Here is a 72,089-nt window from a genome sequence, read left to right as displayed (position 1 = left end):
ACTGTACACCTGAAATTAATATAAAATAATATTAAATGTCAACTATGATTGAAAAATTAAAATGAGAAGGAAAGGTGAAGGGAAATAAGATGTTCAAATTTCCAGGTATAAAACAAATAAGTCATGGGGATGTAATGTACAGCATGGGGAATATAGTCAATAATATTGTGATAGCATGGTATGGTGTCAGATGGTTGCTGGACTTATCATGGTGATCACTTCTTTAGGTAGGTAAATGATGAGTAACAGTGGTGTACACCTGCAACTAATATAATATTGTATGTTAGCAATATTTCATAAAAATCTTTTTTTTAAAAAGCTCCCCCAGGGGGCTCTAGCTCACAATTTGGGTTGAGAATTTCTACCCCAGGTGTGGGATGATGTTTGAATTACAGCATCAGTCACCTAGTTGGAGCCTACTAGGTGCCAATCACTGTGCCAAAGGCTTTCCCAGAATCGTCTCATTTCCCCCTCCTCTGATTCTACAGGGACAGTAATACTACCATGCCCATTTCACAAAGGAAATGGAAGCTTCACGATTTTATGTCAATGTCAACGCCAAGCAGTTCACCATCACCTTATGTTGCCTTTCTGCACAGCCCAGACAATAAATAACTCATGTTTCTAACAGATCAACCACATTATCAGGAAAAGATTACATGTGTGTGACGAGCTGTGCTTAAGAATACAGGGCACAGTGTAATTTATCTTGGGAAAATTAATGTGCAAAGCAGTTACAAGTTCTCAAAGTTGGCTGTTCAGAGCAATGAGCACTGATTCCTGGGAAATCCACTGAACAGCACATTCCTGCACAACGCCCAGTAAGTTCCAAGTGTCTGCTCTGTACAGATGAATCAGGGTTGGCAAAGAGGCACGGGGCTTGTCACTGCTGACACACCAGAAATTGAAAGTTGCAGTGCTAAAAACTGTGATCTCCTCCCTGACCCATGAGATTGAGTTTAAGAGGACACTTAAGTTTCTGGAAGGGAATTAGCCAAATCACAAAGGAACCACTAAATCTGGTGGCCACAGAGGAAAGAAAATGCTGGAAAGATAGAATTCTAGCCACAGTGTGCTGATGATGCAAGACCAGGATAATTAAAAAGAACACTGTTCCTCAATATTCCCTAATAAAATTTAATTTAAAAAAAAAAAGAAAGAAAGAAGTATTGGCAGCTACCCAGAATGAGCTCACTAAGGGGGACAGAGCACAGAGATGCCCAGCAGTGCTGAAGTGAGGGTGGTTCCTGGAGAAGCCAAAGTTAGGGGTCCACATGCTGTCAGCATGGCAAGCAATCCAGTCTGCCAAACTGTCACTGTAAAATGCCACTCTGCCACTTACTAGCTGTGTGACCTTAGGCAAGTTACTAACCCTTTCTGAGCCTCAACAAATGGTAGCTACACTATTGTTTATTGTTTTTCAAAGTGGCTGAGTCTGACAGGATTATGTAATGCACAGTCCATCCTCATATAGCACTGGGGTGGACAAACTTCCTATAAAATAACAGATAGTAAATATTTTAGACAGTGTGGGCCAAGAAGCAAATATATCAGGGGTGCCAAAAAAATGAACACAAGTGGACACTTTGGTCAACGTTGCTTAAGCAATAGTTTGCCATAATCAGAAGTGTCTGGACACTGATGGTAACCACTTTGAGCACCTCTTGTAATTGCAGAAGTCAAACGTGACTTGTATTCATCGTTTGTTATCAGTATATATTGAGTATTACTATTTTAATACAGTTTTCCTTTTTAAAAATATGTGTATGTCTTCTGGCACCTTCTGCATATTTGCCCTGGATGGTGGGCACACTTTGGGTCCAGATGCAGGTGCAGGAGATGATCTCAGGAAGAAGAGCCACCTGCTGGAGGGAGGGGCCTGACAGGCCCGATCAGCAGGTCAGGGAGGTGAGGGGGACTGGCCCCACCATCATCAATTTCTCTTTGCCCAGTGACACCCAGACTGGAGAGCCCTGCTGTCTTCCTATGGGCAGAGGATCAGACATAAAGTTACCTTACCACATCTCCAAGTCCCAGACTGGCTCAGCAGGTGCTAGGAGCAGAGTGGGGAACGGGAGTAGAGAGGACACCTCAGCTTGGGCTCACAGTGCTGGCCCAGTACCCCTGGGCCATCCAAAAACAGGGCACAGGTCATACTTGGCCTGTGAGCCGCATTTGCTAACCCTTAATGTAGCAGGAGACCTCGTAATGGGGGGGAATGACCAGTGAGTGCACCCTCACCAGCATTCTCTGGGTCGTAACCTATTAATGAATTAAGAAAACACACCATTGGGTCACTATCAGCATTTTGGAGAGAAAAAAAGAAAAGAAATAGAGAGAATGGAATATATCCAGGTTTTCAATTACGTCCACATGTATATGGGTGTATGCTCTGGGTGCAATGTCAAATGTGTCTCTTACTGAGGAATGGGGTCTAGGCATCCCTTTTGGCTTCTGTAAAGCTCAAAAGACATTTTCTCATCTATTCATCAAGTAGTCATGAAGTACTCACTCTGAAAGTTTAGGGATAAGTTCTTTAAGGAATGGAGTCAAGGCATAATCTTCTGTTTATCCTGCAACCCACCATCTTAGCACATGGATAGGAACTGAAGGGAGAAAGCGAATCTGCTGGCATGTGAAACAAATGTATATTCCTGGGAGGACCCTGGAGTGGGCCAGGTCTCTGCTAGCACCCTCCCCCACCCTGGGTCTCACGCACTTATACAACCAGAACAGCTTATAGCACCTCCAATCCAGCACTTCTCAGACTATGTTCTGAGGAAACCTAGGGTTCCCTCAGATGCCTGGAGGGTGCCCAGGAGCAGGGGTTCTCACCTTCCCTCCCCAACTTCAACCAGAGTAGCTCTGCATTCATTTTCTTTTCCATATTTTGGGGTGACATGTAAATTTCTTCTGACCAAAGGGCATCAATTCTATAATATTAAACAATCAGGAGACATGAAAACCATCTCATTTTATCCAACTCCTCTTCTACCTGGGAAAACCGGAAGTACCCAAGAAAGACAGCAGCATGAAAGACTGGCCTTCAGATCTCTGCTCCCACCCTCCAGTGACCTTTCTACCCCAGTGACATGCAACCCAAGGAGAGACTGTCCCTGCTCTGGGCCTCACGCCAGTGGCCACGTCACAGTCCAACTGTTAAGTCCGGGAATCTTTCGCCCCTCAGAAAGACAGAGACACACACGACAATGCAAGTCACACAGCGAGGTTTATTTCCAGCTAGCTGGGGTCCCCATCTCTGCCCGATGCAGCGGGTTTTAACAAAGGACCCCTAGCCTACAAAGCTAAGGGTTTTTATAGCAGTTCTAGGAGCTTAGTAATGACTAAAGTCTTAGGGAGTTCAGTATAGACTTCAATTCTCACATAACTAAGACATTCTGTGATTTCTAAAGTCTTAGGGAGTGCAGATTGCTATGCTTCAAAGAGTTTACAATAGATACGCTTCAAAAAGCTTCTATATCAGGAGATAAAACACCTGGTCTCTATGCCCACATCTTGGAACTAACAATTAGGCCATTAGGATGTTTTAAGCTCAAGGCTGTTAGGCTGTTAATCTTACTCTGACTTTAGAGTAACAGTCCTTGAGCCCAGGGCCGCCAGGGCTGTTAACCCTATCTTAACCGTGAAGCGGCAGGCCTTACTGTTAACAGTCTCTTACACAACCAGACAATGCTACATCATTGAGCTCAAAATCAAGGGAAAACCAGAAGAAAACCGGCATCATTTCATATAGTAATTCAGAAATTGCCGCTATTTTCCCCCCAGAATTATTTATCATTGTTCAGGCAGAGACTACCTTTGGGGTCTTAGACAAGTCACTTCACTTCTCAGGACTTAGGTCGTCACTCTCAGTTCTGAGTCTTCATGGAGAGAAAGGGAGATCTCAGGCTGAATCCCCTAGGTGACTATTATTTAACTCCATCACTATGACACACCCCTGGGGAGTGGTGATAATTTCCATCTACAGCCTGTCTTGACAGCAGGACAAGCTTCTTGGAAAAATTATCAAGATGGAGAGAGTGACTCAGGCATCTCTTTTCCTAACTCAATTCAACCCTGCAAAGAATAGGAAAACCATATTTGGGGTTGAAGACATTGACTCAATTGTCCTGATTGCTGGAACAACTCTACTAGTTCTTCTGTATAGTTGAGGAGACCCACAGATGTCACATGATTGTCCAAGGGGTATAGAATTGGGAAGTGGGAGAAAGAGAGACAGACACAGTTGGAAAGGCAATAAGGGGGAGGGGGGAGGGAAAAGGGAGGGGGGAGGAGAAGGAGGGCGAGAGCTTGAGGCCTGAGGCTTGAAGGTGTCAGTTATCACATTTGACTGTCTTCTGTGACAGGAAGAATTTTATATACTTTATCTCATTTAATCCTCACCATAACCATGTAATGTAGACAGAATAAACCCATTTTACAAAACAGAGAAGTAAGACCCAGAGATGTTTAAAAAATAAATGATTCTGGTCACATAGCTATTACATGAAAGGTCTGGTCTTCAAACTTGGTGTTTCTGATTCCCCAATCTTTGATCTTCCCACCCTCTCCTGACGTCTCAGGGCCAAAGCTTAGACACACCCAGAATACTGGCCACTCAGTGTTGTGCAGGAACAGGCCAGTGGTGAACAGACCTTCACCACTTAAAGTGGAAAAGGGCCATGAAAACAGATGTTCGAGCTCAGCTAGAACATCGCTGCCTCTGGTAAGAAAATGACTGACTGGGGTGCCTCTAACCTCCAGCGTCTTGTCATCAGACGCACCCAAATCTTGGCAAGCCTGGTATCCCCATAAGGTGACAACGAAGGCAAGACTATCATTCAGTCCCTACCTCTTTGCCCCAAGTAGTTTAAAGATACTGATAGCCCTTTATATTTTCAAAAACTCTTTACAACTTTGAACTATTTCCTGAAGAACTATACCTTTTTTTTTGGAAAAGGTTATTTATAAGAAGTTCTGCCATTGTGGGAGAAAAGACAGGTTTTGAAATGAGAAGTCCCTTTACCTCTGAACCTTGGTTCTTCATTGGCAAAAATGAGATAACCATTATAATAGTCACACAGGATCAGTGTGAGGATCAAATGAAGTGATGTGTCTGATCTTATAAATCCCTATACAGTAGTGTTTGGTTTTATGCCTGCTGGCAACTTGTCCCGTTAAACTGAAGGGGAGGGCCTTGCCTAATGGAGATGCTGGAGGTAAGGACAGTAGTTCCTCTAAAATTCTATGGTTTTTCTTCATTAGATTCTCCCAGAAACCCCATGGGTGAGTACGACGTACTGCCCCCATTTTATAGGTAGGAACAAGAAGTATAGTGAAGTCGATTAAATGTGGGCAGGCAAGCTTGCCCCATCAGGGAAAACTCTGGATCTTGAAATTATAGACAGAAGAGACCTGGGAGCAAGGGGTGCACACGTCATTGTCACCTCAGTAGGCTCCTGGTACCCCACTTGGGGCAGTGAAGTGCACTGTGAGCTTGGAACCCAATACTCAGCTACATTCAACTCTAAGGAAAGCAAAGCACTGTAGGGAAAAGGGGCCAACAAAGAAGAGGCTCAATTCATGTTCAGAAAACATCACAGACTCAGAATTTTGAAATCTGGCTATGGTTGTGTTCTGGGGATTTTCACGCAAGACATTAAGAATCACCCACAGTGAGAAGCCAGGGAGCCCCGCGCCACCGGTGTCAGACCACCTGTTCATATGCATGCATTCACATGGATGCCAAACCAAGGACCACTTTCTACCAACCTTCCAGTAGTATCTCTATGACCCACAGGGAAGGGGAGGCTTTGCACTCACAAGTAAACAAACTTCAAAGGGCTGTTGGCAAGGGAACTGCTCCTATGCGTTTTAAAAGCAGTCAAGGGACAATTAACAGCAGGGGAGTGACTGTTCAGAAATACACAGGGGAGTAGAACCCAGAAGGTCTGTAGAGAGATCACGAAGACTGTTGAAGGGAGTAAGGCTGTAAGATCTTTTGGGGTAGGTGAGTTTTTAAGCTATAGGACGTGTGGGGTGCAGTTCAGCCTGGTTTCCGAAGGACGATGTGAAAATAAATTACCCAAATTCGCAACTGAAGCTGTGTGAAAATGTGTCTGAGGTTGTGTCTGGGTTCCTGCTGGGCCCCTGCTAGCATGTGACATTGGCCATGTGGCTTAGGTGACACATCAGCTTCTCCACCTACAAACAAGGCACCGGCCTGTCTGCCTCTCAAAGTGAGACAACACAGATAGAATCATTTCACACCTCTCAGTAGTTATGGTACCAGGTTATTCATTTTCCCCAATCGTTTTTTTTCCTGGTCTTTAAAGATAGTTTCATGAAAAGGGGAATTTCAATTAATACCAAATCACTGAGCTGTCAGCATAGCTCTGGGAAAGTGATGATTCACGTCGACTCTCAAGGGGCTTTCCTACCTGGGGAGGCATCCCTGGTGAGTTCACCCCCTCATTTCTGAACAGGAAGAAGAATCACTTACCACCACAGCCTCCGTATTGAACACACCATTCATCGAAACAGCATGACATTGAGCATAAGTCACATCATGTAAATAATCTCCTGGTTTCACTGGGATGTGCTTGATTTTGACTGATGAGAGAAACTACAAAGGCTCTGGATTTTTTTTTTTTTTTTCAAGAATAAATTCCAAGGGTGGCCGGTTAGCTCAGTTGGTTAGAGCTCAGTGCTCATAACACCCAGGTCACCGGTTCGATTCCCACATGGGCCAGTGGGCTGTGCCCTCCACAACTAGATTGAAAAAAAAAAACTATGACTTGACTTGGAGTTGTTAGGTCCTGGAAAAACACACTGTTCCCCAATAAAAAAATTTTTTTAAATTCGAAATTAAATACATCACATTACTAATTATTTTAAAAAAGGGGAAAAAAGAATAAATTCCAAGCCTTTCACTTCAACCTAGTTTTCTCCAGTGGGGTCTGGGTATAGTACTAGGGACTAAAAGATTCAGAAAAGGAGAAATCTCAAAAGGGAAGAGGACCCAGATCCCCTCTCTCTTGTAATCCATGGAGAGAGGGTCTGCCTGAGTTACGACCAGACAACATCCTACTTACAGTAAGTAAGTGTGTCTGTGCCCATCTTTGATTGCCATGCAATGCTGGACTCCTAGAGAGTCAAGCACATGTGGGAAAGCAATCCCCACACAATTTACCTGCATGACAGCTTTAAGAAATAAACCAGAGTATTCTTCTGATTATTTTTAGAAATGAGGAAACAGTGATTCAAAGACAGAGGCACACTATTTGAGCCGTAGAATGGACAAGGGCATGCCGCCCAGGTCTGATCAATAAGATTATACCATGCTTATGGCTACAGTGACTGATTAAGAGAGGAGCACAGGACACCAGCTGGACAAGTCAGATTCTTCCCTGGGCTCTTTCACCCAGAAATACCTGGGAAAATGATCTTTCCTCATGTGGGTTGCTGTACAAATACAAGATACACTGTGAGCTGCCAGTAGCTAGTATGCCTACCACATGAAAATAACCCATTTGTCCAAGAGACACAAAGATAAGACACCTTGATGACTCCTGGATCCTGCCATGCCAGAAGCTGTTATGTTCCTGGGTTTCTCTCTCTCTCTCTCTCTCTCTCTCTCTCTCTCTCTCTCTCTCTCTCTCATGCTGCTTTGAAATGGGTTGTCATTTGCAAATAAAAAAAATTACTAATACAAGTACTTAGTTATAATGAGTAGAATTCTGTGTAAAAAATTTTATGTTTTTATTCATCTGTGCATTTTGACCATGATTCATAAGAAAACCAAAGGTGACCTAAATGAAAAACACATAAATTAGAAATCTTGAAATATTACCTTTATAGCTATGTTGAGGACAGAAGCTGCCTGTTCATTCAATCTAAATTTGAAGTTAATCCTGGGTCAAATATAGTCAAAACAGGGGCTTTCCATCTTGAGATGTATAATGAGATTTCATTGCCTTGAATGCTATCCAAAGGAAACACTTCAAAAGACAGAATGTCAGTGGAGCCATTCAGCCTTTCAATCCAAGAAAGAAAAAATGTTTATTGCTGTGAAGCTATAAAAACACTTCCAAGAAAAGAAGGTCAGATGTTTTCTGGAAAATGTAATTACTGCTTTGCACTTACTAACATGTTTCATTAGTAAAGAGTTTGTTCAGCCACGGCTCTAATTTCTGGTCAGCGGTTCCTGCTGGGCCGGGATTTCTCATGCCATCCTGAGTTCACTATAGAGTATGTCAGACGGTATCATAATCACGGGCTGAACAACACTATGAGGTGGATGCTGTCCCAGGCACAGTCTTAAGCATGACCTTACAAGGTCATAGTTCTGTGATGCTGGGCACAGAACTATTACATGTAACATCACAGAACCGTTCAAGGGAGGAGCTGGGACTGGAGACTCTAATGTGTGTTCCCAGACCAATTTACTGTGAGTCTTGGTTGCAAACGGTGAAGGAAATCCATTGGGCAAGTGTGTTGGCCCCAAATCACTGTCGTTCTCACCTCCACACCTCAGAATAGAGTCAAGGCCACATGCTCACCCCCCACGGTGAGGTGAGACGTGGGCCACTGGGAAGATGCTGGGCCAGTGATGACAGCTCTCAGATACTATTGCCGCATGATTGTAAGTCGCGGAAGGTGGGCTCTGCAAGGAAATCGTGGGTCACTTAGGAACACTAATTCCACAGAAGGGGAAAACTGAGGCTCGGAGAGGGGGAGGGATGTGCCCAAGGTTACCAGGCACTGCCTAGTGACAGAGCTCAGACCCAAACCCGATCTCGCTCACCTGCCACAGCATTTTGCCTCTTGAACTTTTCTATCTTCCCACACGCTTGCCTGCAGCCTGGTGCCCCAAAATGCCAGGTTATCCACACATGGTTAACCCTGCGGGGTAACAGATTTTCAGACTCAATGGGAGTTGAAAGGCTGGGGCTTTACCTGACCCGACTCCCCAAAACTCTGGAGACCTTCTTGCACTTGTGAAAGAGGGATTTTTTTTTTCATTTTCATTTTGTTTTAAGAATTGATTTTAATGTTTTTATAAACAATACTAAACATTTTGAAAGCAGAGCTTGAATGACTTAATTTTCATTCATTTTTATATGTGTATGATAGATGATTGATAGATAGATAGATAGATAGATAGATAGATAGATAGATAGATAGATAGATAGATGTTAGGTTGATGTAAAAGTAGTTACGGTTTTTGCAATGATTTTTAACCTTTTAAATCGCAATTACTTTTGCACCAACCTAATAGATACACATTCATATGCCTGTGTACATATGAGTATAAATACACATAAATACATATAGAGAGAGAAAGGAAGGGAAAAGGTAAAGTAGATCATGTCCCATAAAATAGTAGTTAAAGTCTGTCTGTCTGCCCAGCCCCACCAGACCCCAAGCTCTGGCCAACCTTTCAGCATCACTCACATCCCTGTCTGTGAGTGACACTGAAGATGTCATGCCCTGTGCTCCATGTGGCCGTCAAAAGCACCTCAGAAGGATGTAGTGTGTTAGCTCTTGGCAGGTAAGCCCAAACCCGCCACACTGATAGGTGTCCTGTCCCTTACCTGAGCTCTTTCAAATGATTACAAGCTTATAATAATTGAGAGGAGCAAATCAGAAGGGAAAGCAGGGATCACATCACAGCTTTGGATGCAAAATTAGCAAGGTTACAATTGGAGGATCCAACTGGCAGAAAGGATCTCATCACTTCGGGTAGAATGGAAGCACTCTGCAAAATGGCTCCCTCTGTGGAGCACTCAGGAGAAAAAACAAATGTATCTTCAATCGCTACGGGACCAGGGGGCTTGAGTTTGAATGAAGGGGGGTGGGATCATCCTGAAGCAGCTGGGAAACACGTGTGAGATTCGTGCACATCAGAGTACAGAAATCTTTCCTCACCTAGCTCTCCAAAGTATAACAGAAAATTTTCACTGAGCCCCTAAGTCAAGCTGGCTGCTCGTCTCTTAAAACAGGGGTATTGGCACCAAATGTGTGAGATGGTTCAGAGGACATGTTACAATGAATAACAAGAATTGTGTTTGCATGGGTGCCTGGGTCAGAGTAGGCAGCCAAAAATGTTAGGTTCCCTGTCCACATCAAGAAAGTCCATGCATGAGAGGCTGGTAACCAACTGTCTTTTAGGTTCACACTAGGTTCTCTGATTTGAAAGCCTGAGAGGCTGAATGAGAAGGTCACAGGGACTGCTGTGCTCTGGCAAAGACCTAACACATTTCCAATTATAAAGCACTGAAACCGTGCGGCTTGCTGTGACAATGTTGTCACTTCCCCTCACCATGGACCTGCAGCAAACATGGAATTAAATGTAGTAACTAAATAGTTCATTTGTTTTCCCCTTCAGGTAATTAGAATAGTTAAAAAATTGTTCTGGTGCTTGGCATAAAGATGGCCTTGGGAGCTGAGTGGGGAAAGTCTAGAAAACTCTTCTTGCAGGAGGAGGAGCAAGGCAAGCGCTCAGGTGTTCTCACATCTTTATAAGGCTTGAACTGGGGAGGGAGCTAGGGATTCTGGACATATATGTCATGGCCACCCTGTCACATGCACACACACAGACACAGACGCTCTCTAAACCATCCCTCCGAGGAGAACACTACACAATGGAAATGTCATTCCTGGGGACTTCCTAGAGCGCACATCAAAGCAGATCCTAATAACCACCCAAGAGACATTGGCATGATGAATGAGGAATCTAGACAGCCCTGGAGGCTCATTTCCTCCCACTCTAGTGACAGCTGAGATAGTTCAACAGAAGAACAAGCTGCTGTCACCCCTGAGTTCTGGAGCTCCCCACCGCCGCATCTGGGTCACTTTACTGAGCAGCGAACGTCCATTTTCACACAGTTTCATAGACCCTGTCCCCAGATTGTTAGGAGGTGGGGCCCCTCTCCAGTAGACCAGGGATTGTGTGGGCTCTATTGCTTCTCTGAACAAGCCATGTGGGGCAACCAGCCCTGCTTTGAACGTCCCCAGAGGGATACTCTGTTTCTGCTTTGTGCGGTTTTCTATTTCTTCAATCTCTTTTAATGGACTCTTCACATTACTGTCACTCTACCTGACTCAAGTAGTTCCCTTTTAAGAGCTGGTTTGACTCATCTCTGTACTGCGGGGCCAGATAGACAAGTGTCAGAGGATAAGGAGGCTCTTGGGAAGGACCAAAGGACCTCCTTTGTGGAAGCGACCAAAACATCAGGAAAGAGCAAAGTCCCACAGAGACCACAGGCCTTTGAGCATCTGCAAGTGAGGGGACGTGGGAACATGGCAAGCAACAGAGGAGAGAGCCACTTGACAATAAGAAAGACCTCTGCAGGCGTCAGCCCAGAAAGCATTGTTCTAGTATGCTTACAGAAGAGCCACCCCTCAAATCCTGTCCCCCTGTGCTGCAGGCAGCTTTTGCAGAAGCCATTAGAAGAACCTAGCCTAAAGGAGGAGTACTGAGCACCTCCCTTGCAGTGTCTTACACGTGGCACATTAGCCAGCAGTCCAGCAAGCTCTCCACACCAGCACTGGCTGGGGTCACGGTCACAGTTGAATGACTGAAAGAGGGAATGAGAACACAAGTATCTACAGCACTAGAAACACAGTTAATAGAGCTTATGAGTTTCCACAGATAAGACTCAGTCCTATAAAGATGATCTTTGTGCAACACACAAGAATGACTGTGACAACCACATTGAAAGAGTGAAACAGAATGGATCACGTGGGATGCAAAAGCCATTAAGGTCAACCAAAGCAGAGGAGCGTGTGGGACAGACACACTGCCACAGCTCCCTAGGGCAGCGAACGTCACCGGTTCTCCAAAGAGGAAGTATCGGTGTTTGACGTCAGGACTGTTCTATGCACGGACATTACTACAATGGGAAGTACACATATTCGTGTGGGCTTTGGACCATCTGAATTTGGCTCTCAAATCTTCTCATGGTTATTGTAAAGTCCCGAGTCCAAGGACCTTCTTAGGTATTAGTGTGGAGTCATAGCTAAACCAGGTGGTAGCAATGTCTATCGGCCCAGGGCTTGCAGAGAGCAGTCCAAAAGAGCAGTGACCTCAAAAATGGGGCCGGAACAGGCCAATCCAGGTATGCAGGTATTAAATCTTACACAGGGATGTTATAACACCAGCAGTAGCCAGCCTTCAAGATGACCCTCCCTTATCGAATGAGCCTCACCGTCTAGTATTTATGCCCTTGTATCCTATTAAATCAGGACTGACCTGCAGTAGATAGGTGACTCCTAAGTCTAGGTTATAAAAGGCATTTCAGCTTCCACTATGGCCTATGGGGTCACATACTCTGAAGGAAGCCACCTGCCAAGTCATGAAGACACTCAAACTGTCCTGTGGGGAGTGTACATGGTGAGGGACGCAGGTCCCCTGCCAATAGCCAACATCAACCTTCCAGTCAAGAGTCATCTTGGAAGCTGATTCTCCAGCCCCAGTCAAGCCTTGAGGTAACAGCAGCCCTGGCCACAGCCAAGCACTCGTGACTCACTGGCCTCAGAAACCGTGAGCTAAGAAATGATTATCATTGTTTAGGCAACTACATTTACAGAAATTTGTTAAAGATCAATAGACAACTAGGATAACACCTATTTTAGCTATTTTTCACTCCATTTTAGACTCTTTATTCTGAATAGTTGAGAGTGGCAAATAAATGGCCCATGCACCCACTAGCCTGACTCTCCTCACATTTAGAAAATACAGAAGATAACTTTTTGGAAAACAAAACCAAAAAACTAAACAACATATTTATGTTCCCATTTGACTCCATTTTATCAGTTTGCCTCAAATGGATGTTGACAATGACCTCCAGCGTGTTAAAGTCCTCCTCTGAGGGAAGAAATGAAAATCTATTTATTTAAGTTCCTTTGCTTTAGTAAAGCATAAATATTTTCATTCTGGACATGTTTTGGGGTTTTTTGTTTGTTTTGTTTTTTGTTTTTAAGAATGCCAGTCAGCCATGACTCCATGACTCAATGATTGGTATCAATGCCCAGTACGAGGAGAGCTTCTGAAAACAAGGCCATTTGATGAGAGATCACAGAAGACTTCACGCGCCCTGATCAAATAGCTACTGGCTTCCTTCAACTGTTGGCCCGAGTCCCAGTTTTTGGCTTGACTAAAAAGGATTTAAATAGTCCCACCCATCCACAAACAGGAAGCTCTGTTGCATCTGTTGGATCTACTGGAAGTGATACACAGTCTCCCTTTCTGGTCATGCTTAAGGACAGGGAGACATGTATAACTGACCTTCAATATCTCCATTGTCTTGGCTATCTGTGGAAAAGGATCGCTGGGTTATAAAACACTGCGCAGATGTCATAGCCAACTTAAGCAGCTTAGGTGGAAAATTCTTTTTAGGTACAAACAAATTCCTAAAGTACTCTAGTCTTTAAATGAATCCTTAGAAGGAGCTAGAAAAAAAGTGAAAAGGTCTCTAACTCAAGTCCTTTGCTTTGCACATAAGAAACATGACGCTCAGCAACCTTTAGTGGTATATGGTTAAGATCACACAGTTATCCCTAATACAGCTGGAGAAAGTCAGTCTGGTTAACCAAATGGAAGAGGAATATGTACATTTGGTAAAACAATAGTTTGGAAAGTAGTATCAGTCCTATCCCAGAACGCTTCCTCCCCCACAGAAACAACAACACGTAACATTCCCTCATGCATCCTTGCAGAAATATTCAAGGCTGAGACACCATTGGTATATACGTAGGTAAACATCTCTTCCTCAAGTCAATGAGTACATGTGATCACACTGGTTCTAGCCCCAAATAATCTCCATCTGTAAACGTTGACACAAACATCACCAGACTGCTTATGTTGGCCAGATCCCTCCACGGTCTACACCCATTTCACACATTCATTCATCTACCAAGTTCTCCGTTATGGAATGACATGTTCATTCTTGTCGACAGAGCAGCCCCAGCTGACAGTGCACATGTTGTCCACCTAAAACTGGGCTTAAACACAAAAGCCCTGAACCCTGGCTGTCATGAAGGTCGTTTACTGATCTTGCCCATAAGGGTGTGTACAGCACTTGATACTCCACCAAATCGGGAAGAATACTTTTTGGCTTAAACACCATTCAGGAAGTTATTTCTTCTGCCAAGAGGAGCTGAAAACACACATTCATTAACTGTAGCAAGCCCACAAAAGCAGACACGTTGACCCAGATTAGGCTGAGAACACAGAGCCTGCAGACAACCTTGCCACATTAACAAAGCACAGCCAGAGTTCTGCAGAGCTGGGCAAAACCCCCTCCTCATTTACACTATTAGCAAATACTGCTACCAGCCACCACCTCACCATTTAATTGGCTCCTGGAAACAATCCTAAATTGAGCCATCTTAAGTCAAACCCCTTTTTTCCATGGTCCAATATAATGAAAGTTCTGTTCTTGGAAATGCATACCATGCAATAAAACAAATACCAAAAACAATTTTCAGTCAAGATGGTGGAGTAGGTAAATGCTGTGCTCACCTCCTCTCAGGACCACATCAATTACAACTAAACTACAGAACAACCATCATTGAGAATCACCTGAAGTCCAGCTGAAATGAAGCCCTACAACTATGAACATACAGAAGAAGCCATCTCGAGATGGGTAGGAGGGGCAGAGACACAGAATGGACTGCTCCCATACCCAAGTGTGACCATTAAAAATCAGGAAGGATATTTCGCCTGTGGAGGTCCTCTCTGAGAAGAGAGGGGTGCCAGCCCCTTTCCCGCCCAGGGTTTCAGTGACGGGGAGAGAAGTCACCATAAATTCTGGCTGTGAAAACCAACAGAGATTAGGGGTGAGTGAGATGAAGGGCGGCTGCACTCCCAGGCACTCCTCTAAAAGGGCTCCCGTACAGACCTACTTGCTGATGGACTCACTTGCTCTGAGCTCCAGTTCTGGGGAAGAAGCATGAAAGGCACCAGCGACACATGGAAAGAACTGAGTTGTTTGCCTTCAGAGTGAGGTCTGGAGGGGCAGCTTTTTCCAAGATGGAGGAGCTGGCGGAAGCCATTGTTTCTTTGTTGAGCCTTCCCTCTCCCTGCGTGCAGACGCACACAGATGTCATACCTTATTCCCCATCTTACAGGCTACAGACACTATGGGGATTGTGCTCCTTAAGGCTGACATCAATAGGTCCAGGATGTCCCCAGTGATTTCTGAGCACACATTGTTATGGTGCTCTCTCCCAGATTTCTTCTAGACCCTTGGCCAATCCCCCTCTTTAGTTTGTCATCTCTGGGGACAACCTGTTCCATGAGGTCACTCCCTGCTCTGTGGGGTCATGTATCATTTTTAAATCCTCCATGCATCCCAGGGCATGCCGTGCTTCTCCTGTTACAGAAACAGGTGGAAAAAGTCCAATTTTACTCTAAAAATATTTTTAAAAATAATTTTACTGATCTTTATTCTCCAGGCTGTAGGGTCCGAAACATTGGGCATGCCCTCATACACCCTCCTTAATCTGTTCAGCACATAAAAACCACCATTAGTTTGCAATGAGTAACTGAAGACCTGCTGTACTTAGACAGGTGTCAGAAGAGGCAAAGATGTTTATTGTGGCTTTGTTTATAATAATTAAAAACTAGAAACAACTTAATTTCCTATGGTAGAGATTGGTTAAATAATTTTTAGTGTATTGACACAAAGGGATATCATTCGTACCATTCAAATTATCATGTAGATACGTATTTATTAACATGGAATGAGTAACTCAGACCCTATTTGAACCTTTTGGTATCTTAGTATGTACCACCTCTTTATGAATGACGTCCATACCTTTCCTTAATGATATTTAAATAGTTACTTCATTGTCTTTGTCCTTGTCAAGCACCAGGTGGCACCTTCTAATATGTTCCAGTATGTTGAGTAAATCTGATATAAATACCTTATAATTATACCAGGGGTGCCAAAAAAATGCATACAAGTGGACACTTTGGTCAATGTTGCTCAAGCAGTAGTTCGCCATAATCAGAAGTGTCTGGTCACTGATGGTAACCACTTTGAGCACCTCTTGTAATTGCAGAAGTCAAACGTGACTTGTATCCATCTTTTGTTGTCAGTATATATTGAGTATCGGTACATATTGAGTTTTCCTTTTTTAAAATGTGCAGATATTTTTTGGCACCCTCTATGTAGGCTTATCATGCCCATTCTTGACTTGCCTGAGTAGAAATCTGAGATTTTGATAAACTACCTCTTCTGGAATTCATCATCACCCCTTGGATTCTGATCCTACTGCAGACCTGCCCCAGATCTAACCTGATGACTTCAAAATACAGCCATTAGAAAAGCAGGCATTTAGCAGTCTAGACAGGAAACCTGCGGGCCAAAACCAACTTTCAAGATAAATGCATACTTGATCTGAAATAAAGGAGTACACAGAGAAATCTCTAACTTTGTGGATGACTTTCAATTTTTCCTGATAATAAAATGTCAACTGGTGAACTTCAAGAAGGTCTGGCAAAGCAACAAGTCGTGAGCAGGAGATTATAGCTGTTTTTCTCTGGGAGTATTTTATGATTATACTTTTCCTTAAAATGCCTTCCAGAGAAGTCACCTATACTATTTTTATAAGATAAAGATACCCAACCCATCCATTACAACCTGGAGAGGAAATGCAACCATTTACTGTGACCATTTTTTGGCAACATTCTCCCATTGTCCCATTGAGTCAAAGGGCAACAAAGCCACTACTGTCGTAAACAAACCATCACCCTTTTTACACAGAACCGAGGTTCGGCTACATTTGGTAAATGGAGTGAACTTTGGGTTACCACATTTTTAAAAAGACAAAATAAGGGTCAAGGAAGTTCTCAGAAGGAAAAATGATTGACTGTGGAGAGGAGCACGTGGTGGGGAAATAACACTAGACTAGAAGACAGAGGACTAAGGTGAAAATCACAGCCAGGTCACTGACCATGGGGGTGGCCTGGACAGGCTTTCCTCTTCTCAGCCTCTGTTCCTTCCGGAACTGAGAGGATTTGATTAAGTGACATTATGAAAGGGCTTTTCAAAATGGCTGGGACTTACTCAGGACTCCGGAACAGCCTTATTTTATTTTATTTTATTTTGAATGGAAGGCATGCTCTGGGAAAGTAGCCCACATGTGAAGATCAACCAGAAAAGATCAAAAGGCTGGGATTACTAACATTTTTATAAAAACGAGGCAAGTGTGCAGGATGAGACCACTCTTCCCAGGACCTTTGAGCAACCAACTAGGCCTTTCTCCCACCTCCAGCGAGCCAGCAAAAGGATCCCACACCAGTTCAGGGCAAGATCAAAAACTAGTGATGGCCAGTAGAAAAAGGACACAGCCTGGCCAGCGGCAGCTATCCATGACGACTTCAAGAGCATCCCCTTACCTTCCTGTCAGCTCCAGCCAACTCAGAGGTTGCTTGTTGTGTGCTTGGGTATATGGTGGGTCTGTCATCTCGCATCCAACAAAGAGGATTTTAATTTTATGACTAAGATAAATTCTTCTAAGAATGGAGAATTCTGAGAATGGAATGTGTTTTCATTTCCTGGGGGCAGGTTCTTCAACTGCTTGATCCAAAATTCCAGACATGGATCACAGAGAGAAAGAAAGAGATGTCTGAATATTCCACTGGTTTCTAAATGTGTATATATTAGAACTTAGTCCAAACAGCTGAATTTTAACCTACTATTTTGGCCTAAATTGAAAGATGGTACATATTCTTCTAAGAAGGGAAGATAGCAGTGACTACAGGATATAGGAAGTGGGGGTCGTATTCCAGTTGTCTATTGCTAAGTAACAACTTACTCCAAAATTTAGAAACTTAGAATAACATGTGTGTGACTTTATATCACAATTTTGTAGGTCAGCTGGGTGATTCATCTCTTCCACATGGTATCAACAGAGGTGGTCACTGGTGGCACTCAGCGGAAGATGGCTTTGTCTCGTGGGTCTTTCCTACATCTGGCACCGTGGCAGGGACAGATGGAAGACTGGGCTCAGCTGATACTCTCACCTGGAGCATTTACCTGGGGCCTCCCTAGCATGGCAGCCTCAGAGCACTGGGACATCTTGGCTCTAAGAGCAAGTGTTCCACTCAAGCCACCCAGTTACAAGCTACAGGAATTCCTAGAGCAAACCTTGGGAGTCCCGGAAAGTCACTTCTGCTTCATTCCATTGGCCAAGCAAGTCAGTAAGACCAAACCAGGGTTTGTAGGGAGGATATTTAAGTACCATTTTTTGGGAGAAGGAGCAAAGGATTTGTGACCTTATTTAATCCACAGACCCTATTGACATCCCTTTCACTATTTTATGCTTGGGTTGAATCCTCATGGGTCAGTTAGTTTGTTCTGTAGATTACACAATGCCATCCCTCAGCACCACCCAGTGAGGCCATATCCCTTATGTACAACAGAGATTTAGCACCACTTTTAGGCCTAGACTAAGGGAAGGGAAGGGAAGTCAAGTGGAAAGCATTTCCAGATACAGGTAGAGACAGGACTGAGGTTCCGCTTTTCCCCTCTCCCTGCCTTAAATGTAGGCACTATGTCTGGACTTTAACTGTCATCTTGTAACCATAAGAAAAGGTCAAAATTTCAAGAGTCACTAACCCTGACATTGCTGAGCTGCCAAACCTCTAGACTTTTAGTAATGTGAGAAAAAAACAATTTCTATTGAAACCGCTCTATTGGTTTTTCTGTTCCTTGCAACCAAATGTATCCCTAACTGAAACAAATCTAGAACTAAGATGACATTTACCTGCCATTCCTGTGGCCCCTTCAAACTGGCGTGGCCTGGAGAAGCACGTACAATCTATGAAAACGGCATGCCCACTCTTGTTCCACAAGCTCTTGGAGATCAAAGAAATGCTGTATCACCCCTTGATGGGTCTCGTCCCAAACCCTCACCAAGCACATAGCATCTTGCTCATGCGAGGTGTTTAAAAATTGTTCTTCACAATTTTCTTCTAAATAGAAAGAAATAAAGAATCTGCTTTGAACGACTGGAGAAAAAAAAAGTGATTTAAGGAATGTTGGAGTCAGTGTTGCCAGTGGGCATGGGGAAGTCAAGAGACTCCTGGTCCCCCAACTTCCCTCCTCACCCCTACTCTATCCCCAGAAGCTCCACATTTAGCGGGTGAGGGGACAGAGAAAGGGAGACTGAGGACAACCTCTCCTTAAATTTTTTCCCCTGAAAGACTGTAATTTCAAGTGTGTTACAGGAAATTTTTCTTTAGAGGAAAATGTGCTGAAACACAAAGCACCACCCATGCAGTATCTCATCCGGTATCTCCAGGAGGTTTCTGAAATGAACACAGGCTTTTGACTTTGAAGATAAGTCTGAATTTCCTCAGGATGGGCACTGCTGACTCAAAGACATGGCAGATTTGAATGTTTACCAAGAAAAGTGTACTGAGCACTTGACAGACTTCCCAAAGGACTTTATTCTAAAAATATTTTTATTAGCATCTGAAATAATGTAATCATAGCCGACTATCAGTCAGAACCCAACAAGTGCCCTGCGTCCAACAGTGATATTCTCTAAGACTTAAACAGGACAGTCTAAGTCTGCAGCACAGAAAGTACGCCAGGAATCGCAAAGTTACTCCCTGCTCACACCAAGTTCCCCATGTCCCCTAGTTTGTTGGAAGTAAAGCGAAAGGGGGGATTTAAGTGTTTTTTTCACCATGAGACAAAGAAGCTCAAGGCTGAAGATGGAGCTGGCAGAACCTGGCAGCATTCGATCTTCACAAAAGAGGACACCAACCTCTGCGTGCCGGAGGGAGTGTGCCTGCAATAGTGTGTCAATCTCCTGTTTTGATTACAGAGAAAAACCTCCTTGTGAGCTCTCAGAATATCCCACCTCCCATGAATACCAGCAGCCAGCACAGTTCATTCATTCATTCATTTGGTGCCCTTGACATTGGGAAATCGATAGACCTCCGCTTTCCAAATAATATTTATAAGGATGGATTCATTCGAGTGGTCCAGGTACACATGTGGATAGACTAATGGGTCCTTATGGGAAAAGCCCATAGGGACACTCCAGGAATAGGTGGTAAGCTTCCTGGATGGACGTGGAGGTGGGGGACAGGGGCTTTGCTTGCCATGTCTTCATATGCACAGAACCTTAACACTCTCCTTGGCTCATTCATTCGCTCGTTCATTCACCAAGTATCTACTGGGTGCTCAATGTGTGCTAAGTCAGTTAATGCGTGCTGAGGATAAGTCACCAGGACAAAGCCAAGCTGAATAAGGTCAAGAGTCTAGCTTCAAGGAGCTTATAATCGCTGAGAAAAGACAGACAAGGACACAGACAACTTCACTGCCCTCAGAAGAACATGTTCAGAGGGTAAGAATGTGGCATCCAGAGCTACCCGGTTTCCCCGAAAATAAGACCTAGCTGGATAATCAGCTCTAATACGTCTTTTGGAGACGTCTTTCTTTGTCTCATGGTGAAAAGAACCTTCAAATCCCCCCTTTCGCTTTACTTCCAACAAACTAGGGGACATGGAGAGCTTGGTGTGAGCAGGGAGTAACTTTGCGATTCCTGGCGTACTTTCTGTGCTGCAGACTTAGAGTATCCTGTTTAAGTCTTAGAGAATATCACTGTGGGACGCAGGGTAGTTGCTGGGCTCTGACTGATAGTAGGCTATGATTACATTATAAGACCTGGTATATATTATATTATATTATATTATATTATATTATATTATATTATATTATATTATATTATATTATATTATTAGACCTGGTCTTACATTATAGTAAAGTAAGACCAGGTCTTATATTAATTTTAGAGCTGATTGTTCGGCTAGGTCTTATTTTTGGGGAAACACAGTAGATAAGAGGGTTCAAATCCTACCTCTACTTACTGCCTTTGTAACTCAGGCAAGTTACTCAAGTTGTTGAAGCCTCAGTTTCCCCATATGTAAATTAGGGGTGCTATTAGTAGCTGTCTTATTGGTATGAAAGAATGAATGCAATAATGTCTGAAAATTTACTTAGAAAGAACCTGGCCCTTTGGCTCAATAAAGGACAACTCTTCCAGCTGTGGTGGCTGCCTGGTGCTCTGGGGCACACAGGAAAGGTGCCAGATCTGGGGGATCGGGTCCCTGAATAAGACGGAAGAGTCAACCAATTGAACAAGCTGGGAAGGAGTTTTCTAGACCCAAGAAATAGCACATGCCAAGGCCATGACACAAGAGGAAATGTGACCTGAGCAGAAAGGCGTGTTCAGCATAGCTAGCCCTAGGTGACAAAAGGGGAGCAATTGGCAGTAGATGATGCTGGTAAAGCTAAGTATTCACTGACTAAATTATTTACCGGGCACCTACCCTCTTCTAGAAGCTGCAAACACAGCAGTGAACAAAACAGGTACAAACTCCTGCCCTCATAGAGCTTACAGTTTAGTAAAAGAGGACAGAAGTAGACAAAATAAATGAGATAAAAAGCAGACCGGAAAAGACCTCTTAGCTTGGACTTTAGTAGATGGGCAATAGGCAGCCATTAAAAAGTTTGATCAGCTTTGGGCTTCAGAAAGAGTACTGCCCCTTGGCAGGTAGGCTGGAGCAGGAGGCCAGCCTGGAGGCAGAGGCCCAGGGAGGATGCAGTCATGTCCTAGATGGAAACTGTGAAGCTGGGGAAAATATAAACCTGGGATGGAACTGTGGACTCAAGAAACAGTGAGACTGTGGTACATGTAAGACTTGCTCTTGGTGGGCAGCCCTGCCAGGGTTCCTTACCCATACTGCTTGGTTTTGAATACTCCATTTTGGTGTCCCCGAGTGGCTGATTCTCTCGTGGTGTGTTCAGAATTCCCGGAGAGAATCTGATTGGTTTAGCTGGTCTCTGCCCCTCATCTGTGGCATTTCAGGGCCCACTCAGGAGTGAGCTTTCTTCCTCAGAGTCTTTGCACACATGCTTTTTGCTCTACGATACTTTGCAAGATGCTTTGGAAAGACAAAATCAGACCCTGAAATTGCTCTCAACTTACAGCCCCATAGAGGAGAAAAGAGAAAAATGTGATTAACGGCATAGAAAGTTGAAAGCACTAAGGCCCAAATAGAATTTAGCATGGGACAGATTATTCCAGTTTGGAAAAGGCTTTGTAGTGCAGGCATTTGAGCAGTCCTAAAGTGGGAATAGAATTTGGAAAGGAGTTTCTGTTTCTCATTTGTTTGTCTTGTTCTTTAATAAAATATATTAAAAAATAATAATAAAAAAATTAAAAAAAAATAAAAAGCCAAAAAAAATAAAATAAAAGAATTTGGAAAGGAAGAAAAAGCACGAGGAAAGTCAGTTGCTGAAAAGCCAATGGTAATATGAAAAGCTCTCCCTCTGGCCCCATCCTTTTAGTGCACAAGACATTTACTCATTCATTTATTCATTCAACAAACACTAACCGATCACCTACTGGGAATGAGGTTGTAAGGACCTCCTCTTTTCTGAATGTCTTTGAACAGCTGCTGGGCCATTTGGTTTGGGTTCAAATGTCCTCGGCAGGTGGAGGGAGAGGCCACATGACACCGGAAACAAGGGTTTGGATGATGGCCTTAGAAAGGCTCTGTCCCGCTCTCCAGGTCTGGTCTCCACGAAGATAGCTTAGTGGGACGGGTACTTGAACGAGAGTCCAACTACTCCCATTGTCCTCTTTCCGGGAAGAAACCCGTGATAATGAAGACTTGGACAGGAACAATAGAAGTTGCAGTACAGTTGCCAGAAACAACCAAGAATTGCTTATTTTCAGGAGGTAAGATTTGGCTCTCGCTCCTCATGTTCGCTTCCGTTTGGATACCCTCAACCTCCACAAAACCAACACCTACCCATATTATGTGAAAACAACCATTGTCTGAGCCTTCCTAATCAGCCTCATAACAACAACAATATTCATCAATCAGGACAGGAAGTAATCCTAATACACTGACACTGAGTATCTGCTGGCCCTCGTCCCCTCACTAGTCACCCTGAGGGAGGAGTGTGAGGGCCCCTATTGTGAGTTTCAGAGAGAAGCCGAGTGCATTGCTCAGTCAGGCACTCCTGTTCCACCTTTTAGGGGCCAGGCTGTGCACAGGTAGCCAGCTGCCTGCTGGGTTCCTCCATGTCCTAAATTCCCCAAGGCCACATCCCACACAGGGGAGGCCTACGGGGCCCCATACTTCCTGGAACTGGGTGCCAGAGCCTGGCCAGATCAGACATTCACAGTGAGGAAGCTCCTTTGCCACACACCTTCCAGCGCCAGCTCGGCTGGTGATACAGATATGTTCAGGCTCCACTTCTGCCTCCTCTTCTGTCCTTTCTCTGAATTGGCTCAAAATCAGCTGAGGAAAACAGCTAAGGAGTGCTAAGGAATGGAATCTGTGGGTACAGTACACACCGAGTGATGGAAACATCTGATGTGGGCAAAGGGATGGTTTTCAGGTGTGGTGGCCCCGCTGGCCTTTTCCTTGGTGGCTTGTGGCAGTCCCTGTGGGACCCTATGGCTGTCTAGGTTGATTTTCACTGGGTGGTGAGCCACTTCCGTAATACAGACATCATAGTCTAGTCTGTATTATTCCCTGCCCTGCAGAATCTTCCCTGGTGGGGGTGGGGGGAACTACTGCAGTTCATAGTTGATTGGTTTGCTTGTTTGTTAGCATGTGGTTTTTATATTGATGTCGTTTGAAGTAGGATCAGGCTTGAGCAGGGGCCAGGCCATGTAATGACCAACACAAAGACCTTTGCGAAGCAGACTGCTGCACCCTGACCCTGAACTACATTAGCTGCAGGCGGGTGTGCTTGGATTCCACGCCACGCTGAAAGAAATCAGATGAAGCCTTTTTGGGGGTGGGTGCTACATTTAAAATGCAAGGCTGCTGAGTTCCTGCACTGCCCATGGTCACCGAGAGGTCCCAGCCCTGCACTGTCACCCCAGGCTCAGTCGGCAGAACCAGAGCACCTGCCCCAGCCTCCGTCTCCATCTGCACCAAGGAGTGTGCTGGGGACAGGTGCATCCTCAATTTGCGTGGTTTGGCCATAACCTAAGACTCGTAAAATGGTCTAAGAATTGCTGGGTGTGACATGGTTCTTGTTAGATGAGGTTGCCAGAATTGTTCGTTGAAGGAGCATCGCTGAAAACTGTATGTAATTAGGATGGTAATAAAGGAAAGGACACACAGACAAGGCATAGTAAAGGAGAGCCATTGGAACAGCGGTATGGAGCCTGGCCAGGGTGGATGTAGGACAGAGGGGTATTATCCAATTTGAGAGAGCAGGTGAGCTGGGTGACCTGGCAAGCCCAGACTCACTGATTTTATAGCTCTCACATGGGAGACCCAAACGAGACGAAAATCCAGAGGAGTATGCCAGGTGAATGAAAGAGTGAATTAGTGAATGCCTGGTTGAGAAAGCAAAGGAAAATAAGGCTTTCAGGCCCACAGGCTCTAGAAAATGGAAGAGGTTAAAACAGGGGTTCCAGCCCAGCCTGCTCGTTAGAATCACCTGCAGGGCTTAGGCAGCTCACTACGTGCAGACCACCTGTAGCAGAATCCGTCCCTGCAGGTGGGGCCAGAGGTCGGGGACACTGTTTCAGTCTCTTCAGTGGTCCCAGCACGCAGCCACGGCTGGGGGCTGCCCGCTTACCTTGTGCACACACTCAAAGCATCTCCCTCCACTTCAGAAACATTTTTATGGGGGAGAAGAGCCACACAGGGTCTTATTCATTCAAAAGCTGAGGAAAAGCCTAGGACTGGGAAGGACGTGGTGAGAGGGCCATCCTCACGGGGCCCCAGGGTCTGTGATCTGCGGAGGGTGATTCTGCAGCTGAAGTAGGGTTGGGAGAAAGCCCTTCCCTTGGGAAAGGGGCAGAGGCCTAGAAAGTTCCGAGCCAGGAAGCCATCACTGGGGCTCCAGCCCAGGACTACACGTGCCTGCTGACCACACACTGGGGAAGCTCTCTCACCAGGCAGGGCCCAAAGCACAGGACACTGGGGAAAAGACTCAATAAGAAATTCCAAATATGCTGAGTGGGAAAGAAAGGCACCAAAAAAAGACCCACAGCCTGGGAGACTGTGCAGGTCCCCTGGCGACGCACACATGACTGAAGAAGGCCTCGGGATCCTACTGCTCAGATGAGACGCACGGGTGGAATTTCCCAGATGTGGTCAACGTGCGCTGTCACGAATGGCTGCTGGAGTAATTGGCCCCGTAGGGTTTACATTCTCAGGTCGTGGATCCCAGACAGACCACAGTAGGGCTCAAACTTTGAGCACACAATGAAACCACGTTGAGGGCTTGTTGCCCATGGGCACTGGGCCCACCCCAAGTCTCCTCTGTGGCTCTGTCATTTCCAGTGAGCCCCTAGCAATGCTAATACTGCTGGCCTGGAGTCTGCACTCTGAGAACCGGTGGCCTCTGCCACCCCCACCTCCCCTTCTTCCCCCAGGTACCCCGGGGACAACATTCGCCTGGTAAATGCGCTTCAGCGGCCAGGGGAAGGCTTAAATTTAAAATTGGTGCAAATAATGTCAGCTCTGTGATAATCTTGTATTAACACTGGGACTTTCTAAAAGGGGACATGTGAGAGACCAATTCTGTGTCCAAAGCCTAAGAAACCACACCCTTCCATGCAGAAGACTGTAGCGAAGCCTTCTCGCCAGGACCAAGCAAGAAGGAATTACAGAGGAGGAAACTCAGGCTTTGATTTCAACATTTTGAGGTCTGCTATTTTTATACTTGAATTTACAAGGGCAAAATAATTTAATCTTCGAACTTCAAATTTGAGCTACAGAACATTCTTTTTGGGATATTGCCAAGGCTACGAATTACAAGGCTACAGCTCCCTACAACGCTCACTTTTTACCGCAAACGCTTGCGAGAGTTACGGTGACTGCTTGACTGGCATGACGGTACTTAATAAAAATTGAGATTCTCCTTGCAAAAAATAAAATTGGGAGCCTCTTTATTTTGTTGGCTCTTTACTTTTGGCCTTTTAATTTCCTTGCAGAACTTCTGATGAGCTGTGTCAGACAAGGATGGACATAAGTGTATCAACCAGGTGTTTCTGGGACTTGGACATCCAGGCCCTGCTGACCCTGAAAGGGACTCTCCCCATCCCCCACCCAGGACTCCGAATTCTTGGAGCACACTTTTCAAATATAAAGCAACCAGTCCCCAGCTCACACCTCAACCACCTCCTCTGTGGGGTTCTCACTCTCCAGGCCACTATCCACTTGCCCTAGGACAACCTGGGACAGACAACCAGGGACAGTCCCTGTGCCCCAGAGCCCACTGAAATCATTCAAACTAGCCAGCCCTGAGCCTGCTTCCCCCATCTTGCCCATTTCTTCCACAGAAACCACAATAAAGGCGCATGCTTTCTTTCCCCTCACTCCCTCTGCCTCCCCACCCACGCTGGGACTTCCCCACGTGGCCCTGCATGGCATGACATGTCCCTTCTCCTGTTACTCACAAGTAACAAACCACCTTTTCAGTGACAGTCGTCTCCTGATCTCTTGAATTCAACATATCTGAAAAATAATAAAACCCACATTTTAACAGTCATCTGGGACAGGAAATTCAACAGGGTGAATTTTCAGCCTTGAGAATAGCATGGTTTTGCAGCTAAATTAATTCACATACTGTTCTTAATCATTTCCGAGCCTTCTGGGGGCTAAATCCACATTGCCCCCCACGAGGCTCAGAAAGATTCTGGAAAGTACACCTGTACGTGTGTACCAGGCGAGCAGCCTCGGAAAGGTGAGCGGGACTGTGTTGACGGGCTGCTCATCCCAGGCCCACAGGCCGGCTAGAGTCCCGCAGGCAGAGAGAACAAACACCTGGGAAACACTAGGAGAGCGCGCACGTGGGTCCCATTTGTGCTGCTTCCTTCCCTGTGGAGGGACCCCCATTAGAGCCGCTCTTGTCCCCTCACAGATTCCAGGTGCATCTTGGATGAGTTTAGAGAGAAACCGGACCTGCATAATTCAGGTTCTTGGGAGCCAGGCTGCCCCCAGGAAGGCAAACGTGTGCTCTGCTCCTTCTGGTATTCTTTCCAGGGCCTCTTCCCAGCTGAGACAGCTGTTCTGCAGCTATGTTGAGCTCTGGGATTCCATGTTAGTACGTCCTGTGTTGCGGTACATCTCAGCCACACTCTCTACAACGCAATATCTCAAATACGTGAGCTCTGTGTCCTCATCTCTAAAGTGTGGATTACAATATTTGCCTTGTTGATTTTTCTGAGAATTCCATTGTGTCAAACATATACACATTTTGCACATTGCAGATGCTTAAATGTCGGTTTCTTCTTCTTCATTCTTGCTTTTTTTCTCTCATGTTAAAAGCTTCCTCTGCCCTCATCCTTGCAGCCGGCTGAGGTGCTTCTGGCCCCACGAAGCCTGATGCCTCAGCCTCACTCAGTGGCTGGTAACTGTAGGCTGGGCCGTTTCTGAAGAACCAGTGGACAGCCCCTCTGAGCGTTTCTTTGCAGGAGGCTTTGCTTTGCTTGGCTTTGCTTTGCTTTGCTTTGCCTGAGAAGAATGAAGAAGTGGTTTCTACAAGCACGTCGGGAAGAAGCGCGTGGTCCGAGGCTGAGCCCTGTGGGAAAGGGGCTGGTCTGACCACATGTGCCACAGAAGGAGATCTCGGCGAGTGTTCAGGGAGGCTCCTGGCTCCACAGGTGACCAGGCTGCAGCTGGACTGCTTGTCCCCTCAACACCCCAGGACAATGCCCTCTGTAGGGAGACAGGGCTCTGTGGGAGGCCAGTGGCAGCAACCACAAGGAGTGCTGAAGAGATGGCATGGGTGGCAGACGCCAGTGGGTGGGGATGACAACGACAGGAAAACAGCCATGAAAACACAAGGCCAGTATATGGGTCCAAGTGAGCTATTGGCAGCAGTCATGGAAATAACCAGTGCGAGTTTGGGAGTAGCAAGGAAACTTGGAAGAGTCCCACTGATGGGCTCCCATTTGTCCACATAGGCTGGCAAGGCCTGGGAAAAGCCAAGGAACACACATTTTATCTATCTGCTCAGCAGACACTTCTTAAGTCCCTCCTAAGTGGCAAGACACCATGCCAGGGGATGCATTAATGGGCAAGAATGGCCCTGCTCTGGGGAGTCGCACAGTCGGTATACAATCCCACTCTCTAAAAACCCCTATATATTCCCATAGCATATGAAATACTTGAGACATCAAGGTCATTTCCTAGTGCATAAATTACTGTTGGTGCCTGTTACTCGTGTCCACGGCTATCCTCAATTAGTTCCTGGGGAGGTGGTGTTTGATTACACAGGGCTTGTTTTTCCTACAGGCAGTGCATAGACATGTGAGGCTGTCAAATACTATTTACCACCCCATCTCCCTGATTTTGCAGGGAGAGGTGAAAAAATTCACCTTCAGAAACTTAAACCAATAGAATCAAAATAAATAGATGAAATTGGCCACATTAAGGTTAATTGCATAATTAAACAATTAACCACCTTGTTTCTTTTTGTTTGTTCATTTAATGTGGACTCAGTTGCACAAAATTAGTCAGAATCCTTGGTTCAAGACATAGTCTCTTCATTGGCCCAGGAGTGGCCTGTTTCTTCATCTGTTTGATAATAAATAACAATAATCCACCAGCCAACATGAGCTCTAGAGCTCGATGAAACTTACGTCTTCCTAACACATCCCACCCTGTCCCTTACCTGTCACCTGATGTATGTACAACCCTGAACCATGGGTGTCTCATTTTCTTGCTTTCTTAAAATATAGGCGATTTTAAACCTTTAAAATCACACTGTGCCCTTTAAATATACATGCATGCATCTATGTACAGTTAAAATATAGTTTAACCTCATATACGCTCTTAAATGTAAATAAATATTAATATATGTATGTATATGTGCAGATAGATAGATAGACAGACAGACAGACAGACAGACAGACAGATAGATTTAGGTTTTTTCCACTTTATATAAAAGACTATCATGCATTCTCAGCACTGCATAATTCACTGCTACTGCACCGCAGTTTACACATTCATTCTCTTGCATAGTGGGTATTTGGGTTGTTTCTATTCTGTTTTTTCCCTCTGTATTATGAAAATTTTTAAATACATACAAAACTAGAGAGAGTGGTATAAGGAACGCCCGTGCACCCATCACAGGTATTAACACCTGTGTGTCAACACCTGACCAAATTTATTTCATCTATACTCCCACCCAGCAGTGGATTATTTTGAAGCAACTCTCAACTATCATACATAAATATTTCTGTATGTCTCTTAGAAAGGTTATGACTCTTATCTCAAAAAGTATCAATCTCAGTATCACATGTATTCCTTGATGTTATCATAAATGCAGTGTCCAAATTCCCCAACGTGTCCTACTTTCCCTAACAGCACGACCCCACACTTATGAATTGCACAGGGGAGGAAATACGTAAGGGGTGCAGTCAAAGGGGCATCTGGAAAGTCATTTGTGATTCTCTTCTGGCTGCAGTCAGCTTCTTTTCTGGGTCATTGGTGAAGCTGCCAAAATCTGAAGGTGAACTCTGAAGAGACCTGGAGGAGGACTCCCAGGAAAAAAGGCGAATGAAAGATATGTGGCACCCAAGCCTGGAGATCCAGAAAGGGCACAAATACCCAGAGCCGCTGTTTGCAATGTCCACACCTCCCCCTTCACCTCAAAACTCAGCTCTACCTTCAAAGAGCAAAAGCAGCCCTGAACAATATGTAAAAAATGGCTGAGTTCCAATAAAACTGTATGTACAGAAACAGGGTAGGCTGGATAAGGGCAGAAGGTTTTTATCAACCTTTGGTCTAAACAATACAACTGTTTTTATTCGTGTATATTCCTCCTATGTTTTTTGATTATTAAATACCAGCATTCTAGGATGGTTCCTGGTATTATCCCTGTTCTTCAGATGAGAAGACTGATGTACTATGAGATTAAAGGACTTACCCAGAATCACAGAGGTACCACATGGTGGAGCTGGAATGGAACCCAAGAAATCTGTCTTCAAAATCCTTGCTTTTCTCTCTTTTTCTAGCCACAACAAATTTTACTATTGCTGTATCATATAAATTGTATAAAACAATACAGAGTTTTTCCTTAACATTATAAATATTTCAGTCTCACGTTCTTGATCATTCTAATTTATCATTGATGCATAATTTTTCATCATCAGAGTTATATTTCATTGAACTACTTCATATATCTAATCATTTTCTTTAACTGAAGTATTTCCTAAGGTAATTCCCAGACGTAGCATTACTGGGCATCTCTACGATCCTTGCAGGGGTGTGCTGGGGAGGGGAGGGCGAACTCGTGGCATTTGCCAATTTCTGTGGTATAAACACTCCCACGGTGGCCAACTGTAAGCTACCAGCACGATAGCCCTGAACAGAGTTGGGAAGAGATGCCCCACTTGCATCTTGCAAAAAGGTGAAAGCTGGACCCGGTACCCCACTGGCTTGATACATATTGCCTTTTCACTTCCCAGTACCAAATGATAAATGGAATTATCGCGTGTGAGAGTGACTTTTAAAATCACCTTGATATCACCTTTTGAAACTTGATAGTGTGTGAGTGCTTTGGTATCTCAATGTTGTTTTAATTTGCATCTCCGATTATTACCGAAATAGATCATTGCCCATGGTTCTTTTATGTGTGTTTCTCCTGTAAACTTCCTACTCATGTTCTTTCATTTACTAGGGTTATGATGTTATAGTTATTAACTCCTCGAACTTGACTGACACAATTTCCTTTACGTTTTTGCTTTTTTGATTTCATCATGCAGAAATTGTAACATCATCAAGACTGTCAATTCTTACTCTGGTGATTTTTTTATTGGTAGTGAACACAAGACAATTCATGCTATTTTCATCTAGTCTACAAATATTTATTAAATGTTTAGTATGTGGCAGGCATGATTTAAGGTACTTGAGTTACAGTCGTGACCAAAATAACATCTCTGCTGCCTTGGAGCTCCCATTCCAGTGGGTAAAGCAGACAGAAAATAAGCAGGTATATAATGGAAGTTCAGGTGGTGATAAGAGCTATAATGACACAAAGAGAGTGAGGGCAGGAGGGATGGAAAGAGGTGCTATGTAGAGGGCCTTGGGACAGTCACTTAAATGGGTAAAGGAGCGAGCCATGCAACTTTCCTACAGTTCGATTTTTAAAAAGAATTTAATTGGATTTTATTTTCAGTGGATGATATAAGAGGCTCTGTTATTTTTTTCCCAATGTGTATGCAATTATCTCAGTATCCTTCCTTTCTCTTTATTTTCAGAAGCTTTGTTAAGAAGTTGAGTCTATTTCTCAGTTCACTAATATGTTCTAATGTGTATTTTTCTGACAGTCTATTCTAATTGCTATTTGGGGGATCATTCTTTTGAAAAAAATTCACCAAATGTTGTTGATTCTTCTTTAGCATTTCTAAACCATCCTTCACAGTCTCAAAATGAAATTGCATCTTCCTAAAGAGTCAAACTACGTCTTCACTACCTTTGTATATATAACACACCCCAAGATGGACATTTAGCACACTTTTGTTAAATGATGAATAAGTGAATTTCAAAACTCGCTTCGATGCTTCTGACTCTTTCTCAGGTCTAAGGGTACCTCACTCTTTTAAGTAGGTCACGAGTGGCAGAGAGCTACTCACCTGACCCACATTTGCTCCTGTCACTCAGTTTCAGAACGAACTTCACATTAATACTTCAGTCCTTGACTACAAACCCACTATAATCACAGCAGCTTTGTTCACAACTAAGGAAAGAACAGGGTCCCTCACAAAGGCAGAGACACTTCCATAGGAAAGGATGTGGTTTGTAGTTGAACTATTTTATTTCCTTTATTTCACTTGGATAGGATTCAAAATCTTGATGGCCAGTCTTTAACACGGTCAAACCATATGCTTTTCCAGTTCTGTGTTTATACCGTCTGTGCATCCATATTCCCCCCAAAAGCAGGAGGACCAGCGAAATGGGGGCCAGAGCAATCCCCCAGGAGAACGTGGTGGCTGTAGGAAGAACAGAGTCACATCAGGGCTCCAACATTCTCTCATGGCCAAATAGGACAGTACAGTGCAGGTAGAGAGGGAAGAAAGGCAGTGGGGTGTGTTTTTCTAATAAATGTGCACTGCTTTTCAGGAAGTGTGTCCCTGACACCAAGATAAAGGACATTGGAGAATGATATCTGTGGCATTAGGAAAACAAGCAAAGTGGAACCAAAATTCATCAGAGAGAAACCATGTGGGGGGAGGGGTGGGTCAGTGTCAAGGGTCTAACTTTGTTCCTCGTGTTGAATAGTGTGCAGTACGATGTCGTCTGTTTAGGTGTCAACTAGCCAACTGTGACTGGGCCAGGGTACAATCTGTCCTTGTCCAGTGAGCGTGGATGTCATGAGGATTCAATAAAGAAACAAAGGACAACAAAACAAACTTTGGACAAAGGAGCTATAGGTGTCAAGGTTATTGCTTGGACCCAACTGTGTAGTATTTTACTCCTTGGCACCTCTGTGTTGTGAAAATATAGGAAGAGACTAGGAATAAAACATTAACAAACACAAGAATGGGCATTTGTAGATGCATCGATGATGAGGCCAGAATTCTACATTTTTAAGCTACTATTCATCACAGTCTGTGTAGGCATCCAGGAATTGACACCATCTCAGGCTGTCATCTCTGGGGGATTCTTACTCCTTGAAACCCCACAAGGCTTAAAATTTTCTGAGCAGCCGTTTGAATGCATCTCTCAGTCCTGGTGACAGGCTCTTAGCTGTGCCCTCTATGGCCAGTCATGGCCAACTCAGCAAAGGACATGCAGGGACAAGGCTCATGTTATAGAAATGTTTAAATGTTCCCAGCATCAGGACCCCACAATCCACAGGTTCCTTTGGGTCACGAATCAGCTCAAACTTTAATATGAAAGGAGCCCACTCAGTTGCAGGCAGATTTTGGCTTCCCCAGGAGAATCTGACTGCATAGATAGGAGGTGAGCCCAGGAATCTGTATTTTTCAATGAGTGGCTCAAGTGGGTGATGCTGGTGGCGCACCGACTTTTCTTTTTGGAGAAAAGTTGTGTCATGTTACCATTCTCTGCCCAGGGACTTAACCACATACTCAGCTTTCCAATTAGTGGGACATCTACAGCTGCCTCCCCAGCAAACATGGAGAAATCTGCGTTGATCTGCTTGCTACAGACTGCCCAGGAGGCATGCTGAGATTCCAGGTAGGGATGACATGGGCTTGTCCCCCTTTTAGGCTGCCAACAGACCACATTACCAGCGTCTCCCTTTCCTGCTCAGTACTTAAACATTAAAAAACCAATTTGGTCAAAATGATAACGTGGGTTCGTCTTCTCTTCTTTTTCAAATGTCCTTACATGGGCACTGGGTTGATTTGTCTTGCACTTTATTTCCTGTTAATGGGTGAGCTTAACCCTAAAGCTACCCTGAACCCTGGGATTCTCCCAGTCCCTGACTCTTGGAGGATAAGATTTCTCAACTTTCTGATGAAGAATGTCCCGCCCTCCTCGAGGATGAAGGACAGCTGGTCCTGCAATCCAGGCAGAACCACACGAGGACACAGGGTTTCTTAGAGTTTATCACAGAAACTTTTAATCTCTTTTCCAAAAATTGGCTTGCTATTTAAATTTTTAGTTAAATGTAATCTTCTAAAGCCAGACTCCACCCTACTAAAAAAAAAAAAAATCATAAAATATGACAGATTTGCTCTCAGTGCTCCACTAAGAGGAAACACAAGGGACTTACTAAGTAATCATCCAGAGAACTGGTAGTCCTGTCTAGCTTCCACAGAATAGTCAACATGTTTTCCCTTTTAATGTCCCTGAAATACATACCTTCTTTGACTGTGGTATGTAGCATCTGAATACCCAGTGTATTACGAACGACACATGTAAAATCCGTGTTCAAATCCTCTCTTATGACTGGGTCGAAAATCAGTGGTATTTCAATGTAGTTCTCATTATTTTCTGAGTATTCCCTGAGTGAGGAAATACCGACAAACATGATGCATGCAGTGCAAGCTTGTCTTACAACATAGACACCCAACATTCCCAGTTATGCTTACAGTGGTTTCTAGATTCAGAAAGCGGGGAGCACATGCTGTTATGTCTTACTTATTTGGGAGAATTTCTAAGCCTGTTAGTCACTGTAATAGGACAGTTGTTACAAGGAAATTACAGGAGCCAGTTTACTTTGGACAATGGAAAATTTCATTTCTTAAGGCCCTTGATGAACAAAGAACCAATAGTGGGAATAGAAATGTCTAGTTTTGGGGAAACTTAACTGTATCATCAACAAATTGATTGCATAAGATTAGGAGTTTCCAGGAATCCAGTTTTCAACAGAGTCCCCTCCTTTCATCTGCACAGCCAACTCTCACTCTGTAAACTCAAGTTCAGAGTGGAGGGCAGTATACTGACCAAAGAGAATGATTCTAGTCAACATAACTGTGATTTATAATGTTATAGGACTCTGAAGATGCTTCACTACTGCATATTAGTATGAATAAAAATGTCAGGGAGGTGGGTCCACTAGGACTAATTTTGTTTTTTAATCTATGGGGGAAAATAGGCTCCTTTAAGTAAAAGTACAGTACGAGTAAGCTGATATGGGACATGTTAGTTTCACAGCAAAGACTTGCAAGTGAACAACTGTGCTAACCACATGTGATTTTCACTTGGTTGCATCCAGAATCCAGAAAGACCCTTTTTGATAGGTCTTTCAAAACAAGACAAAAATTTGGCAAGCCAAAGTTCAGGCTAATTCAGAGAACACAAACTACAATTTTAAAAATCTGTACTTTATAATTTGGAACACTGAATAGTCTCCCTTACTCATATGCAAATGGTTCCCATTTACAAGGCCTGATTGATCTACATTCAGAGTGAGAAAACATTTTCCAGACATGAATGCTTATGAGAACAGAATTCTTTCTTACTTTTACTATTAACCTTCCTTAGAGACTGTGGCAGCCCCTGTTTCCCTGAGAAACAGAAGGGGCTTTCAGATACTGTGGCTAAGTTTGTTTTAAGGGTTTGTGAAAATGTTTGACACTCAGGTTGCACCATAGGGAATGGAAATATATTAACTCCAAAGTATTTAAAAAGAAAAACTGTAAAAAAATCAAGAAATAAATGTTTGCTTAAACAGCTAGAAAATGCAACCTCAATGTCAAGTTGTTGAGTACAATTCAACTCATAGAAAGCTTGGTTCTCAAAAACAATTGATAATTCTTAGCAAAACTCAATTTTTAAAATTCTAAAAATCCAACAGTTTAGAATAGAAAAACTATTTTGAATGTGGCACGTGTGTCATATCAACAGGTTGTATATGACATTGTCTCTACAAAAAGCAGTAAAGCCTATGGAGGTTTCACAACAGCTCTGCCCAGAAGACTCTTCTAAACTGACACACATCTTCACCCACTTACAGGCGCTGCCCCTCGGTCACGCGGCGTTCATGGTAGGTGCTCTTTATGTCGGTGTTGTTGGCCTTCCACCACAGCAGGGTGGCCGAGTCTGTGCCGGCTCCCAGAAACACCTTACAGGGGATTGTCAGTCTCGACCCTGTGTACAGCAAGACACAGTGCACTGAACGTCAGAATCCAGTTGGATACAGGGGTCACCCCAGCCGCTCGCCCACCAGCAAATCTGAGCAATAGACCCTTCCCCACCTCCTCAAACACCCCTCATTGACTAATTATTTTCTTAGAAGTAAACTTGGTTCCCTCAAATGATTCCATTTACATAGAGAATCAGTATTTACCAAATACCTCCAGTTCCTTCAACTGGTCTTAATCATGGTGGATGAAAACCCAGAGGCAAATGGCTTCCCCAAGGCCCCTCAGATCCTACAGGGCATTCTGCATTCAACAGCTGCCTTCTTTCACAGTTAATTCTTACCCCCCAAAATCCAATTAACATATGGATTCTTTCTCTTTGCCCATTGCTGGTCTCAGCTCTCTGTTTCCGCTGTCTCAACTGTCCATTCCCAGATCATGTTCATGTAGGATTAACTCTTTAAAAAGCCACTGTGTTTTATACAAATGGTGCCTTCAGAGAAACAGAGTGGGAAACTCAGCTTCACTAGGCTGGGAACACCGAGGAGTTTGCTATGGCCTCCAATTAAAATTTAAAACATAAGTCTAACACCAAACAGGAGAGAGAGAGAGAGAGAGAGAGAGAGAGAGAGAGAGAGAGAGAGAGAGAGAGAGAATAGGATTCTGCAGCCAGCATAAGACCTATGAAACCATTATACAAAAACAAACACACCAAATGGATACAGGCTTCACAAACAGGCCTGAATCTGAACCCCAGCCTGACCCGAGTGTAGTTTTTTTTACGTTCCTTCATCCATCTTGAGCCCGCAGGCAGCTTTTCCTTCTGGAAAATGGGAAAATAAGACCTCCCCACTAGCTGACCAGCTATTTTGGCAACAAGAATAGTTTCTGAGGGGCCAGAAGTTGGCCTCATTTTACAAATGGAGTATTATGGAAACGCTGAGGTCAGCCAAGTTTTGGTAGGGTGAAATCGTTTTAAATATAGTACAGGTACTGGTTCTGTGAGAGTATCATGCCATTAATCCTTTCCCACACTTAAATAACAGCTACAAAGATGTTCAGATTTTTACATTTAGATTTTTGTAGGTAGGCTTTTCATGAAGCAAAGTATACCTGCTTCAAACAGTGCCATTTCTAACAATATTTGACACAGGGAAATGCTCTCTGGCATTTGTTATTTCAGCCTCTCATGCTGGGGTTCTAGGGTCTCCACCCAGGCACACTGTACAGAAAGGGGCAGGTGCAGTCACAGACACAGGGGTCCCAGCCACCCCTGTGGGTTACAGTCCTTGCAAGCCTTACCCAGAGAAGCTAATATGGTCTGGTGAGGGGAGATAATCACAGGAACTGTCTCCTCTTCTTTTACTGAGAAAGATATATGGAAAAAAGATTCAATTAGGAAAGGCTTCATTTTAAGTTGAGGTTCAAGGTCCATTGTTTGGTTAATTAACTAAGTTATCCTTGACGGTATGGCCAGCCATTGTGGGAGTTGACCTTTGTCTAGCAAAGGAAACAGGCTTTCCACAAAGACGAGCATCCTTGCCCAATGCCTTTCCCAGAAGACAGATTACTGGAAGAAGCCACAGTTAAGCACACATTCTGCTCACAGATGTTCTTTGCTCTCTGATAAACAATTAACCATTCCCCTCCCTGGCTTCCTGAATGAATTTTTAACAGTAATGTTCACAGTGTCCACAGGATAGGGTTGCCCTAAAACATCTCCCTCCTCTCCATCCTCACCTTGCCAAGTGCCTGCCACAGAATACTGAAGCCACCTCAAAAAAATAAAATAAAATAAAATAAAACAAGAAGCCCGGGGGCTTGGAAACCACTTATTTGTAATGTTAATCCTACACTGAGTGATAGAGTGGCCCAGGTTGGCTTCAATGTTAATTGAAGATGTATCTCTTTAGGGAGACAGCGGCAGATGTCATAGGATTCAGAACTCAGCTCCCCAAGAGGCAGGTCTCCCAGCAGCTTGAACAAACTGGGCACGTTAATTGCAGCAAAAAAGACAGCTTGGGGGTGGGCAAAGGGCTGCTCGTCTCCATAACTGCTTGCTCCACCCTCACTTCTTCCTCTAAGAGCATCCGAAACCCTAACATGAGTCAGCATCGGGCAGCATCACAGTAGAGCCCAAAGTGCAGGGCACTTCTCGACTGTGACCAACAGCCTTTCCCTCACATGGCTGCCATTCAGAGGCTGGGGCAGCAAAGAGAGGAGACACAAGCCTCAAGGACTTTATACATCCATGGGTCTCAAACTTGAGGACTCATCAGCATCCCCTGGGGGACTTGTCAAACACAGACTACTCCCCTCCCCGGGCCCCTGTTTCTAATTCAGTAGGTCTGGGATGGAGCCTGAGATCGTGCATGTCTAACCAATATCCAGGTGATGCGGCTACTGCTGGCCCAGAACCACTCTTCCAGAACTGCTGAGCTACTGTGTGATCACAACACAGGCTAAAATGTAGGTTGGCTGCCCCCTAGCGTTCCTGTGCAGTATCACATGAACAGGATAAGCATGCCCTTCAAAGTCATAGTGTTCCCCTGTGGGGGAACAAGGAGTTGAGGTGAATGAATTGTCACACACAGTAAAAAAAATATAATCTAGAGATTTCAGTTCATGGGAGACACATTTTCCCTGTAGTAGAATTGAATCTCTGGATTCTCTGTGAGAAAAAAGCTAGTCTTTTCCCCCTCATAGACCAATTATTTAACTTTAGTGTATTTCCAGAGCTCCCTGAAATGCCCTTAGAAGACTCCAACTGTGTAATTATTCTGTGTATAAAATAAAGAAAAGAAATCTACTCTCTAGGGTGGAATGGACTTAACCACTTTTATGACACTTGCTCCAAGCTTGATGTCCAGCATGTAGGAGGTAAGGAGTAAATATTGAACAAATATTAAATACTAACCAATACTGTTCACAACATGATTCTCAAGTAGAAATCATTTAAACTAATAAGAGCACTCACTGCTTGAAATCCTGGTTTCAAGAGCAACTAGACACGCCTTGGGGAAGACCAAAAAAAAAAGGGCAATATTCACTGGATATGCCAATGCATAGCCTTCTAACTGAAGAATCCGATAAAATCCTAGTGTCCTAGAATTACATACACATCAACTTGTGGCAACCATGTTTGAATGGCGGGCCGGGAGGTAGGTGCAAGCCTTCCAAGTGAAACATTGTTTGGCTCCCTCTAATGGTGTGTTTTAGCCTCAGAGTTGGAACCCTATCAACCACCCAAGGGCTCACCTTTCCTTAAAATAACATCCTGCTTTCTACCTCTCAAGGTGGCATACACATGTCTGATTAGCCTGATGTTTTAAGAAAGTTGTTGTATCTCTTTTCCTTTCATACCAAAGACATTCAAGGAATTCTATGTGCACCCTAATTGGTCTTGTGCGTGCTTGTTATTGACGCAGGGTGGAAGGATACCTTCATGGCCAGCACTTACTCTTGGTGTGTAGTTTGATATTCCTACTGATGTTGTACTGCATGCCTTTATGGGCAAACGTCGTAACACAGCTGTAATAGCCCGCGTCCTCCACAGACACATTATTTATGAGTAAGTGAGTGGTTCCCTTCACACTTAGAAACTTCTTGTTGTCTTGATCCAAAAGGACAGAATCCTTAAGAGAAAATGTTTTTCAGAATTATATTATGTACTAATTTATATCTCAAAAGCTATAAATAGCATCAGTATTATCAACCAGTGTTGAATTTGCAACCCAAGAATTGCCCTGTTACTTACTTTGCTAATGTTGTTCTTGGGACATACTTTTCACTCTCTCTATTTAGGAGAGGGAATTTGTTAACATATAAAACAAAATTGTTCAGTTTGTTTAACCACAGTGCTTAAAGCACATTTGCTTAAGCACAATGGGAGAAAAAAGAAACTCTCTCTTCTTTAACAAAGTAGGCCATTTAAGATACAGATATATTTATGGCCTAACAGCTGCCTACAGACCTTACTTAGGAGACCCCCAGGGAAGAGTACTGTATGTAGTCATGGTGACTTGAAAACAATGTTCACAAGAGACGATGTTGCTGTAATTACCTTAAAAATCATTTCAATTCTGGGAGTCAGTAGAGATGCAGAAAAATTTGTAAGAAAAAACTGAATGTGAGAAATGAGGCCATATTTTTCATACGGGCAAAAGATACCACGGGTTCTGAAGAATAGAACCCTCAAGGGCAAGGCTTCCTATAACATAGAAAAAGCTGAATGGGATTTAAGTAAACATTCTAATGAAGACAAAATGTTCTCAGGAACATCTCTTTCAAAACCGTGATGATTGAAAGGATTCAGTAGTCAAATATAACCTTGAGTCATTCCAGATTCTTACTCTGAATGGGAAGACAGACATAACCAGAAGAGTTTGTTTGCTACATGGTTCATAAAGTACTACTTTATAATATATTTAATTAAAAGGGGAGATTTTATTGTTCCTAACACGAGTGGTCAAACATGAAAAAAGTCAAATAGAGCCCAGCACCACAATTCTGCCAGAGCCCGTGGGCAACCAGGGCTGCCCTGCATGGCATGGTGTGTGGGGCCTCCTGGGTTAGGGTTTTGGCTTCACCATCTACCAGCTGTGTGACCTTGGGCGAGTTCCTTACATTTAGTAATCTGCAAAATAGAGCTATTAACGACCCCTACTTCCTTGGGTTACAGGTCAGCCAGTTTAGAACAGACTTGTGCATAGTACATGCTCAGTAATGATTACCATTCTTAGGAAGGGAACAAATCTTGCTAAGCACCACCATGATATCCTTATCCCAGATTTATATGGCAAGCCCTGCAGGAGGCGCTTCATACTCAGTCCTCCATTTACTATCCCAAACAATCCCAGCCACTACGAATGACTAATTATCATTCTGCACAGGAAGCAGGTTCGAGAGGTGAAATAACTTGGCCAAAGCCACACAGCAGGTAAATGAAGGAACAGGGTTTTGAACCAACACTGATCCCCCCTGAGCCTGTGTCCTCTCTCGTGTCTCCTCTCACGTGTCCTCTTTATACTCTTCCTAAACCAAGAGTGAATTCGTTCTGTAACTGGACTGGCTAATTCATGGGAACTGGCTACGTTCCTCTACTTTCAGAAAATCATTTAAAAATTTCCAATATTAAATTAATAGTCTATGTGTATCTTGAAGTTATAATACTAGTCAATCGGTTAACCTATTCTTTTTTATCTGAAAAGATATATTTTAATAATTATGATGAAATTATAGGTAATGTCGATTGAGATTACATTGAAAAGTTATGTTTATATAGAGTAAGGAATAACATATTTCTTAAGTGAAAGGCAGTTCCTCACTTCTTTTTCTTTTACACAATGGAAATACCTTTAATGCTGTTGCTGGTAGCAAAGTAGTGCAATGTAAAAAAAAACTAAAAAAAATATATATATAATATATATTATAATACAGACTTCTAAAAAAGTAGAAATTTAGTCCTTCTTTGTCCCCAAAACATGTTTTAGCATTTCAATGTATATTCCTTCAGATTTTTAAATACGTGTAACTATATTTTTAAATAAACTAGAAATAGAATATATACCATTTAAAGCCTTTTAAAAACTATAACAATATTGTATTTTTCTTTCCTTGTTAATACATATAAAATTATCTCATCTTTGTAAATAGGTATGTGATATTCCACTGTTCCTATGAGAGAAAATTAGTTTATCTAATCCCTCAAGAAGAATATTTTCTTGTTTCTAACATCTTATTATAAACAATGCTGCAGTAAATGTGTTAGTACAGTGTTATACACTTATCTCCTTATTTCCATATAAATTTTTTAAATGGACCTAATTCTTGAGTAAAGTGTTAATTTCTTTTAATGATTAAACAAATAACTGTACTTTCCAGTATCAATTTATGGTCTATATCAACTAACTTTTTCTATAAAGGACCAGTGGTAAATATTTTAGGCCCACAGCCCACATGGCCTCTGTCCATTGCAATGTGAAAACAGGAAAATCAATGAATGTGTTTGTGTCCCAGTAACACTTTATTTATAGTCACTGAAATTTGAGTTTTATATCATTTTACATCATAAAGTGTTATTTTTTAAAAAAAAATTTTAACCATTCCAAAAAGTGAATACTATTCTTAACTGGCAAGCTATACAAAAAAAAAAAAAAAAGGCAGTGGCTTAATTGGGCCCTGGGCTGTGGTTTGCCCATATCTGGTCTACACACATGACCTGATGAGAATATTTATTCAACCAGGCAAAAGAATAAATTGTGTTTCTATTTACTGCTTTAACCCAAAGATTAGTTATCAAGTGCTTTTGAAAAACTGTGTTAATGTGTGTATAAAGTTGTTAAATAAATAATTTTTTCTCAATTTTAATAGATAAATGACAGAATTAAAAGCTACTCTCTATAACTATTATTTATTGGATTCATTTCATATTCTGTCTTCTCAAATCACTATCCTGAGGACTCTTACCCAAGCCACATAAGGGTTAATAGAACATTTTAATCCTGGCCCTTTCTTAAAATAATTGGTTTAAATAAAAGTGAATGTGTTAGCATCAGAACAGGTATTTTATATCTTTCCTATGGTTAGTAAAAACACATTTTAATTAAATGGCAATTTTTAAAGATGTACCTTGTACCACTGAATCTTCATGTCAGTTTTGTTATGGGTGAATTGACTCAGGTCAGGGCAAACTAATGTCCCAGAGGTTGACAAGGTGAGACTTTGCGGGTATAAGATGAAAGGCACTGAGGCTTCTGTCTTCTCAAAAACCCTGAGCTCAATGGACATTTCATCACAGTAAGAGGCATTTCTGATTTAAAAGGAAAAAAGAAATTATAATAAATGGCAAGGCAAAAAAAAGTAAAGCTAAATGAAATTAAGAAAAATTTCCCCAATCTCATTAAATTATGCATTCTACATTTTTTTGATTAGTATTGCAACACTTCTATCCCTGGTCCCTTTGATTCTTTGGGGGACAAAAAAAGGCACGCTTTCATAATTGTTATAAAGAAAGTGTAAAATATTCTGCATTTTTCCAAAGGACACTTCACAAGTCTAACTTCAATCCCATCAAGAGCCACTAAGAAATCCCCAAGTCCTCTTCCAAGGGGTGGTCCTAAATCATTCCAGATTCTGGGGCTTCTTGAGCAAATGTTCCAACTTCCTGGTCCAGGGAATTATATCTAAATGAAGGAATTGTTTTCTAAGAGCTACGGTCTCCATGTAAAGAAAATTCCATTTACTTCTCTGTGGAATCATTTATCAACTGAAGTCTAAGTTCAGAAAACTGCTGAGAACTTAATATAAAAATCTATAAAAGATTTTTGTAATACTACATAAGCAAAATTAACTTGGTAAGTTTGTTGTTGTTGTTGTTGTTGTTTAGGTTGGGTTAACTATAATCTCAATATCACAATTCTGTCAAGACCCTATAACTGGGGAAAGGGCAGAGGCAAAACATTTATAGCAACATGGAGGAAATATAGGGAAGGACAGAGGATATTAACTAAAACAATTTTCTTAAGTAGAAAACATAAAAATATATGTGCCTCGCTAAGTCCTGGCTACCTAAGAAACACAGGACAACAAGAAAGATGATGCGAATGTGTGTTATACAGGGGGTGGGGGGACAAGAACTTTCACGGCAAAATGGAAAACAAGCTATACCCGAAGAAGAAACAAAATGTGAAAAACATATATATGAAAGAAATAAGGGATAAAAGCTTAACTACCTGAATGTGAAAATAATCAATTCAAATATATGTCAATATATATATTATATTTTATATCTGGTTGAAAGAGAGAAAAAAGGAGATGAACAAATGTTTTAGGCACAAAGGCATGCAGAAAGTTAGCTGTCACCTTGAAAACTGCATCATCTCACTGCAAGTGGAAGAGATGCAAATAAGGACAGAGCCAAAGGACAGTGCCCAGCTGGAAGTAGTCAGCCCAGCAGCTCCTCAGAGTGAGGAGGTGCCTGCCAGGTCGGTGCTGGGTGCTCTGCTTACATTATTCCACTTATTCTCCAACACTGTGAGTTAGGAGTTATTATTATATTATTTTTAGATAAGGCAAATTAGCAATACAGAAATTAAGTAATTCCTAAGCCTGTATAGCTAGCTACTAAGAGGTCAACCCAATAGGACTCTGGGAAAACCCTTAAATTAGGGCAGTATCTCCAAAAACCAAGCTTACCAGACATATCAAGAGTTAAAAAAAGATTCATATTATTGATCTGGTATTACCCAGTAGCAAGCTACTCCATGAAAATGAAACCCAAAAGAAATAGGGGTGGGGGAATAACTTGACCACCACTCATATTCCCCACGTAGTGTGGTATCCCCACAGCAAAAAGTGGTATTCACTAGTGCTGTTCACCAAATAGATCCAGTGCTCAGCACATGGTGGTGTTACATGGGTGGGTGCAGTTATATGACTCTAGTCAATGAATTGTATGTGTGTCACTGCCACACCAAAGTTTTAAAAGCTGGGAGAGACCCTCCACAGCATGTTTCCTTTTGGTACAGTGACCAACAGTTGAGATAACGACTGCCCCTTCAGTCTGCATCCTTGAGTGTCTGCCCACCCACCCTGTGCTTGTTGCATGTGTGATAAATAAGCCTTCATTGTTTGGAGCCACTGAGATTTGGGGGTTGTTTGATTCCGTAGCATAACCTTCCTCACCCGGATTGACAGGAAGGCCATGTGGGTTCTAGATCACAAGATTATAAAAGTCACAAGGACAGAGCAGTGTCATGCCCTGTCACTGTAAATGCCAAAAGGTATTGTGGCAAGTGCTGGTGATTCTCACTCTCTCAGAACCCCAGTCTTAGAGTAGAAGAGCGTTTTAGAGATCAGTCAGGTAAACTCTCCCACATGCTCCAAAAGCTTGACCCACAATTGGATTTCCAACCCCTCTCAATTCTACATCTCTTTTGTTCTACAACAATAGAAAACAAAATAAGGATATTAGGTACCATTTTTTTACTTGAGTGTAGAAACAAACTTTAAAACAAACATGACTCAGTTCACCACTCCCCTATTCTTGCATTTTATCACTTCAGTAGTCAAGAAGTATTGCCTTTGAAAGAAAAGACATTTCTGTGCATATATTGACCACCTGCTCCCGTGCTCCCCACACTAGATGCTTCTTATACTGTGATTTCACAGAATGCTCCCAACGAACCTTCTTACAGTGGAGAAAACTGAGGCCTAGAATTGTCAAGTGATAAGACCATAGAAAATGAGAAGTTTCAGATTTGCATCCATGTCATCCTGACTCCAAATTCTGTTCTTTTTCTACTATTTATTTTTTCTAGTAGTGCTCCTTAGAAAACAATAGGACCTTTTGTACTAGAAAGGAAAAGAAAACTATGCATGTATAGCTATTGTAAAATCAGGCATCCACATTTCCCTGATACGGAGGTAAGTGATTACTTGTCTGCTTCCTGGGCAGGGTTCATTACAGAGTAGCACATAGACGCACACACAAAAAATGTAAATAAATGTTTGTGGGTATGACTTCTCCTTAAATCAAATGAGTTTATGAAATCTGTAGAGACTCTAAAGCTGCCTGGTAAGGAGTGAATAGAATCTTGGGAAGGGTTAGAGGCAGCAGCTGAAGAGAGAAGGGCAGGACTATTTCAAAATCAGGCCAACACTGAACTCTTATCCTTTCAGAAGAACTAAGCCAGGAAATTTTTAAGGTCTCCAATACTAGACCTACAACTTTCTCCTTTAAGAAGCAGCAAGATATATCAAGACCTTCATTAGGGAGAGGACAGTCTTTCCAACAACAATTTTGGGAGAACTGGATAGCCATATTCAAAACAATGAAGTTGGACCATGACCTTATGCCATATCCAAAATTTAACTCAAAATGGATCAAAGACCTAAACATAAGAACTAAAACTATAAAAATTCTCAGAAAAAAAACACAAGGGTAAAGCTTTATGACATAGATGTAACGGTGATTTCTTGGATATTACATCAAAAGCACAGGCAACCAAGGAAAAAACTAGATAAATTTGACCATCAAAATTTTAAATTTGTGTGCATTAAAGAACATTATCAATAGAGTAAAAAGGCCACCCATGGAATGGTAGAAAATATTTGCAAGTCATATATCTGATAAAAGATTGATATTTAGAATACATAAACAATGCCTATAACTCAAAAACAAATAAACAACTCAATTAAAAATGGGCAAAATACTTGAATAGAAATTTCTTCAAAGAAAATACAAAAATGACCAATAAAGCACATGGAAAGATGCTCAATATAACAAGTCTTTAGGGAAATTAAAATCAAAACCACAATGATATACCACTTCATACCCATTAAGGTGGCTATTAACCACCCCCCCAACTCAAAAAAGAAAAACCAAAAAAAAAAACAAAGCCAGAAAATAGTGTTGGTGAGAATGTGAAGAATTTGGAAACTTGTACATGGCTGGTGGGAATGTAAAATGATGTAGCTGCTGTGAAAAACAATATCATGATTCTTCAAAAAATTAACAGAATTATTACATGGTCGACCAATTCCATTTCTGGGTATACCTAAAAGTATTGAAAGCAGGCAGTCAAACAAATTTTTGAAGACCTATGTTCATAGCAGCATTATTCACAACAGCCAAAGAAAACCCAGAAGAAACCTAAGTATCCATTGATAAATAAATGGATAAGCAAAATGTGGTCTATATATCCAATGAAATATTATTACGCTTTAAAAAGGAAGAAAACTCTGACACATGATATGGCATGGAAGAACCTTAAGGATATTATGCTAAGTGAAATAAGCAGTCACAAAAGGACAGATACTGTATGGTTCTACTCATACGAGTTGCTTAGAGTAGTCAAATTCATAGAGACAGGAAGTATGATGGCGGTTGCCAGGGGCTGGAGGAGGAGAGATGGGAAGTTCATGGTCGATAAGCACAGAGATTCATGTTGGGAAGATGAAAAGGTTCTGGAGCTGATGGTGGTGATGGTAACACAACATTGTGAATGTACTTATCACAACTGAATCATACACTTTAAAGGGTTTAAGTGGTAAATTTTATGTTATGTGTATGGTACCACAATTTTTGTAAAAAAGCAACAGAACAAAGTGGGAGGGGGACTAGACCCTGTGTCAGGAGCTGTGGGTTCCAGTCTCAGCTCCACACCCACCACATGCAAGAACTTTACAAGTGAGCTCAGCTCTCACATGTACAATAAGCAGTTGGATGAACTTATTCTTAAACTCTCATCCAAGTGTCAAATTCATTCAGTGTTCTGTATCTACTTCTTGTGTCCATGGGGATTGAGCAGTGAAAAAAAGCTGAGTTCCTGTCCTGGAGTTTACATTCTAATGGGGTAGTTACACATTAACCATACATACCACGTATATGTGTGTCAGATGAAGAAAAGTAACATCCAGAGAGAGAGTGACAGGAGTGCTGTTTTAGATAAAGTGGCTAAAAAGGTGACATTTGAGCAAAGATTTAAATGAAGAGGGCGAGGGAGCCATGAGGACATGTGAGGGAAGGCTCTCGGTGGGAGGCACGTCAGGAGCCGTGAAGAAGACAGAACATGGATGCTCACCTGCACAATGGATTTTGAAATCCAGGTCCTCACTGAAGAACCGTGTGAGAGTCCATTCTTCAAGGAGTCCCACGCCCCACAGCCCCACCCCTCTCAGCCCCCCCACCCCCGTCGTCCCAGAGGGGCTTACCTGACAGTGCAAATGTAGATGCCAGAGTGCCCCTGCCAGGCTGGCACAATCCAGACAGCATCATCCTGGACCCACACTCCTGTCTCTTCTCCTCCTGGGACCATCCCAGCAGAATCATTTTTCCGCCATGTCAGGCTGACATGGGGTCTGGCAGAGGCCCCCAACCAATATCGCATCTGGGGGCACTGCAGGACCACAGGCTCCCCTTCTATCCCGATGTTGGTTTTGAAATATTTGCCACGAAATCGGCAGTTTCCTGCAGGCACTGAAGGACAGAGACACCACAGTCAGGCTTTGGGTCCAAAACCTCCCTTTGATGGGCACATCTGAGGAAGAAGTGTGCCCCTAACAAAGTGGCCTGTACCCTGAGCACCCCATTATCGCCTTCCTGTTACAATCGTTTCAACTCTCCCAAATGCCAAATTTCAGGTTGCTAGCAATTCCGATTTATATTTTGTGGGAAAAGTTAAATCAGGTTCACATGGTGACAAGAAAAATGATTTAAAATTTTGGCCACATTTCTCACTTAACTCCTTATCATTAAAGTAGATCTCAGCTTAGATCTCAGCTAAGTTCAGATACAAAAAAAGAAAACAGCTTTGTTGACAGACCTGTAGTTAAAAATCCAAAGGCACCTTTTATCAAGGGCAAAACACCACTTACTTGATTCACTCTTAGGCAGGACTGGTGGATGCCCAGAGCAAGGCCAGGGCAATAGAGGGGGTGGGCCAGAGGAAGCATTTCTCACTTAGCAAGACATGAATATTCACACCTTGCTTTTTGTTAATTCTTTGATTTTGTATTTGTATGTCATTTTCTTTCTTTTTTTTAAATTATGTTGATTGAGGTAATGTGTTAATAACATTGCATAAACTTCAGGTGTACGACATTATAATTTGATAACTGTGCTCACCACCCAAGTCTAGTTTCCTTCCGTTACCATACATTTGAGCCCATTTACCCACGTTGCCCTCCCCACACCCCCTTTCCCCTCCAGTAACCACAACTTGTCTCTTGATAACAAAACCTCCCTAGATAAACACCTCTTTTCCCCAGAGAAGCTGCAGGCAACCCCTTTCCAGCTGAAATAATCACTTCTGACCTGTGCGTTCCTCAGGCTGAGTGGTGAAGGGAGAAACACCCACTATCAATAGGTGCACGATGAACATTGCTCCCCACAACTTCTGGAGGACACGGGAAGTGGACATCTCAAGTCTGGCACCCTGTAGCCTAGAGGAGGAGACAGAGGGGTCACCAGGGACCACAGACACCCAAAGAGAGAATCCCTTAAATACGGTCCCATGCAGGTTTCACCTGATGACAGAAACCTTTTTGCCTAGATTCTTTAACAAGAAAACTCAACATTTTAGGATTTACTTCTCTATGTCTATATTCACCAAACACACCTAACATCAAATCCTCAGAGCACTAACAAACTGTCTTGAATTAGGGGGGTCCATATCCTAAGTGTCTCTCTCTGTCTTAAAGTGTGCCTGAGCATTCCTTGCTCCTCAGCCTGAGATGCGGTTTCCTCAGAGAAGGCCCCTGTTCGGGTCCTCTCCTCCCTCGGTCTTTGCTCAAACATCACTCTTGGTGAGGTCTTCTCTGACCTTCCTATGTAAAACTGCACCCCTTTTCTGCCCCAATACTCCATATTTTCTTTTCCTGCTCTATTTCTCTCTGTGGCATTCACCATTAACCATGTCTCCTCTCTCTAGAATGTAAGCTCCACGTGCACTAGGGTCCTACTTTGTTTTATTCACAGTTATGTCCCTAACTCCCATTTGTTGAATGAGTGAATGAATGACTAGAAGTCAAACAGTCTTCATATTTTGCTTATCAGAGATCTTTTCCTACAGTCCCTATGGATTACCTCTTATTTTACATACAATTCTGACTTACGCTGAGGAGTTCTACAGACTGCTAACTCTCTGGTCTAGAGCATCCCAGGGGAAGAGCAAAATGAGGTCCAAAAAGCGAGTAACATACACAAGTTCATGAAGCATCCCCCACACACACCTCCCCAAGATGATCAGCTGCTGCTGTGCATCCCTGCGTCCCTCTCACGCTGCATCGAAATAGCCTATTGTATCGGCTAAGCATTGCCAACACAGTACTACTAACAAACCACCCCAAAACTGAACGGCATAAAACAACAAGCGTTTGTTCTCGCTCACAGGTCTGTAGATCAGATGGAATTGGCTGACCTATGTTAGGCTGGGTTAGTTAGGCTTGGCTCCAAGCTTCACGTGTCTCTCATCCTCCCTAGACCAGTGACTTCCTGGGAGCTGATCTTCTCATGTGATGGCAAAATGTAAGCACTGTGAGCAACAGCACTCAGAACCTTGCACAGAACAAGCTCACTCTTGTCTGCCCACATTCCATTGGACAAAACAAGTCATATGACCAAACCTACCATCAGTGGGGTGGGGAAATGCCCCCACTTCTAGTGGGAGGAGCTGCAAAGTTATACAGGAGGGGAAAGAAATGGGAGCAATCATGCCATCTACCACACCTGTTTCTTGTCTGGCTCCCCATGGGTGGGGACAGCCTTGAGCACAGAGGCCCAGTCTTATTCACAGCCCTCACGGCCTACATGGTGCCCAAACCCAGAAGGTACTAGGGAATATTTATGATTAAAAGTCTACCAGAGAGTTGGAAGTAATGAGTAAATCCAGAAAAAAAAAAAAATTCCTAGAATCACCCTTCCCCCATTTCCTTGAAAAAGTTTGACTCGTTCTCTGTTCCTGCAACAGGTATGTATCATTTTGAATGACTGGTCTCACAGCCATTGGCTGGGCAAGTATATATCATCCAGTCTCACAGTAAACCCAGATGGCTCTTAAGTGGCCAGGGCACGGTTGACAAACTAGGAAGTGATCCTTGCACTGTAGGAACCCTCCCTCATCAGTCAGGAGCCATCGGGAGGCATGGGCTCAGAGTTTCAGTCTGAATTCCCCCTCTAGTGATGAGGGACTGGGGTGAGCAGTGAAGGACCTGAGATTTTCCCCTTAGCTGGCTGTCTGCCCCAGGGCTGTCTCCCTTATTCTCTTCCTGCTTCTACATGGTCCTATCCTTTAAATGTTTCTGAAACACCAATACTTCCGTAAGTCTATCTCTATCCCCACCCTCAGCTTCACCATGTCACTTGGTTAACATAAAGGTCACCTCAACATTGACCAAGTTGCTTTGTTCCCTTTGGACACACATTAGCTTAGCACATCCCCAATTGTACTGCTCTCAGCCAGACTCACTAGCTCTCTAGTAAGGATATGAAAGAAGTAGGAGTTAGATACACCAGGTATAACCAATACCACATATCCTAATAAATGAATGAAATCAAAGATGTTGATACAGGGACTAGTGTAATAGGGGCAGCTACTGTGCTAAACACTGAGCATTTGCTGTTTTATTTTACCCCCATGAGATGAATATCATGACAGTTTTACAGGTGATGTAACAGAACAGAGTAAAGTGGTGAAGTAGCTTGGCCAATATGTTATAGCTAGCAAGCAAAGCATAAAGTTTTAGCCTAGAACTAATGATTCAAAAGCCCCTAGTCTTCAAAAGTATTGTTTCTGTGACAGATGCTACTAGTTTCCTTCCCAGTATCTGTCCCTCCCCACTTCCCCAATCATAGAATCTCCAACTCTTAACTAAGCACATCACTATCCCACAAAAATGACTATATTTCCCATTCTCCCTTGCAACTAGTAGCCACATGACAAAATTTGGGCCAATGAAATACAAGTGGAAATATATGCTCCTCCTGGGAAGTCTACTTAAAAGTCTCTGCAAAAGACTTTAAAGTCTCCACCAGTCTTCCTTCCTGCTGGCTCTGTGTGGCTATGATGGTTGGATTGCAGCCACCATCTTCGACCACAAGATGAAAACCACTTGTTGAAAGGGGTGGGGCCACAAGACAAGAGCATGAGTCCTTGGTGGCTTCAGGGAGCTGCACCCCCCTTCCCAGCTACCTTCTTTTATATGTCCAGGCTTCCTGTTATGCACAGCCAAACCCAACCCCAATATGTTAACTTTCCCGAGTTTTTGAAAAGGACCCCAGTTTGGGGGTGGGAGGAGGTTGGAAAAAACTGCACCAGGTACTGCCAGGCGTTATGTTCTCACTGGTTTTCTTTCTGATACTCAACAGTTTCTGCTGATTGACTCTAAAAAAGTCATTTCAAAGGCAGAAGGAGCAGTGCGGTCTCGCCTCAAATGAAAGCAACCCCACCCACCCCAACCCAAGACTCAGGTTCAGGCTTAGCCTTTGATTATGTGAAGTTTTGTAATCATGTTTAAAATTATTTTTACACCAGAAAATCAGGCTGTATCCATTCAGGGGTAGCTGTTAGCTGAAGCTTCACAGAGCTACAGAGCTGGAAAAATCTTCAAGAAATCTAGTGCCATCACTTTCTTTTTCAGTTGATACAAGTGAATTGGACATTAAGCCTCCTCTCAAAATCACATATCTGGTCAGGGTGAGAAGCAGAGATGTTTCAACAAGGACACTGTTCCAGTAAAACAAAGTTCTAAAACGTCTTCTTCAAATAATAACCACCCCTCACCCCCACACAGGTTCCCAAGTCAAGGAAATTCTCTTGGTTTTTCCCCGTGAACTATGGCAAAATACTGCTCTACAGTGACCTTTCCAGGGAGTGGCTTCAGACAAGCAAACCACAAACACATAGTGATAGTTTTCAATAGTCAAAACCCCAGAGAAAGGCTGGAACCCAAAATGCCATAGTGTGGGAAACAGTAAGTCTTTGGCATGTCCAAAGGAAAAAGAATTAGTCTTGCAGAGGTTTGCAGCAAAACACTATTCTCCTGCCCTACTTTCTTTAAATGTGCCTTTCAACTACAGATAACTTGACATTTCTGCTTCAATCTAAGTAGACCTTCTTACTAGGAGAAAGAAATTTTTTTTTAATTTATTGGGGTGACAATTGTTAGTAAAATTACACAGATTTCAGGTATACAATTCTGTATTACATCATCTATAAATCCCATTGTGTGTTCACCACCCAGAGTCAGTTCTCCTTCCATCACCATATATTTGATCCCCCTTACCCTCATCTCCCACCCCCCACTCCCCACCCCCCTTACCCTCTGGTAACCACTAAACTATTGTCTGTGTCTATGAGTTTTGTTTCTTATTTGTTTGTCTTGTTCTTTTGTTGTTCTGTTTCTCATTTGTTTGTCTTGTTCTTTTGTTGATATGTGGTTTATATACCACATATCAGTGAAATCACATGGTTCTCTGCTTTTTCTGTCTGACTTATTTCACTCAGCATTACACTCTCAAGATCCATCCATGTTGTCACAAATGTTCCTATATCATCTTTTGTTACTGCCGAATAGTATTCCAGAAGAAAGAAATTTTAAGAGCAGCTCACTCCAAGTATTGGAGTTTCAGGTCAATCCTATTTTTTTTTTTTTTTTTTTTTTTTTGGTCAAATAACTACGTTTCACCACACTCAGTGTAAGAAAACAGAAAAAATGGGATGAAAAAGCAGGGCCAGGCATTAACAAAAAGACAATGACAATGTGTGAAGAGTTGAAGGAAGGAGAAGAATGCAGTAAGGGGAAAGGAGCTGATGGCTGATGACACAGCACTGAACCAAACAGGGAGCGAGCAGCGCCGCCAGCAGCATCATTAAGGCCAGGTCACCGCTTACCTGCCTCTGATGCCCAGGTGACTGCCTCCTGCTCATGATAGTACATGTTGCCCAAGACAATGTAGGTGTTTACTTCACATTTTAATTTAATTTTGAAAAATCTCTTTCCATATGTGTGTGTGTGTGCATGTGTGTGTGTGTGCGTGTGTGTGTGTGTGTGTGTATAAATTCACCCAGAAAATTAAACTTTATTTCTATCTTCACATTTCTTTCTGGAAGTTTTTAGGCAACTGAGTCTTAAAACTCTGAGTCAGGCAGTACAGTCATCTAAAAACAGAAACAAGGTGACAGAGCCTGAGTATTAAGGAAGTCAAACAGATGTCAGGCTTTAGGTAGATTCCTTAGTCACCTCCAGGTTATAAAATAAATTCCTAAAAAGCCAAACATGTTGTTTCAGGCATATGGTATAAGACCTTCTGAAAGCCATGGGGAAAATAAATATTTACATGAAAGTTAAGCTTGGAAATTTTTTTAAAATTCAAAACCTACAGCAAAAGTAAAAGAATTTTGAGCTAAATCTCTGGAAAGCATTGAATGGTAAGAGTCTGGGGGGTAAGGAAGATCCTCTAGAGAAATACATGACCAGGTTTGAGGCAGCTTTTGTTGAAAATTGTCCTGGCTCAAAGCAGAACCCTTGATGGTTGTCCACAAATTACTTTTGTTCTTTAGAAACAAGAGAAGCCAGCTCTCCCTGCAAATTAAGGCAGTTCAGAGCACCACAGTGGGACTATTTCTGGTCTGTATGGCCAATGGCTGTGTCAAATTGACAGCACCTCAATGTCCTTGATCCTGGTGCGGCCTAGGGAGATAGATCGCATACTGGAAGCCATGGTGCCTGAAGACCCATCTTTGGCAGAATTGGGCATTGGGCCATGTTGGGCTCAATCTCAAAGGGGAAAACCTACAGAGGCTAAGATTTGGCTCCACCAAGATCTATACATTCTCTTAATATTTCACTTTCTGCCAACAAATATCTGATCCCTCTAAAACCACCCTCCTCCTGTCAAACCTTTTGAACTTGACCAACTTCTTCCCCAAGACACATCGACTAAGAGTTTCAGTAAATCAACCCAACTCATCTTCTCACTCATTCAAACTCTCTGTTCACACTGCATTCCCAGTAAGCCTGAGTCACTCAGACCCCCCAGTGGGCTGGACCATCAACCAAGACACTTGTTTCTCCTTCCTCCTACATCAGGCCCTCCCACAGGCCAACCCCCGAGAATACCATTCTGCTAGCCCATAACAGTTGCTACCCTTCTCCAAAGTGACTGACGTGGAAGCTCTACCTAAGAGGCCCTGGGCAGCCACAGTACAAATCCACCAACCTCAAATTCTCCCAGCCTGACATTCATGTAAGAAGGAATCACTGCTCTGAACAACTCCAGAGGGCAAAACTCATGCATCTGGTACAACGCATCATCCGCATCATGAACTTGAAGCCATGGAAATAGACTTAGATACATTCAGTAATTTACCCAAGGCCATGGAGCTAATTGAATGACAGAGGATGTAAACCTGAGTCTACACAATCCTCGGTCTTGATACTCATTCTCTGCTCTGTAGAAGCATCAGAACCTGGAGCTGAAGGGGGCTCTAGAAGCCATTAAGCTCAGCAGCCCACCCCAACAGTCTTCCCAAACCCAGCATTCTCCATTGCTAGCCAAGATGGACACTTCTAGTCTTGAGAAGTACTTACAATCAGAAACTTCTCTGTCATTTCAGAATGCAAATTTGTCCCTCCCCTCAAGCTTCACTCATTGGTCAGATTGCACCCTAGGGGTCAGCTCAGAAGTCAATCTGCATCTTTCAACAGTCCTGAAAGTTAAGGAGTCTATACAGGAGAGCACTGTAGAAAGCACATGGGCTTGGGAGTCTGACAGAAAACAGCAGGAAGAATCCTGCCTTCCTTCTGTGCCAGCTAGATGGTTTGCTACCAGCAGGTAGGTTCCGTTGCCTCTGTGAGTCTCAGTCTGCTGGTCTATAAAATGGCTGTGGCCTGGCATGCATCACAGGAGGGTTAGATGGCATGTGGTATATAAAGGGGTCAATGCAGAGTTGGCAAAAAGAAAACACTCAACAAGTGGTCTCTCTCATCAGCAGCTTACAGAAGCAGACCCAAAGCTCAGGGAGGTAAACAACTTGCTCAAGAATACAGAGCTGAAAGACCTGAGTGAGAAGTCGGAGCTTTCCCTGTCTGCATTCTGACTAACTCCTGCTAAAAGTCCAGCTCACAGTCCAAGAACTTTCTGGTGTCATAGCCAATAACTTGGCTAACACCAGGTACTACACTAGAAAGATGTGCAAATTTACCCAATGGAATCAAATAAGCCTATGTGCACACCCATATTCTAGAAAGATGTTTAACATGTACACACACAATCACACAGACACACACACACACACACACACACACACACACACACATCCAAAGCCTACCGCAGAATTCTAATGCTTTCACTAAGACTGAGGTCTTAGTGGTTGAGTCTTCAAGCACACAGAACAGGAGACTGAAGCTGGATTCTCGTCTTCACTCTATTAACTAGCTATGTGACCTTGAGCAAGCCGCTAAGCCATTTACCCAATCTGGGTCACAGTTTCTTCATCTCTAAAATGCAAGGGTTGGGCTGTTTAGAACTCTATCACACCTCCCAGGTGTAAAACCCTAGAGTTCTAAGTCAGTCTGGATTTGGAGCTTAGGCTTCAGTCCTAGGCACAGCTTTCATTTCTAAAGGACCAAGTCAGAGGGCTTAATCAGATTACCACTGAATTGGATCCACTCACTTGCTTAAGTCCTCTAGGCAGCAAATGGCAGAGCCAGGATTCAAGATATCTGAGTTCTCCTAGGTACTGAGAGTTCCAGCTGGGGCTACTCCCGGGTAATGTTAATTAGTAACTGGACACTGTGCTGGCAAGGGACAGCAGGTAATATGAGCAGATGCACAGTCTTTAGACTGAGTGTTGCTTTCAGCCTCTTGTAATCCGAGTGGGGAAAACACCTCAGATGTTTGAATTATCCGCCATCCAGAAAACCTGCCCATTTAAAATATACCACAGACAAAAGAAACAAGGATAAAAAGTTCTACATAGCTGAAAAACAGCCAATAGGATCCTGGCACAAAGGCATGTCTACTTTACTCACAGGAGAAGTTTTGAAGCCCTTTCACGACCTCTTTCTTTTTATTTGTATGAGCATGGCTATGGTTTCTCAGACTGGCTTATTGTATTTTCTAAAGATGTCACATCAGTATCTCTCATCCCACATGGTCTTCTATTATGTGACAGCACCACCCCATTATCAAAAGATGAAGTCCAGCTCACCTCCCTTGAATGTGGGCCAGCCTGTGCCTCAAGTCTAACAACAGAATGATGCCGGGTAAACTCTGAGGCCATGCAGCTTCCACACAGTTTCCATGGGATGCTTGCTCTGCAGGAAGCCAGCCACCATGTAAACTGTCCAACTACCCTGAGACCACCTTGCGAAGGACATCATGTGTAGGGAGGGCAGGTTGACAGTCCTATCTCTGCACATCTTCCCAGGAATCTCCTCAAAGGCACCAGCCATGTCATTAAAGCAATCTTAGACACTCCAGCTGAGATCCACTGTTTGAACTCAATCAAACCTCATGGAATAGAATTGCCCAGCTGAGCCCCTCTCAGTTTCATGACTTTCAGAACATGTGAGTTAGAATAAAATGTTCATTTAAGCCTTTAACTTCTGGGGAAGTTTGTTATGCAGCAATGGGTGACCAGAAATGCTCAATCAAAAGCAGATTAGAAGTAACAATTTAGAAAGAGGGAGCCTGCTGGTGGAAGAAAACACACAGGGAAAGAAATGGCAGCTGATTGCCCAATGACAGGGGAGACAGAAAATCCACGATGACAGATGAAAGAACCAAAAAGTACAGCAATTGGAGGCCTAAGAGCAGACATCTCCCTGTGGCCTCCTGAAGTTATCAGGGTGCCACAACACGAAACTCTTGATGTTCATAATGAGTCCCCGGAACCATGAAGAACAGTTTAAATTTTATTCAGAACCCTCTAGGATGGGACAGTGCCTGCCACATGCGATAGGGATAATAATGTACTTACCTTCCAATGTATTTCCTTTCTTGCTATGTCTGATGCTTCTGCCACTATGGCCCCAGGAAAGGGGAAGAGCAAAGGCCTCCTCCGAAAGGAGGGAAGGAAGTGGATATGACATAGGGGAAGTTCCTTCCTGGTAGGAAAGGGAAGTAGAAGAAAAGGCTTTGGGGGCTCCAGGGTAAAAGGAGAGAAGCCACAGGAGGAAGCAGGCAGATTCTGCTCCCTTTCATGAGTTCCAAAACCGAGTGCCAAGAGACAAAACGTAGAAGAGAGTGGGAAGCTGAAAGTAGAGGCACTTTTGCTCTGCTTGCAAATTGCATCTCTTGAGGAATCCCACTGCGGTAAAGAAAGCAGCCCTTACCAAGATGGGGTTGGTAGAGAAGAATGGAAATAATGACATCGCGCGTTTAGGTAGAGACAGTAGAAAATAGAAGGTCTCTGTGAGTTCTGTTTTCAAAATGGCCTCCAAAGGCTCTTGTCCTTAGACAGAGAGGACTAGGGTTAGTTCCCTGCTAGCCTCAGTTCTTTGCCAATGGGGAAAAGATCCCTGTGCTTCTAGTGGAGAATGGGAGGTAAACCAAGATCTGGGCCGATACGAGGCTGCCAAGATGAAGGGCAAGTTGACCTAGAGCTGAGGCTGTAGGATACTCAGTCCTTAAGGAGCAGTGTGTCCAACTGCGGAAACACGTCCTTACCAGTTTGTGAATCACCACTTACTTAAGCCCTGAGTTCGCCACCCTCTGCTACCTTGGCTTTCCTGGTGCTCTTCCAAGGTCCTCGTGGTCCAGCAACAGATACTGCAGCATCTGTTCTGACTGGCTGGTGCTCGTGCCCTGCTGGTTGGTAAATATTCTGAGTGTCACCTGCACAGGTAGCCAGTCTAAGCCAGGGGAGAAATAAGGACATGGCCAAGACACAGAGGACCTGTGGAGCCAGCGAGAGGCACAGTGGGGCCACATCCGCCATAGCCTCAGTTCTGACTCAGCTGAAAGACCAGACCATGGGTTTTCCCAGCCACAGACCTCATTAGTAGATTCCGCTAAGACATGTGTGACCAGACAGGTCCAGGGACATCTCCATGGAAGCCAGTGAAGACCCACACACCAGTAGGAATGGACTAGCCACCCTCCCCATCACATGCCCTGGGGACACACCACCTAGAAGAAGGTGGTGAGGTGAGAAACCGAAGGACAGAGCATCTGCTTGTGTAAGAGATGGAATCAATCCAGGAGAAGCAGAGTTGAGATGGAGATAGCATGTACTGGTAGTTTTAATTCCTTTTTCCTAATGAGAAAAAACCTCAGCAGACAAATGAACTCTTATTAGAAGAGTTATTAAAGGTACATTTTGATCTGCAGTGAGTATAAATTTTCACCATGTTACATATTTATCCGAAATATTTCCTTCCAAAATTGTTTTGTTGTGAAAACAGATGGGATTTTGTTTTTATGCTAGATCATCTTCCACTCTCTGGAAAATGTTCCCCCCTGGAATGGTTTGATTTCTGAGGGTCACCAAAAGTGGAAACTTCCACCAACTCTGTGTCTAGCATAGCCATGACAGCCAATAAAAGTCAAACGCGCGTGCACGCACACAGACACACACAAAGATAGAAAACCCATGTGATTTTTATCTATGCTGTGTGGAGAAAATCCCTTGCCACAAGCAAAACCAGCCTTCAGCTTGAAGACAGCCCAGACTTACTGGGTTTTCTACAGGCTCAAAAAGTCCCACCAAGAGACGCTTTGTTCTCCCCTGGAGCTGGGGACAAGTGTTGGGTTCACTCACTTGTGTTCTCTGGCTTCTCTCAGCTTTCTGATGCCCGGCCAGCTTGTTCCCTGCTGGTGAGAACAGCTCCATGAAGCTGGGTGACCTGAAATCTGTTTCCTCTCCCCACCACACCAAATGACCTACACAATGTGGTAAAGAGACTCTTGTTCAACAATATCTGGAAACTTCTACTTTGGGGCACACACAGCATTGCATTTCTCTGCACCCTTAAAGTTAGGCATAGCCACATGATTTGTTCTAGCCATGAAAAGAATGCAGGAAGGACGCTGATCATTTCCAGGCCTACCCATTTCTCTTCTGGTGTCCTACCCCCCAGCCCTTTTTTCTCTGGCCTTGTGAACCCTGAGTCCTTGTTTATCAATAGTGGCCACATAGGATGGTCAGGCCATCCTGATTGGAGGCTAAGGTCTTCTTCCATCCACGGATCCACTCACTCGCTCCTGAATGTCTGTTTCTCCTTCTGTTAAAGAGAAGAAACACCTATTTCCCACCTCAGCACTGTGTGAAAACTATCTGAGTCCAACAGATGGTCTGTGTTAAGTTTTCTTTTGAAAATGACCTCAAACGGCTATGACGAGCCATCACGGTCTGATGAGGGAAACCAATGACAATGATGTAGCATGAGCAAAATACGCTTGGGTTGTATTAAGTTACTGAGGTGTTTTGGGTTATTATTGCAGTATAACTTAGACTGGCATGCACGACAGTCAAAGAGAAAAATTAGGGCATTCTGTTCATTTTCTACTGCTGTGTAGCAAACTTCTACAAACTCAGTGACTTAAAACAACACCCATTTCTTTGCTCATTGGCTATGGGTCGGATGTCTGGCTTCACCTTGGGAGTCCGCACTGGGGTCTCACAGATGGTATCAGAGCTCAGGGGCCTCTTCCAAGTGCATGTGGCTATTGGTAGAATTCAGTCCCTTGTTGTTGTACAATTGAGGTCCCCTCTTTCTTGCTGGCTGTCAGCCAAGGCCACTCTCCTCAAATAGATGCTACCCACAGTTTCCTGCCCCATGGCCCTCTCCACAATATGACAGTTTGTTTCCCTGAGGCTAGTGGAAAACATCACACCCTCTCTCTGACCTCTTGACTTTGACCTCTAGACCTTTACAGAGCCTACTGGTTATGTTGGACTCACCCAGAATGGTCTTCTTTTGATTAACTTCAAGTCAACCGATTGGGGACCAAAATTGCATCTGCAAAATTCCTTCACCTTTGCCATATAAGGTAATCCTATCATGGTAATTACATCCCATCACATTCGTATAGCCCACCCTCATTCACGGTGAGGGTCTTAGACAAGGGCATAGATCTGCGGGGGTCATCTTAGAATTCTGCCTACCATAGACATTTAAGAAACCTTTCTGATCAATATTAGCACTAGAAAATTTAGGACCCATCTAAAGCCTTACATTAACTTCTTCCTTGCTCACAAACAAGAAAACCTCTCCCCAAATATCCTAAAGCCTTGCAACTCAAAGTGAGTGACTTATGGGCCAGCAGCCTGGACATCACTTGTGAGAAATGCAAAAAAATCTCTGGCCCCACCTCAGACCTGGGGAGTCAGAACCATCTGCCTCTTCACAAAACTCCCAGAGGATTTGATATGCACTGATCATTAGCACGGGCTTATTCAATAAAGTAGGCAGATACCCACATGGAGTGAGAGCGCAGGTAATGTCACATCCCTGGGCCCTGATCACCCCAACCCTCTCAGAGTGGTTTTTGAAATTCTGCTGTCAGAACCTCAGAATCTGATGATGATGATGATATTGAAGGTGGTGACGACAGCTAACCCTGAACATCCGCCATGTGCCAGGTGGCAAGCAAAGGTTTGAAACACACTGTTTCTTCTCATTTTTCCCAACAGTTTATGAATTACATGCTATCATTTTCATTTTAGAGATGAAGACGCCGTGGCTTACAGAAGGTTGACTCCTCCACTAGAACACAAATAGGAGTGATGGGGCCAAGATTTGATTCTTACCCCTTTAAGTTAGGATTAAATGAGCATTTTGTCACAAGATGTCAAAGCTTACAAAATGGGAATCACAGCCCAGTTCAACTTGTGAACGGGCATGATTCAGCAAAAGTGTGTTATTTTTTCACTGAATGTCTTTTCCCAGGGACAAGCTCCTTCCAGTTGGCCACACGTCCTACCACTCACAGCCGCATTGATTTGACTTGCTGCGCGGCTCCTGAATGCACTCAGGTTTGCAATCCCCAATTAAGTCCAAGTATTCTTAGAGTTCCTCTTGATATTTCATGAAAAATTTGTGTGGTATGACTGCTTTCCAGAGATTCTTTAAAATAGCAAAGAATCCTGTTCTCTAATCCATTCTTTTCATCTGATGAATGAAACTGACATCCAGAAACGAAGTTATGCTCCTAAGTCGCACAGCAAGATAATATTCAGGTTTTAAACTGGGCTCTTTGCCTCAAAATCAAGTGCCACAATCATTTGCCTCCTGTGTTTAGGAAATGACTTATGCTTAATATGAAGCAGAGGTGCTTAACTAAAGTATGCTTCAGAAACGCTTGGATGGCGTTCCACTGAGATTCTCAGATTTCTTTCCCGATTGTGCTACCAGTGACTCAAATGCCCATTTATCTGCTGACAATCGTCGGGTAAATGACAGGTTCCGAACACAAGATTTGAAAGAAGAAGTAAGTCTCTGAGTAGCTTAGAAAGGGTGGGACAGTGAGAGGGCAGTGGATCTCAGCCTTGGTTATACATACATCGGAACTGCCTGGGAAGCTTCAAAAACAGCTGATGCCTGGGCTCCACCCCCCAGGTTCCTGATGTAATTGGTCCAGGTACTGAGATTTTTAAAAGCTCCCCAAGTGATGCTAACCACTGGAGCAGGGGCTCTGAGGTGCTGGAGAATCGACACTAAGCCACCACTGTTATTCTTGTGGCCCCGCTGGGTTTGGCCCATCAGCTGACCACAGGAATTTTCATATTCCTTTCATCTTTTTGCTTCCCTCTTCCCTCCTCCTTTAAGCAACACTCTTTCGTGGGTAGAGAACAAAATCGATAGGCGACTGAGGTCAAATTTCAGTCAGTGATGGACTCACTTGTTCCTGCTAGGCCTACTTCTCCATCTGTTAAACAGAATAATCCTCTTTAACACATCGCCTCCTCTAGCACTCATCAAAGCCAATAGAAGGTCTCTGTGAGTTCTGTTTTGAAAACAGCTTCCAAAGGCTCTTGTCCTGAAATAACTCACTCGTACGTTTGCCACTGGACATGGAACCTCCTCTTATCTCCTCAAAAAGTGGTTCTCAAGGTGCGGTACCCGGACCAGCAGTATCAGCATCACCCAGGAACTTATTAGGAATGTAAGTCCTCACCACACACACACACACACACACACACACACACACACACACACACACCTACAGAATCAGAAATTCTGAGAGGGCCTGGTGATGCGTTTTAATAAGCCCTTTGGGTGATGCTGCTGCAGGCTCAAGTCTGAGAACCACCGGCCGAAGACACTGTCACAATCAGGTGTCCCCATATAGAGAGCAGGCGATGACATTAAAAGACAATCCAAATGTGTACTTGCACTACTTCACTTGTGTTGTCAGTAGAGTCGACTCTGCGTCCTGGGGGAGGAGCGGCCAGGGGGCCTGTGGACCTGGATCACTCAGTTGTCTGTCGTTAAACAGTTGGGCTTTGGAGGTTGGGTGGGGGTGGTGATGTTGAGGGACAGGTCTGCTGTCAGGTGTGGAAGAGGCCCCCAGCCCAACAGGGAACGAGTGGGACAGAGACTTCCTTCCCACCTTTTAGGATAACCAAAGCGGCTGAACAAATGAAAAAGAGTTAAAATGGACAAGACTGTGACGAGGTTTGAGGGCAGGGTCTCCTCCTACTGCGCGTGTGGGAAAACCACACCGAGTGGGGGGAAGGAACCCACTGCCCTCTCGGGACAGCAGAGCTCAGAGAAACGGGCCAGGAAGAGGGCGAGCTTGGGGTGAGATGGACCACCGAGAGGGAGACCTGCAGTATCCCAGCACAGACACTGAGCTGCTGGGGTAGCGCTGGGGAGTTCCAGTCACTCAACTGCCTCAGTTTACAGAAGAGGAAACTGAGAGATGATGAGCCTTGACCAACATCACACCATGGTAGAGGCAAAGCTGGGGCCAGGAGGTAGGGGACTCCCGAGGGAGCTGGGGTTCCAAGAAGAGGAAAGTGGGATTCAAGGGGAGTGGGATTCGAGAGGGAGAATGTCCAATACTGAGAGCAGACGTGGAGGCAGCACCCACCTTGTGCCAGGCACGACTCTAAGTGCTCTCCATGATTCAGATGCATGGACTCTTCCCACCAGCCTGTGGTCCTCCTCACCTTCAAGATCACTATGTACCGATAGGGAAACTGAGGCACTGGGCAGGTAAAAAAATGTGCAATTTGTTTCATTACAATTAAGGGTTAACACAATTTTTTTAAAGAATTGTGCCCAGTTTTATTGTTTCATGAGAAAGAAGCCAGGGATAAAGGTAAGCTGGACGCTTCTTGGCTGTTGATTACTGACAAGCTCGTGGCCACTGGGTAGATGACCTCTACTCACATGGTACTCCTTATGCACTAGAGTACAGAATATCTTAAAGACAGCTTTGAGTATGTTATGAACACAGACGTGACATTATACAGCTAGGAAGAGGCAAAGTTTGGACTTGAACCTGACCCTTTCCCACCAAGCTCTGCTCACCACTCCTTCAAGACAACCAAGCCCAGTGTTAGAAAAGTACACTTACATTAAAAAAGAAGACATGCCTCACTAGGAAATCCCAGAATCCTTCCAAAGAAGAAAGCCTCTGAATTCAGTGTACGTCTCACTGTCACAGCCTCTCATGAGGTGAACACCTGCCAGTAGCAATTCATTTCCTCTCACTGGATTCCACAGCGGTTTTGCCCATTGCTATGACTCTGAGGAGGGCCTCAGAAGCCCTCTCATTCAGCCCAATTTGTGACAGAGAGAGAAACTGAAGGCCTAAAAAGTCAAGGTCACCTTTTGTCGTGCAGGGCGGCCTGTGGGGTCTCAGCTCCTGCTCCCCACACAAGAACGCAGGACATGGTGAGGCCAAAAAGGAACACCCACGGAGCCATAGGTAGGGGAGTCATACCACTATGGTCTCACTGGAGGCTGGGTTCACACGATGTGTGACCTGCTGTCCGCTTTTCTGCCAACCGACCGACTCCACTCGACTTGCCTCTAGACTCACTCGACCCACTCTCCAGTGCAGCCACGGCAGTTACATCAGTGGCCAACTGGCTAACTGGCTACAGCTAGCCACAGCCAACGGCCATCTACTACCTGAGCCAGCTCCTTTCCATGTGAGGCCGAGAGCATGGAAACTGCTCTCTGGGGCTGTGTCTCCACACCTTCACACAGGTGGAGAAGGTCACAGAAATGAGGATTGTCCCCCAGAGAAGGTACCTGAGGTCTAGAGACATCAGGAGAGCTGCCTGAGGTTCCATCCAGAAATGGAAACCAGGGGTCCTGACTCCCAGATTTCCTCTCTCTCTCTCTCTCTCTCTCTCTCTCTCTCTCTCTCAGAAGTCTCTTACCTGTAGCTCTGCATTTTTCACCTTGTTGCTTCTCACCTGGGGAGGGCTGCCAGGCCTGACTTTCACCTCAGTGGAAGCTCAGCATTTGGGGCACAGATTTATATCCCCGTCCTCCCGGGATTTCCTAATCAGGCTTGTGTCACTCCCTCCAACTGAGTGGCAGTGGACACACCTTTTCTCTCCTCACAGGGGAGCACCCCAGGCTATAGTGCTGGGTATGTGATCACTCAGATGGGGAAGTGGCCAAGGAAACTCTGCGTAAGTTTCCCTATTTTTCTGTGACTGGCTAAGACTCATCCTTCCAGCTGAGAGGTGGTTTTAAAGTCGTGTGTCCTTTGCCCTATGTGGTTCTGTTAGAGATAAGGAGGACTTGTGGTCTCTAACCAGTGGGATAGTGGATGTTTCTCCCTTAGGACCCTCCTGGGATCAAAGGAGTGTTAAGTTTATGAGTCCCTGGCTGCCGGTGTTACATGACTTTTCCTTGTTAAGTGAAGAAAGGGGGTGATTTCCAAATCTTTATTACAGTTTGTGGAATTCACCTAACTGAATAGTTTATACTCTGAAAATGAGAGTTCAGTCCTCAGTCATGTCTGTACAAGACTATGTCCCCTCACGTCCTCTAACGAGCCCAAAGGCAATAGTGACGACTCCTCTCTCCCCTCATGAGCCACGGCCATGAAGTTAGAGAGGACCCCGGGAGCTTGCCCCACAGACACACACGGCCAGTTCCTTCAGCCCTACCTTCCCACCTCGCTGATTCAAAGCCCTGCTGTCCAGACTAGATGGGACCGTAAAGACCTCTCGGTCCAGTGCCCTGCTTGATATGAACATACCGGTATTGAGGTTCTTCCAGGTGTAAATCCAGATGCAGGAACTCTTTTAGAGAATGCTTAGGAATTTCATATCCAAAACAAATGGCTCAAAGTCAAAAGGACCCACTGGCCCCAGTTTTATCCTTTTGTTAACAAGGCAGGTATCTCTCAGGGGTCACAACTCAGACTGGGTAAATAAAATCTGAGAAAAATACATTGTTGAAACTAGATGGAAATGCAGAGATGGTCAAATCCATCCTGCAATTTTAAAAAGAGCAAACTGACGTACAGGCACACAGGGGGACCACAGGTGAGAAAGCTGTATGAATTTAATGATGTATATACTGTCATGAAGGGGGACGTTCTTATGGAAGCTGTGACTACCCCCAAATGGAGCTTGATGGGCAAAGGGTAAATGTTACATTGGATCCATGTTTATTCTTTTTCCAAGGACCAGTCGAGTGGGGAATATTTGATTTGTTCCAAGTTTTGCCATGGTAAGATTAAACAGGGAGCTATAAATTTGGGGTCAAGCCAAGTAAGTTTCAAGGATGTGAATTCACCCCAGCAGGAAAATCTCACCAAATACCATCATCATGCCCAGATAAAGGGCATGAGAATAATTGAGTCCTGTCAACACCCTGCCTGTGGTCAAAGACATCAAACACATCAGTCCCATCTGACCTGTCTTGGTTGGGATCCCAGTCACTAAATAGCACAGGGCAGACTACAACTTAATATAGCCAGAGAGAGGAAGTGAAATCATGCAATCTGCATTTGCCCCTGCTAAAGTAACTGCTCATCTTGTGATCCATAAAGAGGAATTTGCATAACCTCCGTCTCACTATGGGAAAACTCCATCATGGAGGCACAAGCATTGCTTGAATAGTCCTTTCAAGAACGAATGCCTCAGACCTAAGAGTCAGCCACAGTCCCCAACTCTGCCGTGGTACTCATGAAACAACGGCTACCTTTCCCACCTCCCTCAGTTCCCTATACACTGTCCTGTTCTCACTATCTCCTGTACATTTGGTTCAATTTCTCCACCAACTGATGGGAAATAGATAAGGCACAGAATGTTCTGAAGTATCTCAAAATCTTCTGAGGTTTGAGGTGAAAGTCACCCAGGATGTTTATTGCAAGGATTGAAGCAATGAGTCTTCACTTTTTAGACCCAAAGGCCTTTCCAAAGTCTGTTCTGGTTCAGAAATCAGCAGCATCCTCTGAAAACCCTTGGGGCAAGCTTCCAACCCCTTTTGCTTCCTTGTGGAAGCCAGAGGGTTGGAGAAAGTGAAAAGGGAGCTGGAGGAGAGTGTGTGTTGGCCAGTATGTCATGTATTATAACGAGGACTATTTGTCCCAGGTTTTATGGGACAGCTTCTCTCATGTTATCTTCATAAATGCACTCACTCATATCAGATCAGAATCCTTAATTTTGATTCAAGAAAATAGGGTGTGGAAGAGACACGGTTCTGTGACATGACTGCTGCCTGACCTGCGGCAAGTTGACCCTGGCCCTAACCTTAGACAGCCTCTAGGGGAGGTTACTTATCTCAAACCTCCCTTAGAGACTGTCTGATCATAATGAGTGTTTGTTTTGACATAAGTCAGCACCCCTCCTCTGCCCCCTACTCCGTGCTGGTTCCTGAGTGTCCTGATCTGGTCAAGCACATAAAGAAATTTCTGTACTTGGCAGCATAGTACTGTTAACTATCCCCTTTTTGCCTAGATAATTCTTTGGCACCTGCCCAGCGGTGTGGGGATGCATTTTGTCTTGCAGCCACCCAAGACGCACCTCATACGTAAGTTTCCTTTAATAAACTCTATTAATTACCAGACAGGCATGACCAGCCTTCTTCCTCGGTGTTTCCCTGCCCAACCCTTACAGAGGTAGATTTTCAGTCCCGGACCTTTCCCCAAGTCTGCGTGTGGTAGCATGTGGTCATCAAACCCATAGGATCAATTTACCAATCAGACCCCATAAAATTGAAAATTCTAAGGCATTTCTGGTCAATAACAGAAAAAAACTGTATGTCTTATAGAGGCAGGAGAAAAGTCACTCCCTCCCCATGAATAATTTACAAATTAACAAAGTTAAAATGAAAATATTGACTGCAGTGGGCTTCAGTCACCTCCTCTGTGAAAACAAAGGGCTGAGGTAAATGAGTTTTGTACTAGCTTTCTATTGCTTCTTTAACCAATTACCACCAGCGGTGGCTTCATACAACATGAATTAATTCTCTTCTGGTTCAGGTGGTTAGAAGTCTGACACAGGTCTCAATGAGCTAAAATCAAGTATTGGCAATGCTGATTCCTTCTGGAAAGTCCAGGGAAAAATCATTTTCTTACCTTTTCAGTTTCTAGAGGTTGTCATTCCTGGACTGTGGTCCCCAGCCCATCGCCGGTTCCCCCTCTGCTTCCATCACCATGTGGCCTCCTTCCTCTGACCCTCTTGCCTCCCTCAAATAGGGACCCTCATGATAATATTTGGGGTACCCCCCAAGTAATCCAGGATAATCTCCCCCCTGAAAAGCCTTAACCTCATCTGTAAAATCCTTTTTGCCGTACAAGGTAACCTAATCGTGGGTGCCGAAGATTAGGGTATGGGCGTGTTTAGGGGACTTATTCAGCCTCCCACAAACTCGAAGACACCTTCCAGTTCACAGAACTTGTGCTTTATGATTGTGCACAGAAGCATAGATGATGGCTCTACATACACATGGAAAACCACGCAACCGCCTTCACACCTAAGGGCTAAAGTTGTCTAGAAAGTGTAGACAGAGTGTGCACAGAGCTTCTGAGAGCCACGGGAGAGATCTCATTTTGCTATTTGATTCAGAGAAAATCCGCTCTCTGTTATGGGAAGGCTTTTTCTTTCCAGCCATTTCTTTTGCTTTCTTCTCCCTACCTTGGTTTTCAGTGAAAGACACTGGGAAAGAATGGGAATTCCAGGGCGTCCAGGGCACTCACGGCCACTGCCCACTCTCCTTCCCGCCCCCCACAGCACGCAGAGCATGGATGGGAGGTGAGCTGGAAGCTGGTCCCATTTCATGCTCATTCTCCCTCCCCAGAGTGTCCAGGCCCAATCCAGAGCTCTCGGCTCCCCTGCTCCTCCATCCACAAGACCAAGCCTTCCCTCCACGTGGAGCCCAGAAGTCTCCATGAAGACCTCACCCACTGTGAGTTAAGGCCCAGGGTCTCCCTTGCATGGAATGGACACCCTGCTTCTCTCAACCATCCACCCACCTCCCAGCAGCCACCCCGGACCATCCTCCACGTTACCTTTTCATCCTCTGGGCCTCCTACTGCCCACCAAGCCCAGAAGCTGTTCTAGTCAATGTTCCAATGGCTCCTCATGTTTCCTGATAGAAATAAAAGCCACAAATAGCTGAATTATTAAATTGATTTTAGACTCATAATAAAGGTGATTAAAAAAAAAGTGATCCCTACCCTAGGACTCACGTGTGTGTGTGTGTGTGTGTGTGTGTGTTGTTTTGGGGTTTTCTCTTAATGAAGTGCTACCGTTCATTCTGTCTCCCCCAGTACATGCCAGCCTCCCAGCGCTACCGCTTAACCAGTCATTACTCCCTGTTGTTACTACCGGGCAGGGCTCCAGCAGGTAACAACAGAGACCCCAGCCACTGCAAAAAATATATGAAAAAATAAAAAAGGCGCTCTCAGGATACTAAAAATTAAAGATCTATGCCAAAACTGAATCACCAGCATCGGGTTGTATTGTATATAAATGTTTACATTTCTAAATAAGTGCTTCACAACTCATCCAAACCTCAACACCTCTGTGCATCACTTGGAGATAAAGCTGCAAAGTCACCACACGTAGCCTTTTGTGACTGTGAGTCTTGGGTCAAATGGCCTTTCTGGCCACCCTTACCCACACCCCCACCACCTCCCACCCTACTATATCCCCAGGGTCCTTAGTATAGTCTAGCTGCCAGACAGTTCTTTCCTTGATTCGTGAGACCTTCCTCTGCTTTCAAATCATCTCTCAGTAACATGTAGAGCATTTTTCCCAGCTGATGCCTGAGCTCCATGCATCCGGAAGGCAGTGATGTGATGGTGCTTGAGTCAGCCTGCAGGGCCCCAAATGCACCCATCGCCTTCTATCGGTGTATCGTGTTATAGAAAACACAGCCGAGTCATCCTGACAGGCACCCACACTTCTTGCAGAGCCCTGACTTCCGTCTGCTGTCTTCGAAGCACAATGGCCCCCGGGGCAGGCAGTCAGGGCGGGCTCAGCGCTTGGGCTCAGCAGGCTTTGGCAGCTGGAATGAGGACCTCAGCTGAAGTTAATTCCGAAGGAAAATCCACGTTCCTCAATGTCCTGTCACACGCTGGCACACTAGCCTTCACGGGAAATGACATTCAGTGTGGCTCTCACAACAGCTACCGCCCTTTGCCTCCTTGGGCCCATGAGTGATGGTGACTACGTGCTGTGGCAGCTGGCATCGGTCCACGAACTGTGACCTGGCATGAGAGAGGCTGGCTAGCTTAGAGGACAGGGCCAGTGACACACCACTGCAGATTTTAAGGACTGGATGGTATGGTTATGAGACTTTCAAATGGACCTGCATTGAATACCGTTGCCCGACTCAGACCATCCACTCCTCCTTTCTCTGTGAACCGTCCTGTGTTAACCACATCTTTTACTGACAATGTCTGTATTCTGGTGCTTTGACTTCTGGGGCCTTGTTGACCCCTCCAGGGGCTCACCAAGTCCTAGAGATAGCTAACACTCTTCCCCACATAGGCCTCTCACGTACAGACCAGCCAACCCAGAACTCACAACCAACCACCTCCCAATGTATCCACGTCTATGTGTTCAGTTCCCCATTTGGGGGCTCTATTCCCCCTCAGTAGAAGACCTTTTGAAGCATTCTAATCTCCTTTGGGTTGGGAAAAGTAGATAAAAACAATTTCTGTATGCCTTGGCAGGGATAGCCCAGAGCTCAGTGAAGGGCATACCAGTGTAGAGGGCAAAACAAGCACCCCACTGGAGAAAGGGAATAACCAGAACAGTAGGGGCAGGAAGCAGAAAACACTCTGGGTCAGGGAGAATGGGGCGGGGGGAGGCATGACCGAGCCCCAGGGCAGCAATTAAAGCATTGCCCTGACCGACAGCAGCAGCCCATCCAGGGAGCTGGTTAGAAAAGCGGGCTCTTAGCGCACACCTCAGCCTCCTGGATCAGAAGCTAGGGGAGGGGCGAAACAATAGGTGTTTAGCAAGTCTCCCAGGTGGCTCTGATGTGCACAAAATTTAGAGAAGAGCTGTCCAGTGGTTCTCCACTCTGGCTGCACGTGAGATGCTTTCAACAAACACTGATGACCAGGCCACTCTCACACCAACTAGAACTTGCGAGGGGTGGGCCGGGGACCAGTGGATATTTTGGAAACACCCCCAGTGGATATAAACACGCTGCCCACCCGGGTTGAGAGCCTGGGGCGTGTACCACTCACATTCTCCAGGGCTATGTCTTTGGCTCCCGCAGGGAGAGAAAGCAAATGAGTGACCAAATTCCAAGGCTGACTCCCGGAGGACAGTTAAGAAGAAGGACAGAGGTGAAGCTAAGGTTGCCGGGCTAGATCCGAAGGGGCCTCGCAGAGCCATGGAGCTGGTAGGGTCCAAAGTCCAGCATCTACTCAGGTCAAGCAGAGGGATCAGACTCCAGTTCCTACCAACCAGCTCAGAAAAGACCCAGGTCTGGGTCAGGATCCTCATTCATCCATTCATTTGTATAGTCATTCATTTCACTACTATATTTTTGAGTCCCTGCTCCAGGCCCAGCATTGTTCTGGGCCCTAAGAACTCACATTTTCATGGAGAGAAATGACAATAATGAAGATATGGACAAATGAATGTGTCAATTCATAACAGCAAGATGCTGGTTAACCAATAACTAATACTAAGGTCTGCTGCACAGGACAGTCCCCTTCCTGAGATAGAGCCACTCAAATGTCGATTTTCACTAGAATCAGTTTCATCTCGGCAAACAGCATTACCAACCAGTTCTCCCCCAAGAGTCTGCAGTGCATCACCCCATTACGTTTGGATGTCTAAGCCTTAACCTGACTCCACTAATTCAGTAAAAATGGGAGCATCAATAATGCTGACACTTTTGGAAGAGGATTAGGGTGAAACTTTTTCTGATCCTACCTGTATTGAAAAGGGTTGCTAAGTAAACAGCAATGTACAGCAAATACACAATTACATACTTATGAAAAATAGTCACCTAGCATCAGGTGATGATGCATTGATAATAAATCATAATTATTTCTTCCAGTTGTCTTTGTTTAGAACACTCTGTTAGCCTGGATCCATTTCCAGAGTGTACTTGACTGATATCCAACTGCTTTTTTAAATACATACATTCCCTCAAGCAGATCTGATTCTCCAAATAATTGCTCAGCATCAAATAATTCTTCCCTGAATCATGGGTTCCTGTCTTTCTCCCCCTTCTCCCCATCAGTGTCTCCGGAGAGTGAATAACCCAATGGTCATCCTGGCCGCCCTCCCAGTGACCAAGAAGACAATGTTAGGATCACACATGGGCAGACATGCCCACCTGACGTGCCCTCCTGGGCCTGTACCCACAGGAGTCAGCCCCAGGAAGGGGCTCTGAGGAATTCTATGCCCAGACGTTATTGTAGGTCCTGGATGAGATGGGGAGGAATCTACTGGATTCTCTAGGAGTCAGTCAACCCAGCTATCAGTCCCTTGGGGACCTTAAAGCCTAACGAGCCCCCCAGCCCCAAGCTGAGGCTCGTCTGGACGCTGAAAGGCTAATGGAGCCAGCCAGGCCCACTCTAACAGGCCCCAAGGAGCTGGTCAAGCTTTTCA

General features: G+C 44.1%; 1 protein-coding gene across 8 annotated transcripts; it reads right to left on the bottom strand.

The window, feature by feature from the left end:
• Window positions 1-31,811: 31,811 nt before the first annotated feature.
• IL1R2 (interleukin 1 receptor type 2) lies at window positions 31,812-64,603 on the bottom strand. 8 transcript variants are annotated; one of them, XM_019753786.2, is made up of 10 exons: window positions 64,422-64,603; window positions 63,119-63,235; window positions 48,392-48,519; window positions 47,290-47,554; window positions 42,205-42,385; window positions 39,035-39,209; window positions 36,877-36,939; window positions 35,446-35,581; window positions 33,851-33,993; window positions 31,812-32,010 (listed from the first exon to the last, which is right to left on the bottom strand). In XM_019753786.2, the coding sequence occupies exons 1-10, from the start codon at window positions 64,433-64,435 to the stop codon at window positions 31,829-31,831; spliced, it is 1,404 nt and encodes a 467-aa protein (XP_019609345.2). In that variant the 5' UTR covers window positions 64,436-64,603; the 3' UTR covers window positions 31,812-31,828. The 8 variants fall into 8 exon arrangements, with proteins under 8 accessions (XP_019609345.2, XP_074188554.1, XP_074188555.1 ...); XM_074332453.1 differs by lacking the exon at window positions 63,119-63,235 and adding an exon at window positions 58,842-58,894; XM_074332454.1 differs by lacking the exon at window positions 63,119-63,235 and adding an exon at window positions 58,842-58,891.
• Between the last annotated feature and the right edge of the window lie 7,486 nt (window positions 64,604-72,089).

This window comes from Rhinolophus sinicus, linkage group LG05 (assembly GCF_036562045.2).
Source record: "Rhinolophus sinicus isolate RSC01 linkage group LG05, ASM3656204v1, whole genome shotgun sequence".
In the NCBI taxonomy this organism is placed as follows: domain Eukaryota; kingdom Metazoa; phylum Chordata; class Mammalia; order Chiroptera; family Rhinolophidae; genus Rhinolophus; species Rhinolophus sinicus.
The sequence above is the reverse complement of the archived record's forward strand: the minus strand, read 5'-3'. Positions and strand labels throughout refer to the sequence as shown.

Excerpts from the sequence above, each read along its gene's own strand:
- IL1R2 (XM_019753786.2), bottom strand. Across the intron at positions 35,582-36,876 it reads GACCATATTAGCTTCTCTGG|GGTCGAGACTGACAATCCCC; the intron begins GTAAGGCTTGCA and ends TGCTGTACACAG. Across the intron at positions 32,011-33,850 it reads ACATACCACAGTCAAAGAAG|CCACCACGTTCTCCTGGGGG; the intron begins GTATGTATTTCA and ends TTCTTCCTACAG.